General features: G+C 37.4%; 4 protein-coding genes across 4 annotated transcripts; 2 read left to right on the top strand and 2 right to left on the bottom strand.

Annotated features, from left to right (window-relative positions):
- The first annotated feature begins 28,954 nt into the window (after nucleotides 1-28,954).
- LOC104114214 (small ribosomal subunit protein eS6) lies at nucleotides 28,955-31,679 on the top strand. Its single transcript, XM_009624603.4, has 6 exons — nucleotides 28,955-29,091; nucleotides 29,195-29,259; nucleotides 30,526-30,583; nucleotides 30,671-30,779; nucleotides 30,879-31,151; nucleotides 31,262-31,679. Exons 1-6 carry the CDS (start codon nucleotides 29,086-29,088, stop codon nucleotides 31,498-31,500), a joined length of 750 nt encoding a protein of 249 aa, XP_009622898.1. The 5' UTR covers nucleotides 28,955-29,085; the 3' UTR covers nucleotides 31,501-31,679.
- Nucleotides 31,680-34,806: 3,127 nt separating this feature from the next.
- Nucleotides 34,807-36,690, top strand: LOC104114216 (cytochrome P450 71D7-like). The gene is made up of 2 exons (XM_070182441.1): nucleotides 34,807-35,734; nucleotides 35,828-36,690. Exons 1-2 carry the CDS (start codon nucleotides 34,835-34,837, stop codon nucleotides 36,443-36,445), a joined length of 1,518 nt encoding a protein of 505 aa, XP_070038542.1. The 5' UTR covers nucleotides 34,807-34,834; the 3' UTR covers nucleotides 36,446-36,690.
- A 393-nt stretch (nucleotides 36,691-37,083) lies between these two features.
- Nucleotides 37,084-41,525, bottom strand: LOC104114215 (cryptochrome DASH, chloroplastic/mitochondrial). Its single transcript, XM_009624604.4, has 13 exons — nucleotides 41,109-41,525; nucleotides 40,647-40,786; nucleotides 40,305-40,529; nucleotides 40,073-40,198; nucleotides 39,905-39,979; nucleotides 39,183-39,299; nucleotides 39,041-39,087; nucleotides 38,798-38,874; nucleotides 38,537-38,612; nucleotides 38,257-38,326; nucleotides 37,994-38,117; nucleotides 37,846-37,895; nucleotides 37,084-37,730 (listed from the first exon to the last, which is right to left on the bottom strand). The coding sequence occupies exons 1-13, from the start codon at nucleotides 41,503-41,505 to the stop codon at nucleotides 37,500-37,502; spliced, it is 1,755 nt and encodes a 584-aa protein (XP_009622899.1). The 5' UTR covers nucleotides 41,506-41,525; the 3' UTR covers nucleotides 37,084-37,499.
- A 1,423-nt stretch (nucleotides 41,526-42,948) lies between these two features.
- Nucleotides 42,949-71,841, bottom strand: LOC104114217 (uncharacterized). Its single transcript, XM_009624606.4, has 19 exons — nucleotides 71,672-71,841; nucleotides 64,256-64,394; nucleotides 63,870-64,097; nucleotides 61,936-62,022; nucleotides 61,563-61,652; nucleotides 61,346-61,472; nucleotides 61,146-61,246; nucleotides 57,934-58,102; nucleotides 57,568-57,689; nucleotides 56,283-56,411; nucleotides 56,112-56,210; nucleotides 55,960-56,017; nucleotides 55,801-55,876; nucleotides 55,591-55,720; nucleotides 54,604-54,761; nucleotides 53,727-53,799; nucleotides 53,271-53,465; nucleotides 52,818-52,911; nucleotides 42,949-43,925 (listed from the first exon to the last, which is right to left on the bottom strand). The coding sequence occupies exons 2-19, from the start codon at nucleotides 64,328-64,330 to the stop codon at nucleotides 43,075-43,077; spliced, it is 2,862 nt and encodes a 953-aa protein (XP_009622901.1). The 5' UTR covers nucleotides 64,331-64,394; nucleotides 71,672-71,841; the 3' UTR covers nucleotides 42,949-43,074.
- Between the last annotated feature and the right edge of the window lie 248 nt (nucleotides 71,842-72,089).

Raw genomic sequence — 72,089 nt, 5'->3', positions numbered from 1 at the left:
TATATATATATATATATATATATATATATATATATATATATATCTTTTATTATTTTATTTTTTTCGTAAAGGAAAAAAATATATTTTTCGTGGTGCCGAACTTGGCTTACGTGTTTGAGGATTGTATAGGAAAAATTTTGGGTTGAACAATGCACTGGAAAGTGAAGAAAAACTTTGGGCAGAAGAAATGCACTTCTGTGGCCCACTATGCGGTCGCAGAATCACTCTGCGGACGGCATAATGGTCGCAGAGTGAGACAGTCTTTTGGGCCATTTTTTATGTCATTTTCGCGGCCCATTATGCGACCGCAAAACTATTTCGCGAGCCGCACTCTGATCGCATATCCAGCTTTGAGATTTTTTGGAGGGAGGTTCTGCAGCGCATTATGCGACCGCAGACCAGTACTTTGTTGCATTATGCGACCGCAGAACAGGTCTGTAGGCCGCATAATGACGGCAGACCGAGTCAGATTTGCCCAGTTCTGGAGGGTATGCGGTCTATTCTGTGGACCGCATAAGCATTATGCGGTCGCATATGCGACCGCATACCCTGTTCCAAAGCTTCATTTTTGAGTTTTTATAACCCCACCCTACTTCGATTAAATAGACGCAATAGACCATTTTTGAGCTAAAACCTGATATTTTGAGAGTGAAAGAGTGCCCTAGAGTGGGAGAGTGATCTTCAACAAATAGTCCTTCAATTCTTGCTCAAATATTTGGAGATTAACAAGGAAAACTCACTAGGTCTTCACCCTAGAGGTAAGATTCTACACCCTAGTCCTTAATTTCGAAATTTATCTAAGAATGGGTAATTAGCAAAACAATTCTTGGGTATGGGAGTTGTTTATTTTGCATGCATGTGTTATCAAAAGGTGTAGGAAGAGTTTGAGCTAAAAATGGTAAAGAATGGGTTGTGGGATGATGGAATTCTCCATAAAAGGACCTTGAAACCTTAATGCATACCTAGTGTTTGATAAAATGCTCAAATGAACTAGAACCATGATCATCTCCCTAATTTTGGTTCAACTTGTTATATTTCTAAAATAGATTGAAATTGCTAAGAATTTCGGAATATTTTAGAGTTTAAGTAAGCTCAATTGAGGTATTTTGGCTAAACTCTTCTTTAAGAATTGGAACCCCAATATCCTTATAAGTTTCAAGATATTTATTAAAAGTTGAGTATTCCGAATAAGTTTTGTGACAAAGATATATGTTTAATTTGTGCTTCAAATGCTCTCATGATATTGTATTATAAATTGAGCATGTGTTCCAAATTATGGATTGTATATCTACGTGATATGATTCCAAGTCGTGATTTATGTGGAAAAACTATTATGCCAAATTGTGTAGAGATTGTGATTAGGGTTACACATCCACCCGCATATATTGGGGTGAGGCGGCAGGGCCGCTTTGTGTATGATTTTAGTATTGTTGTTGCACCATCACCCACCTACATATATTGGGGTGAGGCGGCAAGTCCGCTTTGTGTATATTTTGGTATTGTTGTTGCAGCACCACCCACCTATATATATTGGGGTGAGGCGGCATGGCCGCTTTGTGTAGGAATTGGTATCGTTGATGCATTTTCACCCACATATATATTGGGGTGAGGCGGCGGGGCCGCTTTGTGTGAAAATAAGTATTGTGTTTACACCTCCACCCGCCTACATTGGGGTGAGGCGGCAGGGCTGCTTGAGTAGAGATTTGGTATTGTGCTTACACCTCCACCTGCATACATTGGGGTGAGGCGGCGGAGCCGCTTTGTGTGAAAATGGTTACTGAGAATCTCACCTTAAATTCTATAAATGTCAATGACATCTCTTGATAAGCTTGCTTTGGTTTAAATGGCTATCTATGCTATTCTATTGTCGCCTTGATTCATCATATTCATACTGTATTTCCGAGTTCTTAAATTAGTGTTTGGTTTTCATACTAATACTATTCGACATGTACTAACGTCCCTTTTGCCGGGGGCGCTGCATCTTTAATAGATGCAGGTGGTTCCACAGCGGAGGATATTGACCAGTGATAGCGGTGTTCATTCTTCCCAACTAACTTGGTGAGACCCATCTCATTCTGGGCTTGTGCATCTTTGTTTCGTATGTGTTATCGTGTTTTGAGGTATAGCCGGGGCTTTGTTGTCGGCACTATCATTGTACTCTTTGGTATTTTTAGAGGCTCCATAGACTAAGTATGGATTGTGTATGGGTGTTGAAAATGTTAAACAAGTTGTGTTGTGATTAAATCATTTGTTCCACTTTGAATCATGAAGGTGTGAGTGTGTGTGTTTTGAGACTTATTAATGGAGTAACTAATGGTAATAAATTGGTATTATATGATAAGATTATTGTCTAATTAACAAAAATATGTATTATTCTCATTCATGGATGAATTTGGGTAGAAGGAAATCTAATAGGCTTGCTCGGCCGGGTTCACTCGGTTGAGCGCCGGTCGCGCTCCCCGAGTTTGGGGCGTGACATATATATATTTTTGAATTTTGATTTGATTTTCTTTTTTGAATGAAAGACTTCTAAAAAGAAAAAAAATATTTTTGGTTTTAAATTTTTTTTTATTTGGGGATCTTCTAAGGAAAGACTTCTAAAGAAGGAATCAAAGGAAAATATTTTTAGATTTTTGAAAATTAGGGGCCAGAACCGATGAGGTTTGCCTACGTATCTCACATCTGGTGAGAATCATACCCGTGTAGTTCGGTCAGTTTTTCAGGATCGGGGGAAAATATCATTTTTAAAAATTTGGGCTCATTTGTGACAACCTTCTAAAAATTTGGGATAGTTTCACGATAATTTTTTTTTTCAAATGCCGTGATTTTCAGAAACCGGGTCAATTTCTCTCTCCTATTTTTTCTTGATTTTCTTTCCCTATTCTAGAAGCTAGTCAACATACAAACCAGAACAAACAAATGCAACAAGTAGCACGTGAAATGCATCAGGATGGTCTTTTAATTTGGGTACAACTGTTCTAGAAGGATCGAACCCCAGTGTTGAGTCCCCAAAAATAAATACATATGATGCAAACAAACGTTCCTACTAGGGATCCGGCATGAGGCTATGTTATTCTAGGTTTAAATTCTGGGGTGTGTTGCTCTAGACCTGGCTTACCCGAGCGGACAACTCGAGCCGGGGGGGAGGGGGGCTGTAACGACCCGATCGGTTGTTTTGAGATCTAGCATGTCGTTGGGCAGTTTGAGGCCTTGGATAGCTTTACTTCAGGTATTATGACTTGTACGTAAGGTCGGAATTGAAATTTGGGAAGTTCGGAGTTGATTTGGAAAGAAAATTCTCATTTCGGAAGCTTTAAGTTGGAAAAATTGACTAAGGTTTGACTTTTGAGTAAACGACCTTGGAATCAGGATTTGAAAGTTCTAATAGGTTCGTATGATGATTTCAGACTTGGGCGTATATCCGGATCGGATTTTTGGTGACTCGGGAGCATTTCGGTGCTTATTATGGAAAGTTAGCATTTTTGGAAGAATTTCATAAATTTGGGTTGAAATGTATTTTGATGTTATCGATGTCTGTTTGAACTACCGAGCATGGTAATAGCTCCGTATTGTGATTCTAGTCTTAGGGGTGCGTCCGGATGTGGATTTGGAGGTCTGTAGGTTATTTCGGGATCATTTGGTGAAAATTAGAATTTGGAGGTTTTTGGGAAGTTTGACCAGGAGTGGGCTTTTTGATATCGGGTTCGTATTATGATTTCGAAAGTTGAAGTAGGTCCGTAATGTCAAATGTGACTTGTGTGCAAAATTTGAGGTCAATCGGGCTTGATTTTATAGGTTTCGGCATCATATGTGGAAGTTAGAAGTTCAATAGTTCATTAGTCTTGAATCGATGTGCAATTCGTAGTTTTGATGTTATTTGGTATGATTTGGAGCCTCGAGTAGGTCCGTGTTATGTTTTTGAACTGGTTGGTGTGATTGGAAGGGGTCCCAGGGGCCTCGGGTGTTTTTCAGGATAGTTTCGGGCCAAGTGTGGATGATTTGCTATTGCGGGTTTGCTGGTGTTGGTTTTGTCCTTCGCGAACGCGGAGGGTGAGACACGTTCGCGAAGAAGGAATTTGGACTGGGGCCTTTTTGTTCTTCGCGTTCGCGATATGAGGGTCGTGTTCGTGAAACATTGGGTAGTAGTGCTTTGCATTCGCCTGTCTCGCGTTCGCATAGAATAGATTGGGAGCTGAAGCAGGTTATGCTTCGCGAGCGCGAGGCGCTTGCCGCGTTCGCGAAGAAGAAACTTTGGTCCTGAGTTTGCTAGCTTTGCGAATGCGAGGGCAGTGCCGCATTCGCGAAAAAGGTCGGACTGGGCAGTGTCTTTTAAAGACTGGGATTTGGCCATCTTTATCTCATTTCCTCCATGGGAGATGACCTAGGAGCGATTTTGGAACACCATTTTCACCGTCAATCATGAGATAAGTGATTTATACTAGCTGTGAGTTAAATACAAGGTTTATATATGGATTTAGACATGAGAATTTGTAGAAATTTGAGATTTTGAAGGAAAACCTAGAAATTGGTATTTTTGGATTTTGACCACGAAATTGAACATGGAATTGGGAATAAATCATATATTTGAGTTCGTAGTATTATGGGTAATGATTATCTTCAGAAATTTTCGGAATCCGGGCACGTGGGCCCGAGGGTGACTTTATCAATTTTTTGAGCGGAGTTGGAATTGTTATAAATTAATTTATTATGAGTATTAGAGTATATGTTCATGGAATTTCACATTTACTTACTAGTTTTGGAGCGACAGACGCCGGTTTGAGTTGTTAGAAAAGCTTTGGATCCGGTTATGGAACTTTGGAGCGAGGTAAGTCTCTTTTCTAACCTTGTAAGAGGAATTAACCCCATAGGTGAATTGATTTAATATGTGCTTCTATTTATGGGGGTTGCGTACGCACGAGGTGACGAGAGTCCATACGCAACTACTAATTATGCTTATGTCCGTGTAGTCAAGGACCAAAATCATGTTATACTTGCGATGTTTGCACCCTACTTGTTAATTTAATTCCTTAAATCATATTGGAACTTGATAAAGGAATTGTAAAAGGTTAAACTTCATTTACTTGAGTTTTGGACTCACTTGACTGTTAATGAGAATTGGTGTTTCTTTGAATATTAGCCTCTTAATAATATTGAATCGGTTATTTATAAAGTATTTTCTCTTTTCGTGGAGCGGGCCGAACACCTCGGTAGCAGATAGATCCATCTATGGTTCGTGTCGTTCGACCCTCGCCAGTGCACAGTTTATATATTTATATGTTGGATCGGGCCGTACGACCTCAGCATAATTCGTGCGTAAAAATTCTTGGAGTCCAATTATAATTGATATTGTGTCATTGGCTTGAGAGATTAATTTGTTAAATGATAGAAATTAATTTGGGATTTACTATCAGTGAAAGAATTGTTTATTTATTTCCTGTTATTGAGTTTTCAGTTGTATTTATATAATCCATGCTTAATTATAATTTCGGTATTTTATTGTTAGCCCATAGTAAGTGTCGAAGTCGATCCCTCGTCACTACTTCTTAGAAGTTAAACTAGATACTTATTGGGTATACGTTGTCTTACATACTCATGCTACACCTGCTGCACATTTTGTGCAGGTACATTTATGTCTAGTGGACTTGTGGGCGTAGAGGCGCGGCTATTGCGGGAACTTAGATGAGCTGCATCCCATGTTACGAGTCCGCAGCACACAGAGTCTCCATTAGAGTTATTTACATTCTCCTATCTAATTTGTATTCCAGAAAGATGTTGTATTTTATCATATTTCCTAGTTGATGCTCATGCACTTGTGACACCGGATTTTGGGGGTTCCTACTAGATGTTTAGTATGGTATTTCACGTAATTATTATTGTTTCACCCTGTAAATTCTATTTCATACTATTTAATTAATGGAGATTATGATTTCAAAAGGAATAAAAATGAGTAATAATAGAAATTAAAGCATTTAGACAAAAATGAGTAATCATCGTTGGCTTGCCTGACGGTGGCATTAGGCGCCATCATGACCTATAGTGGATTTTGGGTTGTGACAGCTTGGTATCAGAGCATTAGGTTCACTTGGGTCTCACGAGTCATGAGCAAGTCTAGTAGAGTCTTGCGGATCGCTACGGAGACGTATGTACTTATCTTCGAGAGGCTACAGGGCGGTTAGGAGCACTTCCCTTCTTGATTCCTCATCGTGCAATTTGATTCCTTCGAGGCTTATGCCTTTATTTCCTTCCTACTCATTCTTATACGGTGTTGAGCACTCGTGTCAATTGGGCATCGAGGAGTTGCAGTGGTACTACAGACGTGGAGCAGGATGTTTCTCCCTACGCCTTCGAGCAAGTTATTATCATCTTCTTGCGGAAGGATGTTCTGTCATTTCAGCACAGTAGTTGTATTTTCGATGGGGGCGAGGCTACATGCAGATTGCTATGATGTTCAGACGTTGTTATCGCACAGTATTGGTGTAATGGTAGAGTGTTTGTTTATGTGTCGAGACAGTGAATGACTGGAAAGGAGGATTTCTCAGCACATGATTTAAAGGTTCAGCATTTATTTCCAGCAAAGGAAAGGCAATCGGATTATGAATGTTCAGGTTTGGGTTGATGGAGTAACGAGACTTGGTATTTTCCAACGTGGTGGAATTTTCATCTGTGATATGGTGTCGTTATTCCTGTTTGAATGTATTAAGTTTGCCGGTGTTATGTTCTTCTTCAATTCGCCTTTGGGCAGGGTATTGTGAAAGGACGCTGGTGAAGCGGTCGTCAGAGATAGCGGTGGGCAACAGTTCAGAATCGAATCGGTGATTCTAATGTTGATGGCTCGAGAAAGATGATCTTCTAGGAGGTTTAGAGTTGGTAGCAATTCACTGGTTCTGGTGCTACAGGTATGGATTTGATTTGAGGCAACATTTGGGCAGCGAAGAATGAGGAAGGACATGGAGGGAGGTGTCTCGCGGTGGTTGAATTACTAGCAGGTCAAGTATGAAAAGCAGAGGTCGAGCAGTTACTTAAAGAAGATGGTTTAGTCGAAGTGGGAGTGAAAGAGTAGCGTATGGATTCTGTGGTACGATAGCCACATGACTTGAGAAAAGTTTAGAGTGATTTGGGAGTCATATTGGACAGTGACTAGGTCTACGGACTTAATTTGGAATGTTGGCTACTATATTGAGGAAGATTGGATACGACAGAAAGGAGTTTGCTTGATATGAAGAGGAATGCAACATGGCTTCGGATTGGAATGAATTGTCACACTTTTAGTTGATGTCAATGGGGTTCAGGAGGGTTTACTGATTTCGTAGTAATTGTACCTAGTACAACGTCGTTGGAAGATGTCGGCATGAAATTTCCACAGGTGGGTTATCTCCTGTAAGCAGGTTAGCGGTTGCGTGGTGTTGATAAAGCTTCCACGAAGAATTCTACTGGCTATGTGGTAAGAGGTCGAATATGTGAATGTGGCTAGTTATTCAGAATGTTCATGAAATGTTTAACAGAAAGATTTCAAGAAATTTGGTGGGTTGATTGTGCGAGATCATGGTAATTGGAAAGGAGGAATCTTGGTGGGTTCCACAGTTATAAAATTGTGGCTTCAAGATAAGTGGGGGAGCCCCACCGTCTATGGTTGGATCACATAGTTATCTGCTTGTGCGGTCTCTGGTCATCGGTGTATTGGAGGGTTATTATGACTAAGGAAAGAAAAACATCAGTGGTAATTCGAGCAAAGGATTTGAGGAATGTGTGCTATACTTGGCCTTATCAATTCATGTTCAGGTTTTGGGAAGACTCAGAGTTTATGCTTCTGGTGGGTGTAATGTACAAGGGAAAAGAATTCAGTCGGGTATTTCTTTGATAGGGTATTCCCGCGCTAACAATGCACTAGCGTTTGGCTTATATTCAGGACCAAGTCAGAGTGGGTGACTCTCAACAGTGGTCCTAGTGGGTTCAAGAATTTAAGTGCAGTGCCTAAGGTCTTGGAGAGTTCTATGTTATCATTGGGTATGCAGTGCAGTATTGGAGAAAAAGAGGAAATAGCTTCGAATGCGTGGAAGGTCTTGCAGAATGTGTGCAACAGTTGGAGATGCTATTTGTGCGCATAAAGAGGTATGGGATAATTCATGGGTATTGAGACGATGTAGTCTCGTGATGCGTGTCACTCGGGACGAGTGCAGATTTAGTTCATTACGTTTGAATGGAGCTATTATTATTTTTAATACATGTCGAGAATAAATTGGAAGAAGTTGAGTCGGTTAGTAATGGTTGAATCAGTATGATCATGGCAGTGATCAGTTTCTTCAGCGTGAAGTTATACATATAGTTTGTGGTTGAACACTTAGGCTTGAGCGCCACCATAACTTGGTTGATTTGGGAGGTATTTGATTCGAATGGCTTTATTATGTAAATGGATTCTGGAAGAGTTATGGCAGTTTAGATCATGACTCGAGGTTTGTATTTTCTAGGGTTTGAGAATTCAGCTGCATGTTGCATTGGTTCTTCTTAAATGAGTTGAGTGAAATTTTCTAGCCAAGGAAGTGTTTATATTACTAGTAGTTCAAGAGTTATGATGAGTTCTGGTAATCTCGTATAGCGGCATGATAGGTGCAATGAGTAGCATGGGGATTAGAAGTTGAGAATCAAGGTTACGGTTCAGTGATTACAAGAATGTCACTAGCTCGGATAAGTAGGGGTGAAATTCAAATGTTCAGAGTAAGCTGGCATTTTCTTTAGTGTCACCTGAGAATGGTGTTCTGTGGAAGAGGCTTTGTGTATTGACTTGCGGATTTTTGATTCATTTTACAGAATTTGAACGGTTGGTGGTATGGATGTGCGGACCTTGCTACCTTAGCGGAAGGTCGTGGGAGTGTACCCCACGGGGGATTTGTATAAGTGTGACATGTTAGTCACTTGATTGTTATAAATTGAAACCAAGTATGGAGGTTATGGTAATATCGCAAATGCGAGAGTTGATGCCTGCGAGGCATTCTATTCCTTGGGTTGTGGACCATGTGAGTTGTTCCGAATTTGATGGTTGTTCTTATGTGTCATGAATAGGTCATTGTGGGTCCTTGAAAGGTTATTTTCCCAGCATGGTATGATCAGAATCGGCTTGAGGTCTGTTGATGGGTCTAAATATGGATGTGTGCTCTATACCAGGCCGGTTGGGTTTATTCAGCATAGCGTTTCTTATGGAGGAGTCTTCGGACATTGGATATTATTTTCATGGTCAGTTATTTCATATAATACTCTATTGTGCCATGTGGGTTGTGAGACATCTTGATTATTCGCACATGTGTTGAGGTTCCGCGCAGCTGTAGTGTTATGTGAGCAGGATGGCTCTCGAGATGCAAGTCACATATCGCACCTTAGTTGTGCTTGAGTTTCGTAGCGTATGGCGCTATCCGTCTCCCCAGGATTTGTATTATGCACTTGGCGTGCTTGTGGTTGATATTCGGACATTTCGTGAGTATAAGCGTTATGACTTGATGTGTGTTTTCCTTAGATTGTCATGTGTGGGTCGGGTGGCATGCCGCCACAGGTATATTGTTTAGATCGGGTGGCATGCTGCCACGGGTATGTTGTATAGATCGGGTTGCACGCCGCAACATCGTCATGTTTGGATCGAGTTGCACGCTACAACAGTGAGATGTTAAGCACGATTCTTTATATTCATTTTGGGTGTCTTGTTTTTTACCTCTGAGAAAGGCTCATAGTATTTGATGGTCGTTTTATTCGTTACGCGGGATGGATAGTTCTTTTCCAGAGTTCGTTCTTCCTTATGTGTCATATTCCAGTTGTAGCTTGTGGGCGCATTGATGGCGTCATATGAAATCTTAGATAGTGTTTGCAGTGGCTTATTGTCGGAGCAGCTTATACTAGGTGAGACGAGATTATTAGACCTGGGATCAGTGCGATCTGATTTATATAAGGCATGTTAAAAGGCACATATCGTTATTTAGTTCAGAATGAGGTAATGGTTCTTGTCAGGATGAGAGACTCAATGATTTGTTGATTCGGCAGGTGGTTATGAATTTTCACACCTCTCTTCCATCGTGGCAGTATTGCAAGAGTTGGAACAGGACTTATATGCATCATGAAGTGTGTTGTGGGCATCAGATTCGTGGAATTGCAGTTATTGTTGTCAGAGGATGTTATTCTGGTCATGTGATTTATGCGGTATAGGGTGTGAATTCAGCAAAAGATATACAATCATGTTTCGATACAGTGTGTAGTGATCGATACAGTGTTCATATGTGAGAATCAGGTATTGTAAGGAAATCCAAAGGTTAGAATTTGGTTCTAAGGCTTATTGACTAAATAAAAAGAAACAATCTCCAGTCAGGCTCAAACTAATACACTCAACTAGGTTGTGGCAGCACAAGTGGGTGCACGAGGTGTTAAACAGTGCTTTTGGACAACTACGGAGCAGTTCTTAGCACGTTCGAGAACAAAAGTATGTTTAAGTGGGGGAGAATATAATGACCCGAGCGGTCATTTTGAGCTATAGCGCGCCGTTCGGCGGTTTGAGGCCTTGGGTAGATTCACTTCAGGTATTATGACTTGTACGTGAGGTCGGAATTGAATTTCGGAAAGTTCAGAGTTGATTTGGAAAGAAAATTCTCATTTTGGAAGCTTTAAGTTGGAAGAGTTGACTAAGATTTGACTTTTCAGTAAACGGCCTCGAAATCGGGATTTAAAAGTTCCAATAGGTTCGTATGATAATTTCGGACTTGGGCGCATATCCATATCGAGTTTTGGGTGACCCGGGAGCATTTCGGTGCTTATTATGGAAAGTTAGCATTTTTGGAAGAATTTCATAAATTTGGGTTGAAGTGTATTTTGATGTTATCAATGACCGTTTGGAATTAAGAGCCTCAGAAACGCTCTGTATGGTGATTCTGGTCTTAGGGGCGCATCCGGATGTGGATTTAGAGGTCTATAGATCATTTTGGGGTCAATTTGGCGAAAATTGGAATTTGGAGGTTTTTGGGAAGTTTGATCCGGAATGGACTTTTTGATATCGGGTTCGAATTCCGATTCCGGAAGTTGGAGTAGGTCTGTAATGTCAAATGTGACTTGTGTGCAAATTTTGAGGTCAATCGGACGTGATTTGATATGTTCTGGCATCGGATGTGGAAGTTAGAAGTTCAATAGTTCATTAGTCTTGAATCGATGCGCAATTCGTAGTTTTGATATTATTTGATATGATTTGAAGCCTCGAGTAGGTCTGTGTTATGTTTTGGAACTAGTTGATGTGATTGGACGGTGTCCCAGGGGCCTCGGGTGTATTTCGGGATGGTTTCAAGCCAAGTGTGGATGATTTGCTGTTGCTGGCTTGCTGGTACTGGTTTTGTCCTTCGCGAACGCAGAGGGTGAGACGCGTTCGCGAAGAAGGAATTTGGACTGGGGCCTTTTTGTTCTTCGTGTTCGCGATATGAGGGTCGCGTTCGCAAAATGTTGTCAATAGTGCTTCGCATTCGCCTGTCTCGCGTTCGTGTAGAGTAGATGGGGAGCTGAAGCAAGTTGTGCTTCGCGAACGCGAGGGTCTTGCAGCGTTCGCGAAGAAGAAACTTTGGTCCTGAGTTTGCTAGCATCGCGAACGCGATGGCAGTGCCGCGTTCGCGAAGAAGGTCGGACTGGGCAGTGTCTTTTAAAGACTGGGATTTGGCCATCTTTATCTCATTTCCTCCATGGAAGCCGACCTAGGAGCGATTTTGGAGCACCATTTTCGTCGTCAATCATGAGGTAAGTGATTTATACTAGCTGTTAGTTAAATACAAGGTTTATATATGGATTTAGACATGAGAATTTGTAGAAATTTGAGATTTTGAAGGAAAACCTAGAAATTGGTATTTTTGGATTTTGACCACGAAATTAGACATGGAATTGGGAATAAATCATATATTTGAGTTCGTAGTGTTATGGGTAATGATTATCTTCAGAAATTTTCAGAATCCGGGCACGTGGGCCCGAGGGTGACTTTATCAATTTTTTGAGCGGAGTTGGAAATTGTTATAAATTGATTTATTATGAGTATTAGAGTATATGTTCATGGAATTTCACATTTACTTACTAGTTTTGGAGCGACGGACGCCGGTTTGAGTTGTTAGAAAAGCTTTGGAGCCGGTTATAGAACTTTGGAGCGAGGTAAGTCTCTTTTCTAATCTTGTAAGAGGAATTAACCCCATAGGTGAATTGATTTAATATGTGCTTCTATTTATGGGGGTTGCGTACGCACGAGGTGACGAGAGTCCATACGTAACTACTAATTATGCTTATGTCCGTGTAGTCTAGGACCCAAATTATGTTATACTTGCGATATTTGCACCCTACTTGTTAATTTAATTGCTTAAATCATATTGGAACTTGATAAAGGAATTGTAAAAGGTTAAACTTCATTTACTTGAGTTTTGGACGGGTCACTTGACCGTTAATGAGAATTGGTATTTCTTTGAATATTAGCCTCTTAATAATCTTGAATCGGTTGTTTATAAAGTATTTTCTCTTCTCGTGGAGCGGGCCGAATGCCTTGGTAGCAGATAGATGCATCTATGGTTCGTGTCGTTCAACCCTCGGCAGTGCACAGTTTATATATTTGTATGTTGGATCGGGCCGTACGACCTCGGCATAATTCATGCGTAATAATTCTTGGAGTCCAATTATAATTGATATTGTTTCATTGGCTTGAGAGATTAATTTGTTAAATGTTAGAAATTAATTTGGGATTTACTATCGGTGAAAGAATTATTTATTTATTTCTTGTTATTGAGTTTTCAGATGTATTTATATAATACATGCTTAATTATAATTTCGGTATTTTATTGTTAGCCCATAGTAAGTGTGGTAGTCGACCCCTCGTCACTACTTTTTCGAGGTTAGACCAGATATTTATTGGGTACACGTTGTCTTACATACTCATGCTACACCTGCTGCACATTTTGTGCAGGTATATTTATGTCTAGTGGTCTTGTGGGCGTAGAGGCGCGGCTATTGCGGGGACTTAGGTGAGCTGCATCCCATGTTACGAGTCCGCAGCACATAGAGTCCCCATTAGAGTTATTTACATCCTCCTATCTAATTTGTATTCCAGATAGATATTGTATTTTATCATATTTCCTAGTTGATGCTCATGCACTTGTGACACCGGATTTTGGGGGCTCCTACTAGATGTTTAGTATGGTATTTCACGTAATTATCATTGTTTCACCCTGTAAATTCTATTTCATACTATTTAATTAATGGAGATTATGATTTCAAAAGGAATAAAAATGAGTAATTAAGTGGATCAATCATCATTGGCTTGCCCGACGGCGGTGTTAGGTGCTATCATGACCTATAGTGGATTTTGGATCGTAACAGGGGCAGCGTACCTGGAATACAAAAGCTTCACTCGCTTTGCAACTTATCTGATTCTCATTTTAAAATTAGGGGTATGACTCTAACAGAAAAGAAGCCACGTGAAGCGCACGCTTCCCAGAAGATTTAGAAAACTCAGAGAGAAGAAGGGTGTCGTAACTATTTTATATACAGTTCACGGCAATATCAAAGTGGTAAATGAGCGGGAATTGGCACATTAGGCCCAAACATGTAATATCAGACAATCACAAGAAAGCCAAGCATAACAGTTATACTAAGCTCGAATTCTGAACCCTGAACCAGAGATTCTGAGTTCTTATTCCCCAGCGGAGTCGTTAGAGCTGTCACACCTCCTTTTTTCGAAGAATAGGGGAGTTTTTCCAATTAAAGTGATATTATTCGAAATGGATTATTTGTTTTACGGAAAAGGATCAAAACTGCCCCTAGACTATTGGAGTTAGTACAATAATACCCTCCGTCCACCTATTCTACAAAAATTACCCTCACCGTTATCTTTTCGGCTCAAGACTGGCCTTACGACTAAAACCCCTGTTAGGTTAAAAAAAAACTTAACTAATTTTCACGTTTCATCATCCCATTGGCCTAACTTAAAACTCACCTAAATTAAAATAAACCCACCCACATTCTAATACCCATAAACAAAAATATTTTTCCTAGTCTATCCTTCTTCCTCTTCCTCTCCCTCTTCCGTTTCTTTCTCCTCTTTCTTTTCAAAAATATTCCAATATCTAAAACTCTCATACACCCATTTTTTTCCTAAGCAAACAAAACTTTCTCTTATAGTGAATCACCTTCCTCTTCCTATTTCTTTCTCTATTAAATGTACACATCAATACTCCTATTTTTTTCTATCACAGAAATACCATTCATCATCAATTTTTCTTACTACACTTCACTGTTTCATACAATAAGCTCAATCAAGTGTTTATTACAATTACATTCTCCAATAAGTCGTATTCTCTCATATTCTCAGGCATAGGATCTCAAATATTCCTCTTGATTTTACCGTCTCTTTTTTAAAATTGGCGGTGTTGATATAACCTGAAGAGCACCCTCGTACAATAGCTTAATTTATGGACATGATCGGATGTTCAGACTATGGTGAGCCAATGTAGAAGATAAATGTCGAGGTCCGAGCAGAGACCAAATAAAACTCTGGTATAATCGAAATTGGATGCGGAGTTGTCAGGAAATATACAACGAAAAATATTGCAAATGCTCAATGACCATTACCATTGACACTCTGTTAGTGTTCATATATTCGGGTGAAAGTTGTATGACGTAAAGTATTGGTGACTAAAAATTTTGGTTGTCTGAAAATAAAACTTTAATGGTGTTTGTAGTGATTATTCAAATAGAGTGCAAGGTCAAAAAAAGGATGAGAAGAAGAAGAATATGAACGCACACACGCTAAAGGGGGGTGGAGGAGAGAGAGAAATTTGTTTTGAGACGGAGGGTATAATTGTACCAACTCCAATAGTCTAGGGAAAGTTTTGACCCTTTTCCGTTATTTTAATTTAGGTGAGTTCTAAGTTAGGCCAATGGGACAAAGACACGTAAAAATTAATTAAGTTTTTTTTACCTAACCGGATTGTTAGTCGTAAGGGCAGTCTTGAGCTGAAAACAGGGGCGGCTCAATGATATTTGTGGCCTAAAGCAAAACTTCAATGAAGGGCCCTAAGATTTTTATTGTAGAAGAAAACTCATAATTTTATTTGCTTTCTGAGATGTGAAATTCTTAATAATTTATTTATTAAAACTCGAATTCATATTTTCTAGTTGACATATTAAAACTCTAATAAATAACTAAAAAGACAATCTATACTTACAAAGAAAATATATCAAAAAAAAATAAAAAAATAGATACAAATAATAAGATATAGAACAATCAAACCTGATTCAACAAATACATGACTTGATAAACTTTTGCTACTTCAATATTCTTGATGTAACGCCACAAAAACTTGAGAACAAATAAAAAATATGGTACTTGTGTTTCTGCTCTTTTATTTTGTGATAGTGACTCAATGAGATTGGAATGTATAGAAGGCCAAAAGAATAATAGAAGAGTAAAAGTTAATAAACTTTTGGCAGAGAAAGATAAAAAGAAATAAAAAAATATGGGCCCATTTATAATAATGATGGTGCATAAATGAGGTAACATTGTGGGATGTTCACATACAAATAAGGAGTGGATCCCAAAAATATGTTCGTTTTCTAATTGTTCTCCAACGGCCCCTTTCCTTAAAACTTGTATTTTTTTCCAAATAATTAATATTCTTTAAAAATAAAATGAAAAATATAATAACGGTTAGAAAAAATTTAGGGCCCCACAAATAGGGGCCCTAAGCCATTGCTTTACTTGCTTGGCCATTAAGCCGGCCCTGGCCGAAAAGATAATGGTGAGGGTAATTTTTGCAAAATAGATGAACGGAGGGTATTATTGTACCAACTCCAATAGTCTAGGGACAGTTTCAGCCCTTTTTCGTTTATTTAATTCAGAGTCGCCACTTGAAAAAATTATTATGGTGTCCCAAGTCACCAGTTTATTTTAAAATCCCAAATCGAGAAAATTGACTCTATTTATGGTCCGCGAACACAAAAGACCGGGTAAGGAATTCTGTTAACCCGGAAGAAAGTGTGAGACACTCCCGAGTTTCGTGATTTTAGTACGGTCGCTTAACAATTAATACTTGGCCTAATTATTTGATTTATTATCTGTTTTAAACCTATTATGTATTTTACCTTTGACCGCTTTTAATTATGTATTTAAACCGCTTTTTAGTATTTATGAAATTATTTTTTGAACAACTTACGATGGCGTACACTTGTCGTTTGGATACACATTGCAAACCGCGCCACGTGAAATGCATCCGCGATTCACAACATGTTTATTATTATTATTATTTGAAGTTGTGGTCAAGTCGCGTGAAATGCGCACTTGAGTTGAAATTTACGTATCGTGACCATGCCACGGGAACCGTACCCATAATCACGATGATTTATTATAACCGCGCCTAAAGTAAACTACGAGTGTTCATAAGTTATTTTCCTACATTAATTTGAGACTCTTGTGAGGACACATGAGTTATGGATAAATAATTATTGGGGAGTAAATAGGCTAGCTAACACGGTCTATTACTTGGCCCAAATTACTTATGTTTCAAGATCCACCTCCGGGCCCATTCTTCAATTTTGACTAAACAATCAATGACCCAATGGAATCAAAGCCCAAAACCTATTGTCATTATGGCCGACCAAACTCACATGGCCCTCTCAATTTCAAATGGCCCAATACCTCACTTCTCAATTAATGGGTCATTATCAAAAAGCATCTCAAAACTTAATTCACATAACATATCAAAATTTAATACCATCACCAAATAATAAATTATTTATCTCAAATATAAGCACATAAACTTAAAGCATTTAGACAAATTTGTTTCATGCCTTTTAATTACGTAATCAAACTGGAGACACCGAAATGGGACAGAAATTACCAAGACGGGAATCAAGCTATCAAAATAGAGAAAGATAAAATGTAAAAGACAAAGCAAGAAATGGACATTTATTGCTGAAATTTTCCGACGGGTATAGTAAAAGAGAAAAATCCAAACAATAATCCTTGAGCGGAATATAGAACAGACACTCAAACTAGAATTAGAAACCTCGAACGGAACCTCGTTGGCGACCTCTAAGCTCGCCGATTTTAGGGGGTTGTTTCGCGGCGAAATTGGCAACGGTTTGAGCTGATGTTTCAAGGATGTTTTATTTGATTTTTGTGGCTGGTTTGGGGTCATTTTAGGTGGTGTTAGTGACTGTTTTTGGGTGGATTTGGTAGTGAATCTCCAGCTCATTTTTGGGCTGTTTTTGTTGGTGATTGAGGTGGATTTCGAGGGATGTCTTGTTGCGTTTTGAGCAGAAAACAAGGGCTTTTTGAGGTGGTTTGAGGGCAGTGTTTTTCAGCTGGGTTTCAGGGTTTTACAAGGCTGATTTTTGGGTGAAGTTTGGAGTGTTTAATGGCTGGTTTTTGGTTGTTGATGGGTGACGTTTTTGGATGGTTTACATGGGGTTTTATTGTCCAGGTTTCATGGCTGTTCAGTGGGGTTCATGGGGGGAGGGGGGCTGTTTTGCTTGTTGTTTTTAGTGCTAAAATGAGGGAAACGAAAATTATTTTCCGGGTAAGGAAGAAAGGAGATCCGACTTCTTTTTCTTCAGCCCTTTTTGTTTCTTTTCCGATCTCCCCTCTAATGTCTCTCTGCTCCGTTTTTTGTGAGGTGAGTGTGTGTATTATTTTATAGAGTATTTTTTGGGGTGTGAATTGGAGAGCAAGCAAAAAAAAGAGTGTGTTGTGCATTGTGTAGTGTGAGCATGTGAAATTTGTTATAAAAGATATGAAAAAATCTTGCTAGGTGACAAATTGTGATTGGTTCTTACTTTTCTGTTTTGGATGATTTTCTTTTTGATAATAATTAAAATAAAGTCTACTCCTATTAAATAAGTAAATAAAAAGCAAGGTAAAATTACTACACTCAATATTTAATTCTTAAAACCTCCCACTTAAACTAAACTAAATAAAATTATATCTTTTTGCAAACTTTTCTTTCTTTGTAAAATAAAGATAAAACTTATACTAAAATGTGACTCTTTTTTGTGATTTTAATTTTCTTAAACAAAACCTATAAAAGGAGAAATAAGAGCTAAAATATGTAGATTAAACTTAAATATATTTACATACTAAAAAGTGATAAAACATTCAAATATAGTCAAAAATTAGGTGCTCACAAGGTCTGTATTTTTTTAATACAGTTGAATATACATGTATTCATACATACTATACATACAGTATGCATGAATATAAGATATAAACATTGAAATATATTGAATACAAATATTAAAATAGAACAGAATATAAATAGTGAATATATTTAATTTTAAAATACAGTAAAATACACTGAATACAAATAGAAATACAGTGAATACAACCAATAAAATATACTGAATACAACAGTAATAACATGTATTAGGAATAACTAAAATATTATTAATATAAATACATTTGAATACACTGAATATAAAATAGTGAATACAGTAAATACAAACATTGAATCTAATGAATGCGACAGTAAAACAAAATATTGAAAAACACTAAATACAAAAGTTATATACAACTAAAAAATCATTCTAATTAATTGGGTTGATAATGAGGCATGTTAGAATTGATTTTGTTGAGGTATATTAGGAGTGTACACGCTAATTGATATTATTTCGGTATTAGACAGTTGGACATACCTATTTTTAAGGTGATTGATGTTATTGTATTCATGAATACATGGCGCAAATACATGTGAATACATGCGCATATAACTGGACTGCCCTGATTTTAGACATTTTATGATGTTGTATTCATGAATACAACAACGCGAATACATGTGAATACATGTGCGTACAGCTGAACTGCCTTGATTTTAGGCGTTTTTTGCTATTGTATTCATGAATACATGGCGCGAAAACATATGAATACATGCGTGTACAGCTGAACTACCCTGATTTTTAGACATTTTTTGCTGCTGTATTCATGAATACAACAACGTGAATACAACGAATACACTACCGTAATAACTGAATAGTAGCTATAGGAAGTAATTATGTATATTATAGAAAGTAAATAGCCACTAAACAATAGTGGTTTCTGAAAATTTCTCAATTTAAATTGAGGATGGGTGTGTTTAGTCCTGAGCTGCCGCCCTCCGTCAAAATTAATGGCAAATTTGAACCAAAGTATGTCGGTATGGGTATTGTACACTAGCAGTAAAAATGATGGTATATTTAAATAATTTTCGATAGCAAAGGGAGATATTTGATCCTTTTTCGTTTTAACAATAGAAATAACATTGTGTATATTTTTGAATCGAAAGGTAGTCAAAGGGTAATATTAAACCATTTGTCAAACAGTAAAGATATTTTTGGCCCTTTTTCGTTTTTGTATGTTGAGAATATATATAAAGAAAACGAATCCTAGTGATATCTAAATATAACTAGTTACTTTAGTCCGTGCTGAGCCCGGGCCCAATTCAAAAAGTTAAAGCTTGCCAGAGTATTTGAAATCAGAAAAAATAATTATTTTCTTACTTTGGACTTCTATTGTATTTTTAAAATATATATTCCTATAAGTTCTTGAAGTCCAATTGAGCCTTAGCATGTTAATCTTGTTTGACATGTCAATTTTTTTTTGTTTTCTAATTTTTATTTGAAAGAATTTAGCAAGTGAAACGTTAGAGGTTCAACTTTTAATTTGGTAATTGATTCTACTAATGAAAAAAATCTTATGATATTTATAGTGTGTTGTCGTAAAGATAAGTTCGATTAGACATTTTGATATAAAAAAGGATGGGCATGATAGGCCAATATAGTGCATGTAAGTTTTTCTAATGGTACTTAAAAGTTTTTCATTTCGATTTAATTTTTCACTCTAGTTTGATTTCTAAAATTGTCTTGAAATAACCTCTACCTCTCAAAAATAGAGCTACATCCTATCTTTTTCAAACTTCACTTTGTGGGATTACACTAATATGATATTGATATTGTACTCTTAATTGTACACTCCTTCTCAATTGCCCTCCGAAAGAAATATATTTCGGTGCAAGAAAACTTAAATTTTTTCTTATTTTCACTAAGAGGCCATTTTGATTTATCTATAAGTAACTCTAGATAAATGAAAGCTTGCACAAAAATAATCTAACATATTTATAATAGGCTGGTAAATGTATCTAATATTCTAATTTCTTTTCTTAAATTTTATTTACCAAGCATTTGCTACTATTACCATATAAAGACTCTTAAGAATTGAAATTACTCAACATCATTGTAAAAGATTTGCAAAATAATTTGTTAGTTTATTTATAAATTATTGATTTGATCACTTTAAAAAGACACCATGCAGCGGGTATATAGTATTAAAGCTGTAATGGGGCCCATGAGTTTATAGGAGAATTCAAACAAATTTGAAAGAAAACCAGACTACCAGAGATGTCTCAAATGTGAAAGGTAAATGGGACGCACAGGTAGAAAAATTCGGCGGAACAGAAGCATAAGTTCAAATGTAGTACTGGTTTTTCTTGTCCTGTTGTAGATACGTACATTCACAAAGCAAAATGGTACAGCATTCTTAGGGCACTAAAACCATCAGATAACCCCAATTTCCGAAAATACCCCCATGGATACAGTCCAATATTAAGCGTGAAACTCAAAGGGTATTTTTGTCAATTGTCACGACCCAAAATCTTACATGTCGTGATGGCGCCTATCTCGATACTAGGCAAGCCAATAACCTCAATAAATCCCAAATTCTTTTAAGTTTGAAAACACAATAATTAGATTTTTACAGAAAATCCCACAATATCTGGTACAATTACACTCCCAAAAACCGATGTCACTGAGTACATGAGTATCTAAATGATAATAAAGTTTGACTGATAAAAACACTATCTGAAATATAGAACAGTACAATAACTGAAAGGAAGAGAGTAAAGATCAGCGGACACCAGGCAGCACCTTGATAGTCTCCGATTGATAACACTCTGAGATCTAACAGTCGCCGTATCCGGAAGTACCTGGATCTGCACACGAGGTGTATGGTGTAGTATGAGTACAACCAACTCAATAAGTAACAGGACTAACTTTTGGGCTAAAAGTAGTGAAGAGCTCAGCAGGTACAGTCCAGTATAGAAATAACACTACAGAAATGTAGACATGCTTTCAAGTTCAACATTTAACTTTGTACAAGTCAAATAGATCAATACTGAATGATATGAGGAATATGACATCTCAGGGAAAAACCTCGTGTACTCACGATCAAAAATTACTTGGTCACTCAGTACTGTATATGGCTAATCCAATCGAGGGAAGTTCCATCCCGTATATATATACCTCAACTGACAGTTAGTGACTCAGTACTGTATAAGGCCAAATCCAGTCCAGGGATAAATTTATCCCTAAATTATAATGATTCGGACAAGATCCATGTCCAGGAAAATTCATCACAAATATAAATAAGTAAGGCAAGTCCATGTCCTGAGAAGTTCATCCCGAATATATAATCATCTACGCTCAAAATACAAATAAGTATGGCAATTCCATGCCCTAGGGAATCCATCCCAAATATATAATCATTTACGCTCACTGTGTGGGGTGTAGACTCTAGAGGAGCTCTTTCAGCCCAAGCATGATATAAAGTCGATGTGCCCTGCTGCAGGCGGGCAACCCCGATCCATAAGCAAATAAGGCCTATTGCGGTGTGCAGCTCGATCGATTAATAATAAAGCCTATAAGGCATGCTACGGTGTGTATCCCTGATCCAGAACAATATAGCCTATAAGGTCTGCTGCGATGTGCAGCCTATATATATATATATATATATATATATATATATATATATATATATATATATATATATATATATATATATATATAGGGGCATGTTGCAGGCGGGCAGCCCCGATCCCATAAATATCCCCACAATGGATGAGCATGACTAAGTATGAAATGTACATTTTAAAATAATTAATTCAACAGCAACATGACCCTATGGGTCCCAAAATATTGGCACGTAACCTAAATATGATCTTTAATATGAGCCTCAGATCAATTTCTCTAACACGTGGAGGATACACGGATAATAACATGATTCTTTAATTTTACAACTCCACAACATTTATTTAAGTCATAATTTCTATGGTGCACGCCCACACGCTCGTCACCTAGCATGTGCGTCACCTCCAACAATTGATATAACACAAAATTCGGGGATTCATACCCTCGGAACCAAGTTTAGAAATATTACTTACCTCAAACCACGTAATTCTTTTACTCCGCTATGCCTTTGCCTCGCGAATCGGCTTTTGAACGTCTCGAATCTAGCCATAATTAATTCGATTCAGATAATACAATTTATAAGAATCAATTCCATATGAAAATATAAATTTTTTCACAAAATCTGAAATTTAACTCAAAAATTGTCCGTGGGACTCACGTCTTGGAACCCGACAAAAGTTATGGAATATGAAAGCCCATTCAACCACGAGTCCAACCACACCAATTTTACTAAATTCTGACATCAACTCGACCTCCAAATCCTCAAATCTTATTTTCAAATCCCTAGGCCCAAATCCATAATTTACACCTCAAAATCATGTAATCTAGTCGAATTATTCGATGATAATTCAATATTATGGAGTAGAAATGATCACAAGTGACTTACTTCAAGATTTCCCGTGATTTCTCGCTCAAAAATCGCCCCAAGCCGTGTTCTTTTGTCCAAAAATATTGAAATGAGCTAAAAATAAAATTGCTCAATAAAAACACTATTCTGGTCGCTCAAAGCTCAATGCCCATCGGCAAAAGTGCCAAATCTGGTCGCTAAAGGTGCGCACCAGAACCTGTTGCACCAACAATATTTATTTTCACTAAAAAGGCTCTAGCTCCATCATATAAACTCGAAATTCAACGATTCTTGTTCCTATAAGTCACAAATAATAATAATAATAATAATAATAATAATAATAATAATAATAATAATAATAATAATAATAATAATAATAATAATAATAATACAAACCTAGTCCTTCAACCGAAACTCAATTCGGAGCTCATTTGCTCAATGTGATATCGATTTCGCTCGTTAAACAATTAACTCATATTTCGCGCTAAAACCCCAATCGCAACTTGATGAAATTAGACCAAACTTTCCAGATCATTTCTATAATTCATTATCAAACTCCCGGAAGTTTCAAAATCGAATTTCGATCTCTAGAACTAAAAATAAAATTTTGGATTATTACATGCTTATGCTGAAAACATCAAACTCTTCCAAAACTTATCCGAAACTCATCCGAGCCCTATGGGACTCCAACCAAGTATACTAATAAGTCTCATAATATGACACGAACTTAGTCGATGCCTCAAATTATATTGAACAACACAAAACAAGAATCACACCCCAATTCAAGCCTATTCAAAACTAACAAATTTTAAATTCTATATTCGATGCCGAAACCTATCAAATCAACTCTAATTGACCTCAAATTTTGTACACAAATCATAAATGACATAACAGAGTTGTTCTAATTTCCAGAATCTGATTTTGAACCCGATATCAAAAAGTCAATTCCCTGTCAAACTTCCAAACTTAAATTTCCTATTTTCGCCATTTCAAGCCTAATTTAGCTACGGACCTCAAAATAAATATCCGAACATACTCTTAAGTCTGAAATTACCATACAGAGCTATTGGAGCCATCAGAATTCCATTCCTGGGTCGTTTATACACAATTCACCATCCAGTCAATTATTTCAATTTAAATTTTCAAAACAAGAATTATTTTTTCAATTAAATCTCGAATCATCCAAAAACCAAACCTGACCACCCTCGCAAGTCATAATACACATTTCAAAGTTGTTCGAAACTTTAAGCCACCGAATGGAACGCTAATTCTCAAAATAACAAGTCGGGTCGTTACATCAATTCACCTGGACGACCCTACGCTCCTCTCTTAGTCGCTTCTATAATAGTAGTAAAACATAATCTGAGCCTATTAGAACCTAATCCTAGTATGATGAGTATTTACAATTGAAAGGATTAATTGGGGATATAACTCCAAAATTACCAGTTGTGATATTAATCTATATTAATATAAAAGTATGAATAAAATATTGGATTACAAAAATAACCTTTTAATATTAAGCATAATAACTTACAATAAAGGGACTTAATCAGAATTCTAGACATTAGCCTTGTAATCCTATTAGTTTTAAAACATAATACTACACGTTAGGAATCCTACATGATTACCTTTAGGAATCCTACTAGTATAATTATTTTTGGCCATATATATTAGCCTTGTAATCCTATTACTTTTAGGATATACTTCTTACAAAAATTCTATTACTAATTAAATTTGAAAACGTATTATATTGTCCAAATCCATTTAGAAACATGAGAGTGCCAAATTTCATAACACCAACACTATGTGATAGCAACGCACGAATCATCATAACAATCAGTGCCAAATCTTAAACCATAGGCAATACTATTACTGAGCTGAAATGGCAGAACGACCTTCCGCAAAGCGACGACAATAGTCCACACGACCGCTAACCTGCTCACAGGAGATAAACCACTTGTGAAAATTACATGCTGACATCTTCCAATAGCGCTGCACCGAGTACAATTACTACGAAATCAATAAACCACCCTGAGCCCGCGCTCATTCACCAGCTGTACAAGTCCGTTCACTCCCCATTGACATCAACTCAAAGTGCGACGATACATTCCAATCCAAAGTCATGTTGCATCCCTCTTTATATTAAGAAACTCCCTCCTGTCACACCCAATATTCCTCAATATAGTAGCCAATATTCTAAATTAAGCACGTAGACCTAGTCTTTGTCCACCATGAATCCCAAATCACTCTAACTTCCCCCAAGGCATGTGGCTATCCCACCACAGAATTCGTATGCTACTCTACCACTCTCCCACTTTGGTCAAACCCTCTTTTTTAAGCAACTCCTCGACTTCTGTTTCTCACACTTGGCCTTCTAGAATTTTAACCACCGCAAGACACTTTTCACATGTCATTCATCATCCTTCGCTACCCAGTTATTGCCTTAAATCAAAATCTATCTCTGTAGCACTTGAACCAATTGATCGCTACCAACTTTAAACCTTTTCGAAGATCATCTTTCTCGAGCCATCAATATTAGAAACACCAATTCGATTCCGAAATTGCTACATCCCGTTATTTCTTATAACCTCTTCTCCGACACCATTTCACAATACCCTGCCCCGAAGGTGAATTGAAGAAGACCACAGCACCAGTGAACTTAACGCGTCCAATCCAGGATGATGACGCCACATCACAAATAAAACTTCCATCGCGTTCGAAATACCCAGTCTCGTTACTCCATCAACCCAAACCTGAACGTTCGTAGTCCGATTGCCTCTCCTTCGCCAGAACTAAATACTGAACCTCTAAGCCGTGAAATAAGAAATCCTTTTATCAAGTCATTTACTGCCGCTATCCATAGATAAGCACCCTACCATTACACTAACACTATGCGATAGCAATGCACGAGTCATCATAACAATCAATGCCAAATCTCAAACCACAAACAATATTGATATTGAGCTGAAATGGTAGAACGGCCTTCCGCAAGGCGACGACAATAGTCCAATAAAATATGCAGGGAGAAACATCCCGCACCACATCTGCAGTACCATTAAAATTTCTCGATTTCCAAATTTATAACAAGTGCTTCATGTCGCACAAGATTGAATATGAAGGAAATGAAGGCATAAGCCTCAAGGAATCAAATCGCACGATGAGGAATCAAGAAGGGAAGTGCTCCTAACAGCCCTGTAGCCTCTCGAAGATAAGTACACACGTCTTCGTACCGATCCACAAGACTCTATTAGACTTGCTGATGACTCGTGAGACCTAAGTGAGCCTAGTGCTCTGATACCATGTTGTCACGACCTAAAATCCATTAAAGGTCGTGATGGCGCCGAACACCGTTGTCATGCAAGCCAAGAATAATTAATTAACTTAATTACTAATTTTAGTATTTGAAATCACGATTTTCTTTAATTTTATAATAAAAGATGGACTTTACAAAGTAAATAAAAAATATTTTCACAATTTCAATACCAAACAACCCATAATCACCCCAAAATCTGGTATCACAAGTGCATGAGCATCAACTAGGAATTTAAAATAAAATACAACATATGTCCGGAATACAAATTGGACAAGAAAAATATAAATACTCTGAAGGAGACTCTGCTGGTTGCGGATCGTAGTATAGAGTGCAACTCACCTAAGTCCCCGCAATAACCGCGCCTCTGCGCCCATAAGGCCACTAGACATATATGTACATGCATAAAAGTGTGCATCAAGTGTAGTATGAGTACGTAAATCAACATGTATCCACTAAGTATCCCGCCTAACTTCGAAGAAGTAGTGACGAGGGGTCGACTTAGACACTTACTATGGGCTATAGATAAAATACCAATGATATAATTAAGCATGGATTACATAAGACGGGTGTAAGCTCAATATCATGAAATAAGTAAACAATTCTTTTGTTAATAAGAAATTTCCAAATTTATTTTTCATCGTTTATCAATTTGTATCTCAGGCCAATAAAATAATATCGATTATCAAAAATTCCAAAGCAACCAATTCAGTCATGCGCAAATCATGCAGAGATCGTACGACACGATCCAACATAAATATTTAAATTGTGCACTGCAGAGGGTCGAACGACACGAACCATGAATGCATTTATCTGCTACCGAGGCATTCGACCCGCTCCATAAAAGAGAAAACACATTAAACCACCAATTCAAGATTTATTAAGGGGTAAATATTCCAAGAATTACAAATTCACATTTAACGGTCAAGTTAATGAAGTCTAACCTTTTTACAATTCCTTTATCGAGTTTCTAAATGTTTTAAACAATTAAATTAACAAGTAGGGCGCAAACATCGCAAGTACAACATGATATGGGTCCTAGACTGCTCGGACAGAAGCATAATAGTAGTTACGCACGGACTCTCGTCACCGTGTGCGTACGTAGCCCCCACAAATAGGAGCTCATAATAATTTGATTCACCTATGGGGTTAATTCCCTCATACAAGGTTAGAAAGGAGACTTACCTCGTTCCAAAGTTCCATAGTCGGCTCCCAAGCCTTTCAAACGACTCAATTTGATGCCCAACGCTCCAAAACTAGTCAATAAAGGTGCAAATCCATAAATATATACTCTAATACTCATTATAATTCAATTTATGACAATTTCCAACTCCGCTCAAAAAGTCGATAAAAATTACCCTCGGGCCCACGTGCCCGGATTCCGAATTTTTTTGAAGATAAGCATTACCCATAACCCCGCGAACTCAAATATATAATTCATTCCAAATTTCATGTCCAATTTCGTGGTCAAAAATTAAAAAATATAAATTTCTAGGTTTCTTTCAAAATCCCACAATTTCTATCAATTTTCATGCTTGAATCCATGTAAATCTTCTATTTAACTCACAATACGCGGGAATCACTTACCTCATAAAGGATGATAAAATGACACTCCAAAAGTACTCCAAAATTGGCTCCCATGGACGAAATGAAGTGAAATTGAGCCAAACCCTCGTCTTAAAGAAACACACTGCCCAACCCGACCTTCGTACCTGCGGTCCAATAGCCGCTCCTGCGGCTCCGCATGTGTGGTCTAAATTCTGCTCTTGCGATCCTCATTGCCCAGCCAAGAACTCACACATGCAGAAGTCTCTTCGCTTCTGCGGGCATCGCAGGTGCAACCTGCTCTCGCGCATCTGCGCAATTTTATGCACCAACGGCAGTTGCCTCGCTCTTGCGCACTCGCAGGTGCGCTTCTTCGGTCCGCTTATGCGGCTCCCCCAGCTCCAGTCCATTCTCGCTTCTGCGAGTAATTCGCCACACCCGCGATCTTGCACATGCGACCAAAGTCACGCAGGTGCGATTACACCAGAAGCATTAAGCTTAAGAAATTCTTAAGTCCAAAAATCGATCTGTTAACCTTCCGGAATCTACCCGAGGCCCCCATGACCTTAATCAATTATACCAACGCATCCCAAAACACATTACGAACTTAGTCGAGCCTTCGAATCATATCAAACAACGCTAAAAACCATGAATCACACCCCAATTCAAGCTTAATGAACTTTAGAACTTCAAACTTCTACCTTCGATGACGAAACTTATCAAATCACGTCCGATTGACCTCAAATTTTGCACAAAAGTCATAATTGACATTACGGACCTACTCCAAATTCTGGAATCGGAATTCGACCCCGATATCAAAAAGTTCACTCTCGGTCAAACTTTCCAAAAACCCTCAACCCAAAGTTTAAGACCATCTCATATTTTGTCCTATGTCAGTCATTTTCGGGTGAAATTCAAAAATAGCCAGATTTACAAGTGGTAATTGAAAAATAACCACAGTTTCAAAAGTAATCGAAATTTAGCCTCTTTTCATGTAAAGATAAATCTGAACAAAAACACTGTTCAAAATCCGAAAAATATTCCTATGTCAGACATTTTCGGGTGAAATTCAAAAATAGCTAGATTTACAAGTGGCAATTGAAAAATAACCACAGTTTCAAAAGTAATCAAAATTTAGCCACTTTTCATGTAAAGATAAATCTGAACAAAAACACTGTTCAAAATTCGAAAAATATTCCAGCATGAGTTCGAATTTTTTACATATGAACTTACAGCATAACATGCTGAAATTTCATAATGTGCTAGAGTTCCAACATAATATGCTAGAAGTTCATACACACGTGTTCCAATCTCCAGTATATTATGCTGGAGCTTTCCATGTTGCAATAAAATAATGACTATTTTTTAATGACTTTGCAAACGCTGGCTATTTTTCAATTACCAATCCGAAAACTGGCTAGACCGTGCTATTTTAAGGTCATTTTCTGCACAAGTCCTACAAGTAGCCCAATAGCTAAGCCCATTCCCAAAGGGATAAAGCCCAAAATGCAGCCGTTTATCTCAGAGTATATGAGACGAAGTATGTTCGCTGTCTAAACCCTAATAGAAAGAGGAGCAGCTAGTCGTAGCACTTGTTCTTCAGCATTTTCATCTTCGCCGCCATTCGAAGATGAAGGTACCACCACAACAACCCTACAAACCCTTCTCTCTTTCTACATAGATATGTACGTTTACGAGGTTCAACATATGCAGTTAATTTATGTGTGATTGTTTTGCAGTTCAACATTGCAAATCCGACCACTGGGTGCCAGAAGAAGCTCGAAATTGACGATGACCAGAAACTGTAACAACTAACCCCATTTTTCTTTCTCCATTTATTTTGTACCAATCATTAATAATGTTACTGCTACTGTAGTGTTAAGTTCTTGTGATCATAAGTAATTTACTATTTACCAGATTCGTGACAAATGTTAGAGTTTTCCAATTCCAGCTAAGTTTCAGGAATTTGCACCACGTGAAAAAAGAAATTACATAGTTGGCCTTGCCTGCTTAATTCTTTGAGTGCCTAAAATAGGCTCAGCTTTTTTGCCTTGACAAAGGTTGAGGAACTTGTATTTTTAGTGGAGAAGGATAGAGGGGCAGGCCGCCGCCCCATCATCCCCGAGTATCTAAGGTGGTTGGCCCAAAGGGTCTGCGATTTCCCCATCATAAAAAAAAAGGAAATAAAAATAGGCCCAGTTTTTTGGTTTATATAGATCTGTAGATAGTCTGCTTGTTATATAGCTAATTGTAGGTTCTCTTTAGCTGAAAACATTAAAGAGAAATATTGTAGTACATAGTAGGATGCTTTTTTTGAGTAGTAATAAGCTATTGTTCCGTTGGGTGGTAATAATCCCTAGGAAAGCATGGTCTCTCTGAAGAATGCTGCACTTTGAGAAAACATATATTCCCGTTGACCTAGATACTAACAATTTACCATTTATTTGTCATGCCTTGTCATGCTCATGGGCTCTATCTTGAAGGTTATCTTTAATTATTAAAGAAAAATCATCAATGCATATATTACTGATTAGAAACCGGAGCCTCTAAGGCTTTGGTCTAGTGGTAAGAGCTCAACATGTGATATGTGGGTTATAGGTGCCCATCACGGGTCAAACCCTGTTGCAGACAAATACTTGGTATTTCAGTGGAAAGGGTAGAGGAACATGCTAAGTATTCACTGAGTTTTGAACCATATGCCATTGTTCCTCGGGGACTTATCGGTTATAAAATACCAATTAGGAACGGGAAATTAGTAATTTAATTATTAAAAAATTAGCCATTAAACTTGATATAAAAAATTGTGATTTGTCAATTCCCTTTTTCATATAATTTAATATTATTTTTTTGATAAGTTATATTTCCTTGTATTGCATACATAAATTTTTCCTTTTTGCCCTCGATAACACCAATATGAATTTTAAATGCTGCTTTGCATGATATGTAGCTGTTAGTGATGAATTTTTGTTGAGCCCTGATATGGCAATTACTAGTATGACTGTTGTTTGGAATTAGTGTATTAGTTAGGTAGTTTGCTTGGTGTGACCTAACCTGATGTCTGGAAATGCAGCCGAGCCTTTTTTGACAAGAGGATCTCCCAAGAGGTCAGCGGAGATGCCCTGGGTGATGTAAGTAACTGTTCCATTTTTTTGTTTGGCTCTCCGGTGGCACTTGTTATGAATCTATTTCAAACATGTTATGTCTTACAATGGCAGGAATTCAAAGGTTATGTGTTCAAGATTATGGGAGGATGTGACAAGCAGGGGTTTCCAATGAAGCAGGGAGTTTTAACTCCAGGCCGTGTTCGCCTTTTGCTGTACCGCGGTATGTGTAATGTGTGCTTGATGTGTTTTCTTAAGCTTGTACCTATTTTCTATGAATATATTTTTCTTGGAATTATCTAAAGATTTATGTTATAATCAGGTACTCCTTGTTTCCGGGGGTATGGTAGGAGAAATGGTGAGCGCAGAAGAAAGTCTGTCCGTGGATGCATTGTCAGCCCTGATCTTTCTGTTCTGAATCTGGTTATCGTGAAAAAAGGTGAGAATGATCTGCCTGGACTGACAGACACTGAAAAGCCAAGGATGAGAGGACCCAAGAGAGCCTCAAAGATCAGAAAGCTCTTTAACCTTTCCAAGGAAGATGATGTCAGGAAGTATGTCAACACCTACCGCCGAAATTTCACTACCAAAAATGGTGAGCTGTTGTCCCCTTTTTAGCTGCTCTTCAGCTTCTGGTCTGTTTTGTATTGAAAATATAGCAGTTCGGACAAATTTTGAATGCTATTATGATGCTTTGTGCGACAGGGAAAAAGGCGAGCAAAGCTCCTAAGATTCAGAGGCTTGTGACACCCTTGACTCTTCAACGAAAGAGGGCAAGAATTGCTGACAAGAAGAAGAGAATTGCCAAGGCTAAGTCGGAGGCAGCTGAATATCAGAAGCTTCTTGCTTCAAGGTTGAAAGAGCAAAGAGAGAAGCGTAGTGAGAGTTTGGCTAAGAAGAGGTCTAGACTCTCTGCAGCTTCTAAGCCATCTATTGCTGCTTAGGATCAGTAGGATGTATTTCCTGCTATCTGGTGTGTCTGGTTTATGTTATTGCTGGATGTGTTACTTGGTTTTGGTAATTTTGAGTGTTCCTGAGATTTTGAGTTGATCTGATACTAACTTTCAAGATTGAAGATTTTGGTTACTTGGCATTATTTTATATTCAACCATCTTTTATTTTATTATATTTTCTTGGGGTGGATCTGGTAAGTCTGAAAATATTGCCATGTTTTCTCTACCAGTAGATAAAGAAGTATTGCAGGGCAATGCTTTGAATCCTCAGAATCTGTTGACACTGAATGTAGTAATTGACACTGCATCTGTTGTGGCTGCTGTCTCAGAATCACTTTGCCTTGCCCTCATGGTAGGTCTCGTATTCTAAATTTCCAAGGGCTGGAGAACTTAACGTAAATTTATTTTGAGAAGTAAATAGTATTTTCCGAATTTTCCTTAAGTAAAATTCAGCATAGTTACAGTTGAATGGATCAATTGACTTGACGTGTTTACTTTACTAGATATGATAATGCTAGTGATCATCAAATAACCACTGTAATGGCCAAAAAAGCTGTTACACTGGAAATCAGAATAGATAGATCAGTGTGGAGACATGCTTCATTAAGTTGACCAATTCTTTTCTTGATAAACCAGGAAGCACGAATTTGTCTCGTAAACAACTAAATATAAGAAGTTCCCAAACCTTCTTTATAGTCCATCTTAGTTACAAAGTTCATTGCAAGTCCGATCCTGCATAGCAAATGCAAGTGAAGAGCTAGGAATACGTTGTCCTTTTGACACAGAAGCCATTATATGATAGAATAATTGTCTCGTGAAATACTTCGATAAAATCCGATAATAAACACAAGTTACACATGTGGAATAATTTGTGAAAAGATGCCGAAATTAAATTATTTAATGCAAAGGCCAAGGAGTTGTTGGGAAGCTTGGTTGAAAAAATTAACTTATTATGGGAATTTGTATGCAACTGGAGAGATGGATATTGGTAATTGGAGAAAATGAGAAATTATGGATTGGTTTAGTGCACGAGGGATCTTTCTAACGAGGATTGTAAGAAGCATCTTGACGGTATTGGAGTATTATTTATTACTACTGTTGTTGTGATGGGAAAGAAGGTGGAAGAGTTTTTATTGGAAGCTCTACCTTTAGATATATATGAAAAAAAAATCTACTCTTTTATTAGTATTGCTAGAAGTTATAATGTTCATATTGAGGGCTGGAACTGAAACCCAATATTATGATATTTTGTAAGGAAAAGCTTAAATATATTAATACAACAATATATATGATTCTTTTAGAGTTAATACCCTAAAACCCTCTTAAACAATCACGTTTTTTTCAGTTTCATGCTTAAACTATCCGGTGTCCCCAAAACCCCCTAAACTATATTCTCCTTCATATTAAAACACCCTCGTTATATTTCTGATAGTGTGTGTGCTAGAAGATTCAGAATTTTAATTATAGTAAGAGTTTAGTAATTTGGTTGTAGGAGGAGTCTATTACTTTATTTATTTGGCTATTTAAAGCCCTGTGATTAATAAAATCTTAGAGACAGTTTTTCAATCCTATTTTCAACCTTCTTGCTGCTTGCATATTTTTCTAAAATCCATAACAGTGGTATCAGAGCCTCCATTGATCTTGACGGATCTCTGAATTCGCTGAAAAACAACCAATTTCAATCACTTTTAAACCATATGCATTTTTACCCATACCGATTTTTAACCAAATTTTTAACAATGGCAAGCAACAGTCTCTCTTTGAATACCCCACAAACTTTCACTGGTGAAAACTATCAGATTTGGTCAGTGAAGATGAAATCTTATCTTGAAGCTTATGATCTATAAGAAGTTGTAATGGAAGACAAACTTATATAACCACTTCCTGCAAATCCTACCCTTGCCCAAATCAAAGCTCATTCAGATGAGAAAACCAAAAAATACAAAGCCAAAACTATAATTCAAAATTCAGTTGCAAATTCAATCTTCTCTAAAATAATTGCATGTGAGACAGCAAAAGAGGCTTGGGAAATACTCAAATAGGAGTATCAAGAAAGTGAACGAGGCAGACAAAATCAGATTTTAAATTTGAAAAGAGATTTTGAATCTCTTAGAATGCAAGATGATGAGACCATCGCTAAGTATTCTGACCGAATTTCTTTAATTGTCATAAAATCAAATTACTTGGCGAGGATTTCAAAGATGACAGGATAGTTGAAAAAATTCTTGTGACAATTCCCGAGAGATTTGATTCCAAAATTTTCTCTCTGGAAGAGTCTAAAGATTTCTCTACCATCTTTGTTTTAGAATTAATAAGTGTTCTTCAAGTACAAGAGTTTGCAAAAAGAGGCTACAGTACTAGCTGGTGTTTTCAATGATTGAGACTTAAAGTTTGAAATTTGAGACCTCAATTTTCTTCAATAAGTGAAATGACAACTCAATCTCAATTTCGATTCTGTACCTAGCATTTTCAATCAAATACCAATGTTTCAAAATTATGAGGTATTCCGCTGTCAAAACTTTCACATAATCAACGGTCAATGGATGTACATATAAGGCTTTTGCAATGCACGTATCTGAGAATTTCAACATTGTAAAGCTAAAATCGCTTTCAAACCAAGTGTCTTTCTTTCTATTCCTATAAAAAAAAATGCTGTTTTATTTTGCTAAATATAACCAATCGTTAAGGGTAGATTTGGACGCTTGGCCAAAAATAAAAATATACTTACCCACGGAACAATGTGAAAATAAGCACACACCAACTACTGTATTAGCGTACAATATAATATCTTTTAATACTGAACCAATTTGAGAATTTATCGTGAAACTAGCCAGTTTTCGGACCATTAATTGAAAAATAGTCAGCGTTTGCAAAGTCATTGAAAAATAATCACTATTTTGCTGAAACACGAAAAGTTACAACATAATATGTTGAATTATGGAGCTCCTTTGTATAAATTTCCAACATATATGCTGGAATCTCATATTTCCGGATTTTAAGAGTGTTTTTGTTCAGATTTTATCCTTACATGAAAAAGTGACTAAATTTTGATTTATTTTGAAACTATGACTATTTTTTAATTACTAATTCTAAATATGATTATTTCTGATTTGTTTTTCCCGAATTTCTTATAAGACTGAAGTACAAGAAGGTTTCAAAGTAAAATATGTAAAGCCCAAATCACAGGGTATACCACTGGCGTTCTAAAGTCCTAATCAATCACATGCTTATTCTTCAACTTCTTTGTATATATATAGAGAGAAAAGTTATTACCAATAAAGCATCATATCTATCAAAACCAACCTTCCTTTTCTTACTTAGTAAAATGGATATTCAGTCTTCTCCTTTCAACTTAATTGCTTTGCTACTCTTCATTTCATTTCTTTTTATCCTATTGAAAAAGTGGAATACCAAAATCCCAAAGTTACCTCCAGGTCCATGGAGACTTCCCCTTATTGGCAGCCTCCATCACTTGAAAGGTAAACTCCCACACCATCATCTTAGAGATTTAGCCCGAAAATATGGACCTCTCATGTATTTACAACTTGGAGAAGTTCCTGTAGTTGTAATATCTTCGCCACGTATAGCAAAAGCTGTACTAAAAACTCATGATCTTGCTTTTGCAACGAGGCCTCGGTTCATGTCCTCGGACATTGTGTTTTACAAAAGCAGGGACATATCATTCGCCCCATATGGCGATTACTGGAGACAAATGCGTAAAATATTAACACAAGAACTCTTGAGTAACAAGATGCTCAAGTCATTTAGCACAATCCGAAAGGATGAGCTCTCGAAGCTCCTCTCGTCGATTCGTTTAGCAACAGCTTCTTCTGCAGTGAACATAAACGAAAAGCTTCTCTGGTTTACAAGTTGCATGACTTGTAGATTAGCCTTTGGAAAAATATGCAACGATCGTGATGAATTGATTATGTTAATAAGGGAGATATTAGCATTATCAGGAGGATTTGATGTGTGTGATTTGTTCCCTTCATGGAAATTACTTCACAATATGAGCAACATGAAAGCTAGATTGACGAATGTTCACCATAAGTATAATCTAATTATGGAGAATATCATCAATGAGCACAAAGAGAATCATGCAGCAGGGATAAAGGGAAATAACGAGTTTGGTGGCGAAGATATGATTGATGCTTTACTGAGGGTTAAGGAGAATAATGAGCTTCAATTTCCTATCGAAAATGACAACATGAAAGCAGTAATTCTGGTAATTAAGTTTTGATCCTATATATGTCATTATCATATATATATATATATTTTTCTTTTTCTTATAGATTTAAGTTATATACGTTTGTTGCAGGACTTGTTTATTGCTGGAACTGAAACTTCATATACTGCAATTATATGGGCACTATCAGAATTGATGAAGCACCCAAGTGTTATGGCCAAGGCACAAGCTGAAGTGAGAAAAGTCTTCAAAGAAAATGAAAACTTGGACGAAAATGATCTTGACAAGTTGCCATACTTAAAATCAGTGATCAAAGAAACACTAAGGATGCATCCTCCAGTTCCTTTATTAGGACCTAGAGAATGCAGAGAACAAACTGAGATTGATGGATATACTGTACCTCTTAAAGCTAGAGTAATGGTTAATGCATGGGCAATTGGAAGAGATCCTGAAAGTTGGGAAGATCCTGAAAGTTTCAAACCCGAGCGATTTGAAAATATTTCTGTTGATCTTACGGGAAATCACTATCAGTTCATTCCTTTCGGTTCAGGAAGAAGAATGTGTCCAGGAATGTCGTTTGGTTTAGTTAACACTGGGCATCCTTTAGCTCAGTTGCTCTATTTCTTTGACTGGAAATTCCCTCATAAGGTTAATGCAGCTGATTTTCACACTACTGAAACAAGTAGAGTTTTTGCAGCAAGCAAAGATGACCTCTACTTGATTCCAACAAATCACATGGAGCAAGAGTAGCTCTAAATTGAATTCTTGTCTTGGAACAATAAAAGAAGAAACTCCAGCTTGGTCTACATTATTTCTTTTTGCTTTATATTAGTATGGGTGTGTTCAGTTTCTTGTTTTTAAGGGTACCCTGAAAGATAAAGGGCTATATAAGCCAGTGAGACTTTTTATTGGTTGCAAGGTTTTAGATCAAGCCATAAGACAGCATATTTTATTCCACCATTTTCTATCATGTTTAATAAAGTTCCTTTCGTTTATTGTTAGACAAAATAATTAGTTTAATTTTGACCAGTTAAATTCATTTCAAGAGTAAGGATCTAGGAACAGATCTTTCAAAAACAAGCTTACGACTAAGAGGAAGTGAAGACAACTCAAGTAGGGATTGGTTTGGTTTTTGTAGTTATGGGTTTGATTAATCAGTTTTCAGTTTTTAAATGTGCTAAACTGAACTGGAAGCATTGGATTCCTTAAGCCCTAAAAAGAGTAAACATTACTACTTTATATAGCCAAGGGTAAAAATGTAAATTAAGTGTATCATATCGGGTTATTGGTTAAATTGATTAAATTGATGATGAAATTGGACAAACCGATCGATAACCCATTAGTCATATGATTCCAAACCATTCCGAACAGCTAATCCAATAACATGGTACCGGCAAACAAGTAACACTTTTTTCGGTTCAGATTATCAGTATGTTTCAGTTTAGAACAGCTTATCACAATTCACATCCATGATATTGTTTTGTTCGGATTATCATGGAAGTGATATCTTTACCAAACTGAGATGTGTAGGATAATACAAAAATAGAGGTATCCAAGCCAAGAAAAAATCATTCAAGAACTGTGTAAGATGGTCCAAGGATGTGAATTGTGATAAGCTTGGACCAAGCGGTAATAGCCAATTTCACAATCTTTGTTACAAGTGCCTCCAAGTAACCAGTGGGATCAGGTAAGTTCTACTCGCAGATATATTTCACAATCAGTATGCTGCAGCTAGTGTTTCTGATCTCAGTTGTAACTTTGTGAGAAATGTCCTGAAAATCAGTAGCCTATATTGGCAGCAGTGCTAATACGTTCTCCTATCTCCCTGTCCCTTTCGTCGATTGTCTTCTGGTTTGGCTCTTCTTGATGCAAATGCCATTTTCGAATCACCAGTCTTCTTGGTGTATCCATGTTTGAGAGCAACAATTGGCTTTAAGTACATCATTCCGGGAGAATGTCTTTTCTCCCTCGGAAGTGCTCTTAGCTCTGGCAACCAGTATGCAACAAACTCCCCTTCGGGATCATAGTTTTGAGCCTGAAACATGTAAAAACATTCTTAGAATAACATCTATCTCATAGTGAGTAAATAGCATAGGATTCCCAGAACATGATTCTATCAAAAGTAATATTTATATCCTTATTGCACTTACTTGTTTCGGGATGCTGAAGTAACGGTCTTCTCTAGGGTCATTGCCAACACCTGACACAAAAGGAATAGCAGAAGTTTCAACTCACAATTCCAACTTCCAGTTTAGAGAAAGTGGATATATCAAAGGTAGATAATAAAAGGAGAATCACCTGCACCATATGTCCAGTTTCCATAGTTGGAGCAAGGATCATAATCCAAGAGGCATGTCTCAAACCATTCAGCTCCCATCCGCCAGTCAATGCCCATATCTCGAACAAGAAAAGAACACACAATCTGGGAAAAAGATACTAAAATAATTAGATTGCAGTAAATTGCCTTCTTTCTTGATGAATTTATCTTCCAGAACTGTTTACTAGGTAACAAACTAGCATATAATTTTTCGAAAATATTAAATAATAAAGTGCACATGTACCTGTCGCCCTCGATTCGACATGAATCCAGTAGAAGCTAGTTCTTTCATGTTGGCATCAATTAAAGGATACCTATAGATTTGCATTGGGAAAATTAACAATTTCTCATCCCATGGAAATGTAGAACATATTTATTTTCACATGTTTCCTCAGACTTGAACTTCATACTAAGATATCCCATTTGGGTTTGAGGAGGAGAAAGGAGCAGTCAACATGCAAGGTACGAAGATAATGTATTTATTAAACAACAGGTGCTTGGCCAGCCCCTAGATAGGAATTTACCCGGTTTGACCTCGTCTCCAGGCATCAAACATGGTTTGGTCTTGGCTCCAGTTAATATCTACTTTTCGGGGACCACCTAAACGGAGAAAAAAAACAAGTATCGATATATTTCCAGATGTCGATAGTAGCCAGGCGGAAAAAGAAGAATGAACCTACAGAATATTTACACTACATAAAAAGCAAGCAGCAACATTCCTCTTGAGGAGTTGATTAGAAAATGGGGTGTGTTAATATGAATTCAGATAAGAATGTCTTTTTTACCTGCATGAAAAAGCAAATTTCCTTGCTTGATTGAGAGAAATCTGAAGTAATCCCTCCATATCAATTCAAACAAAACCCTGAAAACAGAAATCAGGCATCAAATATACACCTGTCCGGTGTATGAATATTGTGAGGAATACAGGGCATCAGATTGTTTGGTACTAAAAAACTATATTTATTATACTAAATCTCAGGCATAAAAACCATTAGCATACAGAGAAGGAAGAAGGGAGGAAACTATACCAGTATGTCGAATCATTTGATTGTCTTTCCTTCTCGTATCTCTTCACCTTAACAAGTCAAACGAAGCTTTCTTAATCTTTATAGCTTACTAGAATAAGAAGGTTGTTAATGTAACATTACAGTATGAGAAAAAGTTCTGTACCTCTTCATATATAAAACGGGGAGATAGGCATCCTGAAGCAAGCCAAGGAGAGAACTTTGTAGAATAATCAGGCCCTAACATTCCATTTCGAGTCACTTTATACACTTTCAATAAATCCTGCAATCAATCACAGATCAGAAGAATTGAAATATGTAGAGTCATCATTCGCCTAGGTCGCGTCTCTCTACTAGAAAGCAGTAAAAATATTAGGTCAGCAAATTCCCCAAGTCCTGGCCATCTAGTAGATGACTATAGTAGAGTAGAAACAGAAGAAGGTTTAATTTCAGAAACACCAGGTAATTTGTCACTTTTTAAAATGTGTAGGGACCAATGCAGCACCCAAAAGCATGACGATCATAGGCATCACTGTGAACAGAAAAAAGAAGGGATAGCCCTGTGCATGAAGTATTTCTGGCTAGTGCGGGCATAGGGGAAGGGTGGAGGTCTACCCTATGCAGCTTTACCCTTGCATTTCTGCAAGAGGCTAGTTTGACACGCTTTAGACCCATGGTCAACAGGTACATCAAATGAATAACTCTATCGCTGCACCAAACAAACAAAAAAGAGAGGAAAAAATTAACCAAAAAAACTCGGGTCACCCTGACCCCCTGCAACAAAAGAAATGAAAAGAACAAGAAAATCACAGAAACCCGAGATAAAATTTGAACAATTCATGTTGCAATCACAGTGCAGTAATTTCAGATAAAAGACAGGTCCTTCACCTTCTTCCAAAAGTAATCATGTACCCTACCCAGTGCAGCACTTTCACCTCCCATAAACTTCATTCCTTTAGAAACCTGTAAAAAGATGGAAACATGAGAATAATAATTGGAGTTAAATGCACAAATTTATCCATGGTTCTTTTTATACAACTCTAATGTTTGACCTGCCTTTTCCGACTGAAGCCCGAGCTCAGTAACTTGTGGGACACATCCCCACTCTCCAACCTCTGGTGGTGGACCAAGTGATGCTGGGAGTCTAATGCAATTACGGATTCTTGATTTGGATTCCACTGACTGTTAAGTTTAACCATCAACAAGACAGCTAACAGATGAGATAAGAGAAAGTATCCTGAATTGCAAGTTTCCTAAAACAGAAACATATTGTGAAGAATAATAATACCTTACGGAACTGAGTGTACACATCTGGTAAACTCTCACAGTCAAATGGAAGGTCATCTATATGATACATAGTACCACCCCAGATCAATTCCAGTTTAGTAGCATTTGTAGATCTTGGCTCATTGCCTAGTTCACCAGATATTGGTGGTACAAATTCTAGCAAATTTCTGGTGACCATTTTTTCTACTTTTACTTCCTCACTGCATGTTTCCTTGTGGGCATACACCTGTAACATAAACACACCTCCTTACCTTACTATGTAGTTAACGGCAATAAAATTGACTAGTTGTCAAATAAGTAACATCAATGTGAAGAAAGAAAATGAAAGAAGAAGCTCCTTAACTGTGTGTGCTTTAAAAGCTTTTGCAAGGGAAGGGATAATCTCTTCTGGTTTACCATGTTGAATCATTAGGTCAAGTCCCCGCTTCACTAGATTTCTTTTCAAATCGGTTAAGGATTCTATGATGAATTGCGCCCTTAAAGCTGTCAAAGAGAAAAGACAAACGTTGAGCTTATCAAATAGGTCACAATAGAAGATTCAACTTAAATCAAACTTAACCTTAGAATATGGAAAAGAAGGATCAGGTAAATAGAAAATCAACAAAACAACTATGCTTAATTCTAAACTAGTTGGGGTGGGTTATATGAATCCTCTCTATTTATGCTCAATTCTAAACTAGTTGGAAGACTCCTGTGTGTCCGAAGAAGAAGGATTAAAGTACGAGTTATGTGCACAAATGACACAGAATTAGAAGACGCTATATCTTGCTCCGATCCAAAAGAAAAAAAAGAGTGAAGCGAATACCTCCAGTTTTGGGCATTCCAAAGAAATGGGTAGTCCCAAAAAGTGTAGGATCAACACAATAAACAGGCAATATTGCTTCAGATGAAACCCAAGCTCTAAAAAGAGCCTCATTATCCAACACTCTCAAGTCATTCCTGAACCAAACAATTGCAACCCCTTTGCCTTTCCTCTTAGCCAAACCACTAACACTAGTGTATCTCTGAAAAGTCTGTTCACAAACTCTTTCCATTTCTTCAGGGGTTAGCTCTGGAACATTTTGAACAGTGGGTGTGGCTCTGGCTCTGGCACTGAAAGAAGAATGCATATTGGTTTTGGAGAATTTGCAGTGGAATGTTAAAGAAGATGCAGTGAGTTTGGTTAAAGAAAGAGGAGGTTTGATCATCACGTTCAGATTCATCAAGTGGAAAATTTTGGTTTGTATGGATTTTGTAAGTGACGAATCGTATCAAGTGTTTTGAGCTGTTGAGAAGCTGACACGTGGGCTAAGGTGCTTTGTCTTGACGTGGCGCCGTCTTAGCCATTTGTTATCCAATTTTTCACTTTCCCATCTTAGCTAATGTAGCTATGTTACGTTAGTAACGTTACATTCTTTTCTGTTTAGCCACACACTCTATAATATAGAGATTGGGAACTACTACCTAATTATATTTTGTGACGACTATTTGATATATTACATTAAAAATAAGACGTATCGTGTATAATTAAAACTATATGTTTGACTTTAAGTTGCATAGTAACAGATTTCATATTAAATTATTTTTGTAATATATAAAATTAACTAAAATTTTGACTATTTAATCTTCCCATATTTGAACTACATAGAAATTCATAATATTTAGAAATTTAAAATCGAGTAAAATTTTACTTGTTTAAATTTTTTTCCTTATTTGATTTGTGTAAACATAGACTTGCAATGACAAAAAATTGAGTGAAAAATTGTTCGTTAATCAGTGGTTTACCTATTTCAAAAAGAAAATTTCAAAACACACGAACGGGTTGGATTTGAGTGTAATTTGAGAATACAATTATTTTAGTAAAAGAAAAAACCCAAATTGTTCGTAACTGTATTCGTGGGTATTTTAGCTATCATTTCATGAAGAGTTGCTTTTCAATGGACGCATCCTTTCATCAAAAGTTACAACATTTAGAGCTCGTTTGACCAAGTTACCAAAACTTCCTATTTTGAAAAAAGCTTTTCGAAATAGTTCTTTTGTAAAATTCCAGTTCGTGTTTGGTTCGTTTGAATAGTACTTTTTGCAAACTCATTGTGTTTAGTCAATCTTTTAAAAAAGTACTTTTAAATATCAAATTACGAAAAAAGGACAATAAAGGTTCAATTTGCGATTAGTATTATTTAAAAAAAAAATTAAACATTTATTATAAAAGAATTCAATTAAAATATACCGTAAAGTAAAAATATAAATTAAAAATTTCAATCAATATAAAATATAGTTATTCCAAAACAATAACATTAAATGTTTGTATTACTTGTGGTTCACATGATAATTTAAATATGTCAAAATACATCATTCAATATAAATTTAAATTTAAAATCTACTCTTAGGAATAGGAGAAAGAGAATAAAAATATGATTAAAATAAAAAAGAGAAGAAATTTATAGTAGAAATAAAAAGGAAAAGAAAAATATTAGTGCAGGCTTTTCATGTAAGTTTCAAGGTAGCTGGCCGCTTAAACCTTCACTCTAGAGTTAGAACTGGAAAAACTATACGCACAATTATATCAAACTTAAAACAAGAGATTTTAGTTGCTTTAGCATGATTATGGCCATGTGCTCGATCCTGGAATCATATACACATACAAAGTTTGTAAAGCTTAAGTATCACGGCAAAGAATTAATATACTTCCATAATTTAAACTTTGTATTGTCAAGTACAATGGTATTCTTTTGTCTTGATGATATAGTTACACTTGCAAATTGCAATGGCAAAATTTGAGTGAAATTTTGTCAATTAATCATCGGTTTACCTATATCCAACTGATCACTAGATCCAGTCTCAACAAGTCTGGAAATTTCCTGTGGCACTGGAATGTTAAGCTCAGAACATATCAAGTGTATTATTTTCGCAGTCACAGATCCAAATGACAACTTATTCAGAGTTACTGCAATCGCAAACTTATGCTTGAGGTTACAAAAACCAGTAGATCCGCCCATACCTGAATGCCCGAAGCCAATAAGTTCCCCATTTGTTGAGTAACTCCTTTTAAACCCGAGCCCAAACTGCCCATTAGGATAGGTAAGGTTTTCATATTCTCCAACTCCCATGAAAGCATCATGAACTCTTTGGTTGTGGAAGAGTTTAATATTCCGGTTATCACTTGACGTATCACCGCCACTGTAGCTATTGTCGTCGGGAATCCGGACATAAACATTACCTTTGCCATCATTATCAACAGATGAACTGCTATTTTGAGTCGGTCCAGAACCATCAGCATCTGAAGCAGCAGTTTTCTTTCTAGATTTTTGCTTCTTAACAGTCTGTTGAGAAGGAAACTTTGGAACGTGTGGGTGGCTTCCTAAGGTTGGCATGGAAGAATAATGCGGTGGAGGAACTCTCCCACCCTCAGCGAGTGCAGCATAATAGCGGGCTAGGGCACGAGCTGAGCAGTGTCCATTGGCAGCAGGTATAATAGCACGGCGAGCATAGAGTGAATTGAATATGGCAGGTAAAGTAGTTGCAAGTTGAGCGATTTGCTGCGGCTGGAAAGTGGATGGCAAGTCTGAACGGTTGCTGACATTCGACAACTTGGTGAGATCACTCATATCTACTGTAAGCGTTGCAAGTCGAGATTCCACACCTGCAATTGGGAATTTTAGGTGTCAACTATCAAATGGATATATATATATATATAGAGAGAGAGAGAGGGGGACCTATGATTATAGCTAGGAAGAGACTGATTAAATGACCATGCTATACAATAAGACCCTTCAGGATCTACCATCCCCTTCCCTCCTGGAAGGGGATTGCGCATGCTTGGCTGGGGATTTAAAATATGGGACTCAGTGGAATAGAATTTTTTTTTTAAAACTATATCTTTTATATGTGAGAAAAGCAGGTCTGATGGTTTGATAATTAAATGTGTAAAGCAAGGCTGTCACTCGCCTCCAGAATATAAATTGTTTGTGATATGAAACTTTCCTTTGTGGTTTACACGAAACCTACATAAACGGGACATAGGCGAATTCAAAACTTGATAGATCTACTCCAGAAGAAGAACATCACATTGTTGCATCAAGATATTTGGAAGAGAAAAGGAAGGGGTGTGATGACCCAATATGTCATCTTTAATTTTAAATATTCATTTCTGTGTTCTGAGACCTCGAAAAGCACTATTCAGCATTCCTCGACTTGCGTGCGTAGTCCGTAAATTTTTCCGGAAAGTTTTATATGAAACATTGATTAAAATGTGAAATAGAGCTTTAAAACTCAATTGAGTTGACTTCGGTCAACGTTTTGAGCCAACGGACCCGGATCAGTGTTTTGACAGTTCCGATAGGTCCGTATCGTGATTTGGGACTTGGGCGTATGCCCGGAATCGAATTCGAAGGTCCCTAGCTCAAATTATCGGCATTTAACGGAAACTAAAAATTTAAAGGTTTGAATTCCTAAATTTGGTCATAATTGGGTTTTTGTTGATACCGGATCCCGATTTAGATTCCGAGAGTTCGATCAGCTTCGTAACAATATTTATGACTTATGTACAAAATTTGAAGTTATTCCGGGGTACATAGGCATGTTTTCCGTTAGTTTTTGAAAAAAAATAAAAGGTTTGATTTTATAAAGCTTGAATTTTTAAAGTTTGACCGGAAATTTGACTTTTGAGCAAACGACCCGGAATGGAATTTTGATGATTCCAATAGCTTCGTATGGTTATTTCGGATTTAGGCGCATGTTCGTATTTGGATTTGGAAGTCCGTAGGACAACTCAGCGCATTTTGGCGAAAGTTGAAAAATAGAAGATTTATGGAAAGTTTGACCGGGAGTTAGACTTTATTGATATCGGGGTCGGAATTCAATTCTGGAAATTGGAACAGCTACATTATTTCATTTATGATTTGCACGCAAAATTTGAGTTCATTCCGAATTGATTTGGCATGTTTCGGTGCGAGTTATAGAATTGAAAATTTCATAAACTCACAAGTCCGAATCGACGCGTGATTTGTAGTTTTGCCGTTGTTATGTGTGATTTGAGACCTCGAGTAGGTCCATAATATGTTTTGAGACTTATTGGTGCGTTCGGACGGGGTCGCGAGGGGCTCGGGTGAGTTTCGGAGTGGTTTCGGACCATTTTTAACTGCTAGTTTTTGACAGCAGTATGCGAAATTTCTGATGCGCAGAGCTGACTTTGGAAGCTTATATCTCGCAATCTATAAGGAATCTGTAAATTATTAAAACATGAAAGTTGTAGCACTTTGATTCCAGTTTCCAGAAAGATAAACCATTCATCATTTGGACATTAGTACAGAAAGTTATGATCGATTGAGTGAAGGGTGGTAATGCAGTTTTTGTTTGCCTCGCAGTGTGAATCGCCAGAAATTTCTGATGCACAGGGCTGACTTTGGAAGCTTATATCTCGCAATCTATAAGGAATCTGGATATTATCAAGACATGAAAGTTGTAACCATTTGATTCTAGTTTCCAGAAAGATAAACCATTCATTATTTGGACATTTGTACAGAAAGTTATGATCGATTGACTGAAGGCTGATACCGCAATTTTTGGCTTGAAAATTTTGAGACAAGTCGCATTGAGATGCGACTTGCCTGGACAAAATATATATGTCCGGAGTCCGACATTTTTGTTCATTTTTAGAGTTCTAAACCTCGGTTTTGGGCGATTTCAAAGGTATTTTTCACGAGTTTGAGTTGGGTAAGTATTCTTTATCCGAAATTAGTTATATTTCATGATTCCATACTCATTTACATCATGAATCCGTGAAGAAAAATCCGATTTTTATAAAATCTTCCAAAAACGAAAATTTAAGATTTGAAAGTCAATCCGATGTCGGAATTCGATAATTTTTGTATGGTTGAACTCGTATCGGAACGGGTGTTCGGATTTCGTGAGTTTTTCCGGGATTCGAGACGTGGGTCCCACTGTCGGTTTTTGAAATAAATTTCGGATTTTAATCCGAAAATTAGTAATCTACGATTCGTGTTGAGAATATTGAATTGTTTGTGACTAGATTTGAAGCTTTCGGACATCAATTCGCGAGGCAAAGGTTTATTGGAATCTTGAATTTGGTTGCGAAGCGAGGTAAGTATCGTGGTTAACCTTGACTTGAGGGAATAGAACCCTGGAATTATTGTTACGTGAATTTCATGTGTAACGACGTATAGGCGAGGTGACGAGTGCCTATACGTCGTCAAATTGATTGTGTGCACATTTATCTGAAAATCATAAATTATTTTAAATCATGAATTAATTATTATATTAATTATTTCTCTCATATTTCTTGCTTAATATTATGGCCTTGAATCCATGCTATATTTGCTACATGATTATTTGATTTATGTGACTTAATTGTTACTTGACATTTAGCATACTAAATATTAAATTGCTTATTTCCTCCTTAATTTCCACAATTAATTGCTACTTGTCATCACTTGTTTCTAAATAAATCATAATTATTATATGATTGTTGTCTTACAATTTCATATTAATTGTTGCATTTATTGGAATAATTTCTTTTATAAGAATTGGTAAATTATATTATTAAGGAGCGGGTTGAACGCTGCAACAGAAATGAAAGTGAATATATTGGAGGAGCGGGTTGCACGTTGCAACAGAATTGATTGAAAGTGAATATATTGGAGGAGCGGGTTGCACGCCGCAACAGAATTGATTGAAAAGATATATTGAGGATCGGGTTGCACGCCGCAACAGAATTAAATAAAAATAAATATATTGTGGGATCGGGTTGCATGCAGCAACAGAATTAATTATGAATATATTGTGGGATCGGGTTGCACACCACAACGGAAAGTGATTTAAGTAATAATTGGTTATGACTGCCGAGTTGGCTTGATTGCTGATATGATTTACTGGTTTAATTTCTATTCTTGTTCCCCTATATTGTTGCAGGTTAATGTAAGTGACCTGCCTTAGCCTCGTCACTGCTTCGTCGAGGTTAGGCTCGGCACTTACTGGATACTTGGGGTCGGTTGTACTCATATTACACTCTATACTTCTTGTGCAGATACCGGAGTTGGTCCCAGCGGCGTACAGTAGATTTGTTCGGATTCAGCTATCCACAGGAGACTTGAGGTATAGTTGCACGGCGTTCGCAGCTCTGAAGTCCCCATCTACTTTATTTTAGCTGTGTATTTCTGTCAGACAGCTTTATTTTCATTCAAACCCTTATTTGTATTATTCTAGTAGCTCGTGCACTTGTGACACCAGTTCTGGGATGGTATTTAGACATCGCTATTATTATAATTTACTCACTTTATTTCAGATTTTATTCCAGTTATTAGTTTCTTTATTATTAATTAAATTAAATTGTTAAAAAAAATGGTTAAAATTATTCTAACGGTGGCTTGCCTAGCAAGTGAAATGTTAGGCGCCATCACGGTCCCGAAAGTGGGAATTTCGGGTCGTGACAAGGGGAAACAAGGTTTTTTCAACAAGGGGAAACCTGAGAGTTGCTAAATTCTGTGGCAAGTATCTACATCAACAAGTGCTCAAGCATGAAGCATATTTACATGGTGATACAGAAACTTCAGTCCGGAAAGCCCTTTACAGGTTAATTTCTTGAGGCTTTGGGGTTCTAGAATTGACTATACAAAATCCTGAGAACTCTATGGCTGTCCTCTTCCTGAAGGTCATAGGTCAATGCACACAGCAGCTGGTTTCTCACTGTTCTGTACCATGTGAGAAATAAGATAAACAAGGTGAAGAAAAGGAATGCCAAAGACTAATGTCATACGTCCAAATTCTTCTACAGTTCCACTTTATAATGTATCATTATCATTACGGCGCGATGAAGGATTGTCTGCAACAAAAATATCAGAAATCTGCTATCTTTAAGTCCAAAAACTAGTCCGTTAAGCACCCGAAACTCACCCGAGGCCCCCGGGACCTCGACCAAACATACCAATCAATCCTAAAACACCATACGAACTTAGTCGAGCTCTCAAATCACATCAAACAACGAGGCCTCGCCGTTCCGTTGCCAAAAGCCATCAGCCGCCACGAGCGATGTCGCCTCCCGATGTTGCCCACAACAACCGATGGCAATCGGAACGTACTGAGTTTAGCCCCATGTGCACGGCACCTTGCGGCGCTACTTGCACGAGGCCTCGCCGTTCCGTTGCCAAAAGCCATCTCCATCTCTGGCCAGAAAATGGCTGGGTTTTGTCGCCGACGTTTGGGTCCAATCCATTTTCGGCAACAATTACACTTTCTCCAACTACTCCGACTCCCTTAAATCCCTCATGTCCTTAACACAACTCCAACTCAGCAACCTCTCCGTCGCTAAAGGCGTCGGAAAAGCCATCCCGCGCGTTGCGACCTCCGAACCGCTCGAAACTAACCAAAAACAACTGAAATGCATCAAACAATGCTAAAGGAACCAATCCCGATTGAAAAAGATCAAATCTTGAATCATTCCCTCTGCCTAGCTCGACTCCGCAACCGCGCCTTTCCTTCCGCATCTGCGCCTTCCCAGGTGCGGACATACCCTCGCACCTGCGCTCCCAGATTCTTCTCTCACTCTCCGAATTCGATATAATTTTTGTATGGTTGGACTCGTCTCGGAATGGGTGTTCGGATTTCATAAGTTTTTCCGAGATTGGAGACGTGCTCCCCACTGTCGATTTTTAAAATGAATTTCGGATTTTAATCCGGCAAATTAGTAAATTCATATGGAATTAATTCCTATGATTCGTATTGAGTATATCGAATTGTTTGTGAATAGTTTGACGCTCCTTTTTTGGGTAGCAAGTAATCCTTTTTATGTTATAAAAACGTGGCTTCATGTAATACTTACTGGGCTGCAAGTTTGGACACATTTTTAGGTTCCAAATAGGTCCAATAGTTGCCTGATTTGGACCTTCTTCAGAGGATGTCTTTTGGGATCTAATTCACCTTTTCTTGGACATGAATTTGGACCATAAAATAACACTTGCAGGCAACAACCAAAGGAGAATGTGGCTGTTAGGTTTGAAAGCACGTGTTGCACTCTTTTTCCCTTGAACCGGTTTTGTCCCAAATGGATTTTCTGGCAAGGTTTTTAATGAGGCAACAGTAAATCGTGCTAACTTAGAATCAAAGACCGGTTTTAAATCGGAGTCGAAACAAGTTCTATAAACACTGTTGCTGCCTTATGTACCAAGTGTGACTTTTAGGGATGAATGTACTGGCCTGATAGGATGGCCTCTACAAAAGGAATCCCTGCCTCCAGATGAGGTGAGCTACGGACCTCCAAAACACAATCTGGACACGCTCCTAAGTCCAAAATCACCAAACAGAGCTAACGGAACCGATGACACTTCATTCCGGAGTCGTCTTCACACAGTTTTGACTATGGTCAAAAACTTAAGACTTAAGCTTCCATTTTAGGGACTAAGTGCCCCAAAACACTCTGAAACCAAAAACAAAACCTCCCGGAAAGTCACATAAGCAGAAAAGGGTACGGGGGAAGGATAACGACCTCCTATGGACATCCGAGTGCGTCAAGCCCTGAAGGAGTTAAAAGCCTACCTATCATCGCCACCGTTGCTTGCCAAAGTAGAACCAGGGGAATGTCTGCTCGTCTACCTCGCCGTATCTGAAGTAGCGGTGAGTGCAGTCCCCGAGTGAGAATGGTTGCTCGAACTCGAGTTAGGGTAGCCCTTAGGCTTTATAGTCGAGTGAGGATTTGCTCGAACTCGAAGTAATGTAGCCCTTAGGCTTATGTAGTCGAGTGAGTGTTGCTCGAATTCGAAGTAATGTAGCCCTTAGTAGTATGGTGGAGGTGGTAATGGAGAAGGTGGTGGGGGAGACTTGTAATAATAAGGTGGAGGTGGTAGGGCGGTGACTATGGTTCCTTAGGTCGTATTTGATGTCCCGGAAAAATATTAGGCGAACTGGGTCCGCCCCATTTCCACAGGTGCGATTGCACCACCAATTGTCCAAAACAGCGTAAAATCCTACTCCGGGATGCCCTCGTCTCTGGACTCGGTCTCCAAAAGCTCCAAATCTAACCATAATCAGATTAATACCATCAACATAGGCTCTCGGATTTGGATTTTGATGGTTTTGTTAGCTCCGTTAGGTGATTTTGGACTTAGGAGTGCGTCCGGAATGTGATTTGGAGGTCCGTAGTGAAATTAGGCTTTAATTGGCGGAAGTTGGAAATTCGGCGATTTCGGTCGGCAGTGGAAAATTTGATATCGGGGTCGGAATGGATTTCCGGAAGTTGGAGTAGGTTCGTGGTATCATTTTTGACGTGTGTGTACTATTTGAGAAGAGAAAGGAAAAGTAACATTTAGAAGACTTTGAAAATTAAGGTAGTAGGATGTTTTCCAAATTTATGTGTGTATTTGAAATTTTTAAGAAAAATTGAGGGTCGGCAGTGAAAAATTTGATATCGGGGTCGGAATGGAATTACGGAAGTTGGAGTAGGTTCGTAGTGTCATTTGTGACGTGTGCACACAATTTGAGGTCATTCGAACATGGTTTGGTTCTATTGGCTGTAGCTTTCTTACTTATAAACCTTTGAAGTGCTAGAGGTAGGTTGCTTTTACCTCGACCTCGACCTCGACCTCGGGAGGGTTCTGCCCTCCCTTGCGATGCATCTCCTCTACCACGTGAGCGCACCATTGTCTGTAATGCATAAGGATAAGAGTCAGTTAGATTTGCAAACCACAAGTGCATGCATAACAATTGCTGTTGTTGCTGAAGTCTGGTTTCCTTCTTCGCGAACGCACAGGGAGTCCCGCGTTCGCGAAGAGGAGTTTGAGGGGCTGATATGCTGTGAACGCGAACGCAAAGAAGGAGCAGGGCAAGCCTTCGCGAACGCGGCCCAGGCAACGAGAACGCGAAGAAGAAAAGGAAGATAGGGGCCTGGGGTCATTTGGCCTTTGCGAACGCGAAGCTTGGAACGCGAACGCGAAGGAGTTGGTCAGCCGGTCATCGCGAACGCGACGAGGTTCGGATTACTTTCAAACGTTGCACACAATTTCAATTCAACTATATAGACCTATCCAAAGTCTCAGAACACCAATTGGAATCCAATAACATTAACAAATATACCCTTCTACTTTCAAAAATGGTCTAAGAATACCCCTCGTTATACTATTGGGTTATCTATACCCCTGAAGTCATACTTTGGGTTCAAATATACCCCTCATTTAAACGGAGGGACACGTGTCATCGTCATGTTGGTCAATTCTAAATATCTTCTAATTAATTAAAAAAACTCATTATTCATACCCGAAAAATAATATTTTTTTTGTAAAAACTGGAAAAAACTAAAAATAAATTTTACCAAAAACTGAAAAAAAAACAAATTTTTTTTTCCAGTTTTTACAAAAATACTGCTTTGAAAAAACTGAAAAATATTTTCTAAAACAATATTTTTGTAAAAACTGGAAAAAAAAACTGAAAAGCAATTTTCTAAAGCAATTAAAAACCGAAATATTTTTAACTAAAAACTGAAAAAAAAGAAGAAAATATTTGTTTTTTCAGTTTCTACAAAAACACTGCTTAAGAAATTTGCTTTTTAGTTTTTTTTTCAGTTTTTACAAAAATATTGTTTTAGAAAATATTTTTCAGCTTTTTTTAAAGTAGTTTTTTTGTAAAAACTGGGAAAAAAATTATTTTCGGTTTTTTCAGTTTTTAGTAAATTTTTTTCAGTTTTTTCAAAAACATTGTTTTAGAAAATATTTTTCAGTTTTTTCTAAAGCAGTTTTTTTGTAAAAACTGAAAAAAAAAATATTCTCGTTTTTTTCAGTTTTTAGTAAAAATAATTTCAGTTTTTACAAAAGAAAAATTGCTTTAAAAAATTGCTTTTCGGGTATGAATAATGAGTCTTTTTAATTAATTAGAAGAAATTTATAATTAACCAACAAGACGATGACACGTGTCCATCCGTTTAAATGAGGGGTATATTTGAACCCAAAGTATGACTGTAGGGGTATAGATAACCCAATAGTATAACGAGGGGTATTCTTAGACCATTTTCGAAAGTAGAGGGGTATATTTGGCCCTTTGCCGTTATCATTATTATTATTGTCATTGTTATTGCAACTGCTTTGTCTGACGCCAGATGGGTTGGAAATTTTGACAACTTAGTGATCAGATTCATATAAGCTACCCCTCAAAACTTGAGGTGGTTACTGGCCAACTGCCCACCTACAAGTACCCATAAGTCCAGCATGTTAATACCAACAATACTTCATCTGCATCATATAAACATGGGAAACTTATTTTGGACCTTAATTTTTAACGAGGTAGCTGCGATAATATTGAACATGGATAAAAGCAGTCTAAACTTTCATTTTTCGGAAGTATTACCTATGAATATGGTATATCCCGCGTGGTTAGATTAGTTATCAACTGACAAGGGACCTAGAAACTATGACAATTGTTTGCTAACATGTCAGTCAGCATAGTTAACGAGATTGAACAAGCAAAGATGAGCCAATTGATAGCAAAGAGGAGTAGGAGGAATTAGGAAATAATAAAAAGTAGACACTAATCATGCCTGGAGGAATTCCAACATAGAGCTCGCCGTCAATCTTTAAAGGGCGAACAAACACTTCTTCTAGGAGTTCTTGAAATCTTCTTCCTGATGCTCGCTGTATTGAGATGACAATAGATAAATACCTCAAAGCATGTCAAGATTTTATAATATACTGATAGCAATATGTTTTTGTACAGACGCTCCACTACAAGATTATTTCATTTCAAATTCAAAAGAGGAGCCACTAATAGGTACTGTCAAATCTTTCTGTAACAAACCAATCCCCATCGTCCCATCGTGACCATAAACATGGTTCACATTTGGAAACTTACCTTCAAAATTTAAGTTAAACTTAGTTCAATAACATTTGGAGCTTTGCATACTTTAGTTGATGCTTTAGGGGTCATGACACAAATAATTAACAAGCAATTACAGTCATAAAATTTGATCAGAAAATATGAAATGCAACATTACCTCAATAATGCCACCACATAACCAGCCAAATGACAAATAATGGTACAGCTGCTCATGACCCGGTGCAGTTTCTGCAGCAGTCATGGCAATCCGCTTTAAACATTCATCCCAATCAGTCATCAAAAAAGGATCTTCTTGGCTAATACCACCCATGGCATTATGTAAACCAGAGGTATGGTTAAGAACATGATGAACCTGCCATAATTAAATTAAAAAAAGAAAAGATAAAGAAGCATGCACTCAAACTGACATAGTTGGAAATTAAAACAATAAATATCCAGGACTAAGAAATAGGTATTCTACAATTCTTGGTGTTGCTTTCTGCCACTACTTTGAAATATTTTCTGGGAAAAAAAAGAATGAAATTAACTTTTCTTCTTCTTTAATCATTTACTCACTCAAGAAGTGTCAGAAACAATTTCTATTGTGGTGTAGCTCATAACTTCTTATACATACCTTTATTTGGTCTTTTCCATGTGATCCAAATTCAGGCCAAATATTTGCAATATTGTCCTCAAGCTTCAGCTTTCTGTTAGATATAATGTTTTCATTGGTTAATTGCAAAGGCTAAAATTATGTACCCCAAACAAAGCTAGAGCACAAAATGTCTTGCAAACATAGGGTACCTCTTAAAACTTTAAAATGAGCAAGACACATTAAAAGGAAAGTCGAATTACAAAATGAGTATAGGAAAGATCAAGATCATTAGTAGATAAATCAAAAATATTTCTACTTTGAAGCTCTTAAAGTTTGAATCAGTATTTTTAAAATGGACGTATAAGCAAAGGTGTTTCCATCCCACGCAAGGCGAGGCGCATACCTTCTGAATTTTGATTTTTTTTTTTTTTAAGAATGGTAACATATACCTTACCTTCTAAATTTTGATTTATCAGGAGCCTTCAAATGTAATGGCATATCGATAAATAAACTATAGCAATGAGCAAGTATGAAGAAATAATGACACGCCTCGATTGAAGGCAGGCCTTAAAAAAAGTCCCAAACCGGGATAAAGGAGGGTGGTTGTGGTAGGCTAGCAGCCAGCGTAAACTTAGGCCAGCGGCGCACAGTTCGATGAATAGTGCCCCCCCCCCCCCCCCCAAAAAAAACACAAACCCTTCTCCACTTAAAATACTAGGCTTTTGTTTGCGGCAGAGTTCGAACCCGTGATGTGCACCGAACCCACACATCACAAGTTGCGCTCTTACCACAAGATCAAAGCCCCCGGGGCAGCATTCTTTTTCTAAACGATTTAGAAACTTCTGTATTTTAGACAAGAGGATAGAAAATTAGGACATCCAGAGTAGACATTGAAATTATTTCTAGGATCACATACCCATTATCAACCAGCCAGTGTACCAGTCCAGCACTGATTCCCTTTGTTACTGAAAAAACAGAAAATAAGCTATCGGGTTGGACCGGACGAGGATCATATTTTCCAAGTACCCCAGCAGCAGTATCAATGATCACTTCTCCATCTTTGTAGGCACATACCTTGAAATACACAACAAATAATGAGCATGCCTGAATTAGTGAAACCCAGGAATGAATCAACATATCTATAAACCAACCTAATTGGAGAGACATTTTCTACATTAGAACATTTGGCAGCAGTATGACTAACCCCTGCAGCTAGGATCTAAGATCACTTCATTAAAAGAGACATGGAAGCCTCTTCTGAGTTGTTAAGTCTAAATCTAATATCAGAAACCCAGAAAGGAACATCGAATAACTCTCTACATAGAGAAAAATTGAGTATATATCGGATTTGTAGCACTATAGAGTTTGACTAAAAATTACCCATTCCTATTGACTTAAAGAACTCTCAACTCAAATCAACAACTTCGAAGACTAAATTATGTCCTTCACAATCTGAAACATCCACATGGCTAACGCAGAATTTTCCAGTGCTCTTCTCACTCATCCACAGAATAATGAATTGTCTAGTTGATATTCTCAGTAACTGACTGCTCCATCTTCTGTATTTATTTATTTGTTGAGCTTTCTCTTCGTTTCAAGGTACAGCCTACCTCTACGCCAACCCCGAATTGAAAAGGTAGTCCGCACTCTATAATTAATTTATTCTTTCTGATTGAGTGTTCAATATGAGATATGGGTTCACTAAAACATTCCTTTTCCACGGACTTATCTTGACTAAAGACCTTGCGTTACTTTTCTCTGCAGCAAGAAATTGTACTCCCACAGCATTAGTAGTGTTAGCTACCCCTGAATTTGTAAGAAGAGTTGTGTACAAAGCCTTTGGGAAGGGAAGCAGGTTGGTAGGATATCAGACCGCAAAAACATGGAAGTTACGAGTATGTACCTGGATTCCGAGTATCTTCTCAGCATTCCCAAGCTCAACCAAAAGCTGCCTTAGCTTGGCCTCAACATCAGAATGAACTGGGGTGTCATAAATCCATCGTGGATTCAAGGATGGCCCTCTATTTAAGTTGCTGGTACAAGTTGATGAACAATACTCAGTGAGCAATGCATCCGCTGATATATGGTAAAATAAGCACAAAACAGAGCTAACCATTGGAGAGCATATTCAGCAAAAGGTCTCATGATATCGATATAAACTATGCGGACATTCATTGTTGCAGAAAGCCCTGAGAATCAGACAACACACTGAGTCAGTTCTTCATGCTTAGATGAAACAAAGAGGAGATAATAGTGCGCATTCATCACAAACCTCTAAGAAGATTAAGAACCCTCCCAAATATAACAATATCACTAGGAAAAGCATCAACCTGGAGAAAATATAATCAGCTGGTTCAGAATCAACAAAGTCAGTGGTTGATAATTCACAGAGTCAACAGTGGTCAAAAGGAGCTATTAGCTTACAGGATTAAAGCGTTTCACTTCCTTCTCATTCAGTTTCATTTTTTCTTGTATAACCTTGAGGTTCTTTGACCTTTGCTCAGATAACATTTTCATACTTTCCTTCATCAAATTGAGAGATAAGTCAGACGAGGGAAATCGAATAGATATAACCAACTAACAAGAGCATCTTACAAGAGCTTCATTGGCAGGCGTGGAAGAACGGAAGAACACAGAAGTAACCTCCATAGCTTGTTCCGGAACGTCAAGGCGAAACTTGAGTCCCATTTCTGCAAATGCAGACAAAAGTGCAACATGGTCCCCCTGCAAGAAGTGGCATCTCAATTTTTACAATGGCAAATTGGTAGGGAAACAGCATAACCACATTTTGTTGATTATCTGGAAACAGAAGCGCAAATTGATTGTTGTCATTGGAATAAGAGGCGCCAACAGGGCTTCACAAAATATTTACAGCCAAGTGTACAAGAATAACAAGATGAGAAAACATCTTGCACCTTAATTAAATTTTTGATTGAATTTGGTTATAATATGTGCTTTATTCTTATAACTTTATCCTAAAAGAGGGAAATTAATTAAACAAAGATACAATAAAATAATGGGGTTCATTGACCTATTAGCTGGGTTTAAGCACTCTGTACAATTAAATGAAACTATGACACAGATATAAAGGATTTAAATAATTATCCTTTTCTGATACCAGAATATCCGCAAGGGTAGATGAAATAGGAGGTCTGGCTGGAGAATAGAATGTTAATTATTACTAAAACATTGATTATTGACACTTCGTAAAAAGTTAACAGTTGAGACACAGGGCTGATACACGAGTACATCGCTTGTGATGCTAAGACATGGTCAGACTAAGGAGTTCATGTTACTAGGTGGAGTACTAGTCATGGCATATCGGAATAATACTACTGAACCAGTTAAGTACTGTAAGGGCTCATTTGCTTCCCCTATATGAAAAATAACCATGGCATAAGAATCTGCATAAGGAATAACAAGCTTGGTTCAGGACATAAAACTCTGCATATTAACAGAACATTAGCTTACCACTCTTTTTTCCATATAAACAAAACTTGCATAACTTATACAGGAATATTGTGTATTATTCAATGCAAGATAGGAATTGGAATACTAACAATACATAGATAAGAGCACCTAAAATGATTTTAAAAAATACACTCAAGTAATGCCCCTTGTTTTAGTACCCACAAAAATAAAACCTTATATAGTACGAATTCTTAATAAGTTGTAACTTTAATGTTTTTTAAAACAAAAACTTGCACTTGCATACTAACTAGTATAGCTAATTCTTGACATTTGTACTGCAATCCCTGCATAATAATTTTACAATATTAGTTATCGCATAATTGTTCTCAAATTATTACTCACCACATAACCATCATATATTACAGTATATTACACAGACCTCATTGGGTGTTAAAGGAAGTGGACAAACCTCAGCAGCTGCCAGAAACATTTTTGCGAGAGCTTGTTTCAAGGAGCTTGACAGTAACTTTGTGAGTCCAAAATCAAGCAAAATTGGGCGATGAGGGGGTTCCTTGCTCACCAGAAAATTTCCTATTCTTGACAACCCAAAAGAATATTAAACACAGTGAAACACTATTAAGAGTTGGAAACATATATTCAGCATAATTAGCAGGACAAAATGTTGTAGCTTTTGTAGAATCTTTGAGAGGTAAAAAGCATAAGCAAGTTAGTCTTGAGTCTTGACAAGCATCATATCAACAAAATCACGTCAGACGTAAATCAATGTAAACACAGTGACTCATCCCTAGTGAAAGAGAAAGGAATGAAAATCTACCTGGATGAGGGTCTCCATTAAAAAATCCATCAACATAAATTTGGTGTGCATATGCACGTGTAATTTCTTCGACAAGTTTTTGCTTGTCTACTCCTAAAGCTCGAAGTGATTCAGTGTCATTCAAACGAACACCATCCATATACTCCAGTATGAGCACCATTTCAGTGGACTGCCATTTCAAGTAATCCAATATAAGAACGTTATTGAGAAAGAAATGAAGACATCTCACAATACAGGGACAGAAATTATTTTTTGGGAAATCTGGAAAAGATGGACCTCTTGCAAGTTTGGAGATAAAAAGAGATTTATGCTAATCAATATGGAGCAGAAGGTTAGCTGGACAATTCAAGCAGCAGTGACAGTTGTCCTTCCTAACTGCAATCTTAATTGGCCTTGGGTGAGAGCCTGTGAAGAGGTGGAGAGGATGCAACCAGTAATGAAGTACTGGACTATGACATGGACTAAACCAATAGGAGATATGGTGAAAGTAAATACAGATGGTAGTTTTATGGACACTGGGAGAGCAGGTATAGGAGGGGTGGTAAGAGACTCTAATGGAGATCTCCTCATGGCTTTCTCAATACCTGTTCAATGTAAAAGCAACAACGAGGCAGAAGCTGTAGCAGCTAAAATTGGTGGTGGATGGTGTATACAACTAGGCTACACCAGATTTCATCTAGAGCTTGATTCTCTGATTGTGGCCAACATGATTACAGAAGGATGTACCAAGAATGTAAAGATGAAGCAGATCATCAGAGATGCCAAAAGAAGTATCAACCAAGCAGAAGTTGTGGTCTCTCACTGCTATAGAGAAGCCAATCAGGTGGCTGACGCGTTAGCCAAAAGAGCTGCAATCTCTGGCAGCAGTTCCTATTTCTACAATTTTCAGAATCTCCCTAAAGAAGCTAGAGGTCCTTTCCCACTAGATAAATGGCAATTGCCTAGTATAAGAAGTAGATATGACAAAGCTAACTTTTTTGTAAGCTAATTCATTTAGTTTTTCTCATGGAAGAGTAGTTGTATATTTCTCTATCTTCCATGGGTTTTTTGAAGACTGTCTTTGCTACAGTCTTGTGTATATGGAAGGTCAGGTCTATGCCCCCCTTCTTTTGTCATCTTTACCTTCTATATACATGGTAGGGGTCAAGCCAAACCCCCCAACACCACAGGAACCTTTCCCTGCTTGATGGCTTAAAGGGAAAAAAAAAAAGAGAATGGAAGTGATTGAAGCCTGCACCTTTCTAAAATAATCGGTAAACTAATATAAAATACCATAAACAATTTCAGCATCTTTAGGACACGTAAAACACAACTATATAGGTGAGCGCATCACACATCCCCTCATTGTCAAACATAAAGATTTTTTTTTTATCAGGTAAATAAAATTTCATTAATGAATGGGCCAAAACGAGAGTGCCCACATACAAGAAGTATACCAAAAAAGAAAGACTACAAAAAGATATGGTTTTCTACGAAAGACACCCAATCTTCTATACAAACAGAGACTTCATGGGTGCACCAAAAAAGAATAAGGGAAAGGGGGCTACTCCTCAACTGAACAAAACTCATCTCTACCCCAGCTCTTCTATTTCTCTCTCCAAATAACCCACATGATTGCTAGAGGAGCAACAGTCCATGCCCTACGCCTTCTCCTCCTTCTCCCACCCTTCCAGCTGCACATTAACTCTTTTACTGTTCTTGGCATTACCCATGCTATGCAGAACAAAGAAATTATTTCCCTCCATAGCCTCGAGGCTAGGCTACAATGTAGAAGGAGATGATCCACATCTTCACCCGCCTCCTTACACATGAAGCACCAACTAACCAAATGAACAAACACCCGCTTCCTAAGGTTCTCGGCCGTCAAGATCACCCATCTAGCTGCTAACCAAATGAACAAACACACTTTCCTTGGAACTTCGGTATCCAAATTGAGCTATATGGAAACACATCCTCCTCCTCAACCAAAAGCTTTACATAGAAGACTTTACAGAAAAAATTGTTGTTCCCCAACCTCCACTTCCATGCATCATGGCTATCAAGTGACTAACATTGCTTGTGAAGCAAATCTAATAATCATTGGATATTCAATCACTTCCCAATCATTGAAATCCCTCCTGAATCTCAAATCCCAGAAAACCTCTCCGCCTTGAATTTCTCGAATTTGTTGGACTGTCAACTCCTTTAGGCATGACACTCTGAAAATGCTCGGGAATTGATCTTTCAACATATTATCCCCACACCACTTATGTCCCCAAAAGCTAACTCTCACCCCCGTCTCCTTCAAACATAAAGATATCTCTGTCGTATGTAACCAAAGGGAAAGGAGTGGACCCTTGTGAAAACAAAACGACAAAGGAAACACCCTACTCAGTTCATTTCCTCCCTGCTAGACCTAATACTTGTTACTCCCTCCGTTTCTATTTAGATGATGCAGTTTAACTTGGCACAAAGTTTAAGGAAAAAAAAAAGACTTTTGAAACATGTGGTCCTAAAAGCTTAAAGGGGAAAAAGCTTTGTAAGGCCATGACATTTGTGTGGCTATAAAAACTTCTCATTAAGGGTAAAGTGGATAAAATGAAAAGTTTAAAGTTAAATTGTTTCCGACTATAGAAATGTGTCATTCTTTCTAAGAACGGACTAATAAGGAAAGTGTGTCATTTAATTGAAACGGAGGGAGTACAACACAAGCAGACTGTCAAATGACACATAAGATCGAGCTGGTTAGAGACCTTTATTGCTAAACCACCTTAAACTCCACTCAAAATCAAGCATAAGAAACAGGAGTTCAGGTATACTTATCTGCGTGTGTCATCTGTCTTTATCTTCATGCAAAAAATAACATGAAAAGAGAAGCAATAATGACTAGATTTCACCAAGTACCTTTGGCGGATCCTTACAACAAAAACTACTACTACTCAGTCCCAAACAAGTTGTAAAGTCCCTCTTAAATCATCCATATGAACCTTGGTGAAGTCCCTCTGACCATTACAGGGAACATGTTTCCTTCTAGGAGATAGATCTGATGTAACAACTCTCTACATGTAGATGTATATTAACTACTTACGACAGTGGAGCTCCTCTCCCTATTAGTTCTATCAATAACATTAAATTTATAGAGCATTCAAGTAGGAACTTCTACAAGAGACTAGAGCTCCTCAAAAGTCACAAATAGTAGCTTAGACAACTTCCAAAATACTAGACGAACGTACTTGAATGACTTCAGGAATTAGTACATCCACGTGATTAGTAGGCTTGCTATCATCACATCTTTTGTTACAACAGAGATTTCTCGAGACCTTTCGAGTGTTTTCTGACAAACCAAAAGAAGAAGAAAAAGCTTAACAAACATGATCCAGAAAAAAACCCCGCTGAAGGATTAAGAAAATCAATTTGACTACTTGAAGCATACCAGCCTCATGATTGAAGTCTAGTTCTTTAGGTGCTTCTTTGCACCATTCATCTATCATGGGGTGGAAATTATATTGCGGTTCCGCCCATGCTACCCAATCAACTATTGACTTGGCATTTTTCAGGTCCTGCAAAAGAATGGGAGTAAATGACACTACTCTTTTTCAGTACTCTATATTCACCCAGCAAAAAAAATCATGGCCTCTAGCATAAAGAACCTCCAGTATAACTGCTTTTATGCCATCATGCTGAACTTTGACGACAACTTCCTGTCCATCACTCAAAGTTGCACGATGAACTTGCGCTATCTGCGGAAAAGTAATGTTAAGAGTGGTGAGGATAACTTATAAGCCTCTGGTATTGAACAAAGAAAAACGTAAAAAGACAATGTTAGGACCACCACCAGTCCTACAGCTCGCACCAACTTCCTCTATTATACTCCACATTTCTGTGTACTTGTAATAAAACTGACAGAATTAACTATAGATTTTACAGCCAAGGTAGAAAACCAGTGGCTGTATTACTGCCAACACCGCCTGTGAGAAATCCTTGTTTCCACTCTGCACCTATCTTTTTAGTTCAGCCACTTACTGAGGCAGTTGCCAGAGGTACATTGTCAAAATCCAAGAATAGATCATCCATGGTCTTCCCAAACTCCTTTTCTATGGTGCGGCATACCTGGGAACAAACAATTCATTCAATTAGTAACACTTATCTGATGAATGTTTAGATATTCTTTTTATCATTCTGATGAATGTTTGGATACTCTTTTTAATCAATTTGATGAATGTTTAGATATTCACACTGCATAAACATAAATTGAACTTCTACTGATGTCTTGTATGATTTTATGAGCAAAAATATAAAGATATTACAATGCTCTTAGAGCAAAGAAATGAATTTCTAAGGAGCTATGTAGCTAATTTCCTGCTAAAGTGAATTAGGCATCCCTAGATTATGTCATAGAAAAGACTATCTGAATGATATAGGAGATAAGTAGAAAACAAATTTTTAAAGGATTTAAAAGGCGCCACTGAAATGTATATCTCTAATGCTTACAAAACACTAAGAGTTTCCAAGGGAGCAAGCTAGAGCTATTTCGACTGAGCTACTTTTTGAAATGGTTCTGTCTAGCAAGGACAGTTCAAGAGCAGTAATAGTCCCTAATAAATGGATAATAAACTGGTGCTTTTTGCTCACTATGGCATATAGGTTTTTCCATAATCTGCGCCTTCACACTGCAAAGGAATACCATCTTCTTGTGACTTGTAATTGAGGAATTGCTGTCTCCCGCAATCAATTTTCTTTCCTCTTAAACTTTATTTCCAATCAAAATGCAGTGGGTGGATGACATGGACTTACGCGATTAAAAATTTGAGAAACAAAACAACATGGAGCAGAAGGGTTTTTTCCTTCTTTTTTTTTTTGGGGGGGGGTGTTCTGAAGGAGAGGCTATATAGGTACATAAACTTGAGGTTTTCGGATAGGGAGGAGTTTTGTAAAAAATATGCTAATCAAAAAAAAAAAGAAGAAAAGAGGAGGAGGAGGAGGAATCATGTAAAAACGTTAAAACGAGTAAGTATTTCAAAAAATACTTAGTATCAATTCAAAAGTGCAAGCAACATAGAATAGATAGCACAGTGGGATAAAGAGGCACGTATTTTTCCTGCTTTCTTTTGGTTCTCCTGCTTACTTCAGAGATGCACCATAGTATCACTTGTAAGTAAATGAAGTCATGGAATTTCTTAGCATATCTTCTCAGCTCGATGTAACCTGAGGTGCTTCGATTATTAAAATTTAACTAGGTCTTCATGGTCATGTTAAAAAATCTAATTAAAAGTTCGACTTTAAAAAGTGGTCAAACACAGCCTCCACTCTTTTACAATTTCTCTATCCTCTCAATTTTACCCTCTCAGCCACACAACAAATGGAACACATGGGTCAGATGTGCAAACCGCTCCTTTATTGTGCAAAAGATTCTTGAGTGAACCTTCACGATGTTTCTCAAGTCTCAACCATAAAATCATATTCAGGTTATCATTCATATATTCCTCGTCGGAGAACATCCATGAAACTGCACATCCATAAGACTAATCAGATCTCAACGTACAAATTATAAAACTAGAGTCCCCCACCCCCACCCCCACCCAAACCCCAATAAAAAAGAACCCCTCAAATAGAGTGCAAGGAGAAGATAAACGAATAAAGGAGGACTGCCTGAAAAGAAGGGCAAAAAAGCTAGAACATTAACTCACCAAATCTAAAGCACCAGTTGATATGAAAATTGACAGAGAAAACTATAAAACTAATAGCAGATATCATACACCTCCACATCATAAGCATAAAGATACAAATGCAATTTCATGAGATTCTAAATGGTTCCTGAAAATGTAGTTTCCCTAGATGATAAAAGTTCTAGCAATAGGATAGTTATTGCAAATGACTAAAATATAGATTGACTAGCAATAGGGTTGTTGCAAACAATCCATTTCTGAAACTCCTTTGATAAAGTTGACCAAAGTTACCTCTTTTAAAGAGCGGGGAGGAAGAGAGTCCTGTAATTGCTTCAAAAGGCATGTATAAGCCTCTGGCAGTACATCAGCACGTGTTGAAAGGTACTGTCCAAGTTTCACCCACAAACCTTCAAGCTCTACTATTAAATTAAGCACACGCTTAGCATTGCGTTCATGAGCTTTCTCCCATAGAGAAGCTTTCTTAGACTTGTTTGCCCACTTTTCTCTCTGCTGTAAAGCCTTGACGAAAACATCATATATTAGTGTTCATAAGTTCTTCAGTCTTGTTAGCAAAAAGAAAAAGAAATAAGATGATAAACCCCAGTTTCTTGTTCTTTCATCTTTTAACTTTCAAACATAACACTAGAAAACTAGCAGATATGCCACATAACTCATACCTTGTAATCAAAGTAAATGATAAGCGCTACAGTAAAAACTTTCACACGCCTCTTATAGATGTTTCCCCATCCCATTGTTTGTAGCCTGTTTGAGAAATGTACTTCTATCTAAGAAGGAACAGATCTGAAAGAAAGGAGACTAAAGAAAGAGTTAGTTTGGAAAATATGAGTTCTATCATCCTGCTAAACCAGCATGAGCAATAGCACTTAAAGGATCCAAAAGAAGTTCTGAAAACTTTAGTTCAGAAATAACGGCTCAATGGTAAACTTACAAACTATGAGAACAGTTATGAAGACTGAGGTTCAGAAATACTAGCTCAACGGTAAACTAACAGACAAGAAGTCACTCTATGTCTATCAATGTAATGTCAATATTGGGAGGTATATCAAATTATAGGAAGCCCTCCCCCAACCCAAACGGAAAAAACAAAAGAAAATAAAAAAAAATAAAAAGCAAGAAAGTAGGGATTGTCATGCGAACAAGCAAATGAATGATCTCCTATATATCAAAACTTAGTTAGCACATGGACTAAAACCAGATTACTCATACCTGTGGTGTCATTTGGTAAAGACCAATCCATAGTAAAGGAGTAATTACGAAGTAAAATTAGAGTAAACGAAATATCTGCACAAGAGTAAATGTGTTCTTACAGATCTGAGAAGAGTCATAATTCATCTACGCCCTCCATTTTATTTTATATGACACTTTTTCCTTTTTAGTCTTTTCTAAAAAGACCGCTTTCCTAAATTTATAACTCCTTAATCTTGCAATTTTCATTTTGCCCTTAATGACATACTCTTTTAGAAATTAGCATGGCATGTAGAAGTCGCTAGATATTAAGGTTACTTGCATGTTATATATAATTAGCTCATATGTCAATTATATTCTTTTTTAATTAACATGTCCAGGGAACACCTTAACACGCACACTACCAGATTGTTGCTTCAGTAGCCAGTGTTATTAAGAGCCTGCTTAAGGTGCACTTAAGCCCTGAAGCTCAGTGAAGCACATAATGATTGCTTCAATTCGCCTAAGCGGCGTTTCAGTGCAAGCACCAACGCATTAAGTCGTGAGCCTCATTTCCCACAAGCTCTATGTTAAAAAGAGCAGCACCAGACATTAGTACAGTTAGATGTGTGAATAGGATGCACATTACGAGTACGCATCCTACCACCGGTAAGGAACATGGTATTTAAGTGACAACAGGTGCAGGGTACAGGGATGTGCCCATACTCCCCCTAGTTCACAAGGAATATCTCAGCTATAACAAAAAGATAAATATAGTTGGCAGTGGCGGAGGCGGGATCTCCGCGAAGGGGGTTCAAAAAAAAAAAACTGTAGCTAGTGGGAATTGAACATATGACCTTTCAAAGATTTTGAACCCCCTTGACCATTAAGCTACACTTTTGGGCTGTGTCAAGGGGATTCAAAACTTAATATATAGAGGCAAAAAACAGATTTTGCCTTATATATACAGTGTAATTTTTCGGCGAAACCCCCTTCCGCCCCCATAAATCCGCCCCTGATAGCTGGCAAAAAGGCATATCAATTGTTGAATAAGCATTGTGAATGAATATGTTAATGAGTAGGAACATAATTTAGGCGATTAAACTAGAAATTGTGTCTTTGCATTTAAATCATAGATTTAAATGTATCAAAGTTAATTGACTACTTTTACTTCATTTTTTTCATTTCATTGTAGTTTTTTTCAATTTTTTCGTCCGTACAGTTATTTTTTTGCATTACCTACAATGCTTTTAGTCTTTTCCTTAATTGTGCCTTTATTCACTAAAGCGAGTCCTTTAGTCGGGCTTTCCGCTTAAAACCCCAACAAATACTTTGCGTTTGAACACTTTTTGATAATAATAAATCTTCTCATTAATATATTGGGGAAAATACCCTATATATATGGTGTAAACAAGAAACACATAAGCCTACAAGTGGACGTGGTTTTCTACAAAAACCAGCCAATCATCAATACTTATTGGCATATCATATGCACTCCCACTTATGTTTTTTTTTTTTTTACCAACATATGAAAAAATATATATCATATGTACTCCAAAAATACACAGATTAAAAGTTTTCCACTAACATCTATATAAAAGTTTGAAATTCCTTCAAATGTTCTTCTATTTATCTCAAACGCTTTATTTCTTCTCTTTGATTTTCTTGTTGATAAGGGGCTATATTTCTATGCCTTTTCCTGCCATAGCAGTAGATCCCCTAAAAACTAAATTACTGCTTGATTGATCTGGTTCATTTCCCTCAAATTCTCTAATGTGATTATAGTAATCACTTATGTAAAGATCAGACAAATTCTATAACGAAGTCCTGCTGCAATATGAGAAAACAGAAACTACATGCTCTTAGTCTCATTCAAGAGAAAATGTTGTTGGCAAATGGAGAAATATATGCAAATGATATGTTCAATTATGCTAAATCGCTCGCATTCTTCGGTATTTAAAATCAGCTTCAGCAAAGGATTACTATTCGAGGATCGAGGCCATAAGCATATTGTTGAATACACAGATGTTGATTGGGCAGGATCACCTACTGATAGACGTTTCACATCGAGATATTGTGTTTTAGCAGGAGGTCATTTGGTCTCTTGGAAAGCAAGAAACGGAATGTAGTTGCTCGATTTGGCAGTTACCCTGTGGAATTAGTCAAGGTGCGCGCAAGCTGACCCGGACACCACGGTTATAAAAAAAAAAAAAAAAAAAAAGAACATAGTTGCTCGATCTAGCGCAAAAGCATAATATTGAGCCATGGCTATGGCAACATGAGCTAGTTTGGATCAAACAATTGCTCAAAGAATTAAAATTTGGAGAAATCAACCAAATAGAACTTGTGTGTGATAATCAAACTGCCCTTCATATTGCATCAAATCCAGTGTTCCATGAGAGGACTAAACACATTGAAATTGACTGTCATTTCATTAGAGAGAAAATTCTCTCAGAAGATATTGTTACAAAGTTTATGAAGTCAAATGATCAACTTGCACATATTTTCATCAAGTCCCTCACTGGTACTTGTATTAGTTATAAATATAACAAGCTCGGTATATATAATTTACATGCACCAGCTTGAGGGGAAGTGTTAGAATTAGTTCATGTATAGTGTCCCGCATTGATAGAGAAGGTTTTAGGTATATGTAAATAACTAAATATCGTATATAAATAGGGCTATTGTAAAATACTTAATACATCAATAATATATTTTCTCCCGTGCTTTCTCGCACATGACATTGTCACCAGCCCCCCCCCCCCCCCAAAAAAAAAAAACCCCAAAAACTACAGCCAAAAAGATACTTGTTTATTTCTGGAGCAATATGCAGATGGACATGATACACAGGATGTAGAGGCCATGCTCGATTTTATAGCTCTCTTCACAGTAGGTAAGGACACTTATTTTGGTTGTAACTGTTTCTAATAACCATCAATCACTTGATGCTGGTTTTATCATTTTTTACTACAGAACTCAAAATGAATAATTGCAGCATGCAAGTTCTCATAAGTAAGAAAAGTTTAGGCAGATTGATGTAGAATGTGTACTTATAGTATGAGAAATTTGTACAGAATACTTAAGCTGTCACAAGTGCTAACATTACATGCAGTAGACCACAATAAGGGCATGAAGCAAATCATATGAAATCTTGAATGCTCTAATTAAAACTTTTCTTAACAATTTACTTGATAAAACAACCAAACCTCAAGCACCCAATGGTGTGGCTTCATGGTCAATGAAACAACACCAAACAACAAACCCAGTGCAATTCCACAAGTGGGGTCTGGTGAGGGTAGTGTGTAATGCAGACTTTACCCCTACCTTGTGCAGGTAGAGAGTTTGTTTCCGATAGACCCCCGGCTCAACATAGACGCAGCAACAACACAAAGGAAATAAGGTAACGAAAAGATATGGAAAAAACAATAATAACAACAACAAGATAGTAACAGAAGTGAAGCCGATAGACATGAAAAAAGTAGTAACAACAACAAGATAGTAACAGAAGCGAAGTAGGAGCACATCAGATAGATATAGACATCCAAGAATAGACTAAATAAGAGTAATACTAAAACTACAAAGTAAGGACAAACAGAAAGCTCTACTACTAACTAACCTTCCACCCTAATTTTTGACCTCCATAACTTCCTATCTAGGATCATGTCCTCAGTAAGCTAAAGAAACTTCATATCCTGCCTAATTACCTCCCCCCAATACTTCTTTAGCCTCCCTCTACCTCTCCTTATACCTCCCATATTCAACCTCTCACACCTCCTCACCGAAGCGTCAGTACATCTCCTCTTCACATGCCTAAACCATCTCAGCCTCCTTGCTCCCATCTTATCCTCCATGGATACCACCCCCACCTTATTCTGAATATCTACGTTCCTGACCCTATCCTTCCTAGTACGCCCATACATCCATCCCATCATCCTCATTTCTGTTATTTTCATCTTCTGGACATGAGATTTCTTGATTGACCAACATTCCGCCCCATACAACATAGTTGGTCTAACCACCACTTTGTAGAACTTACCTTTAAGTCTTGGTGGTCAATGAAGTGGTTGAAAATCATGAGGTCTCAGATTCAAATTCCATCAGAGGCAAAAACACTAGGTGATTTCTTCCCATCTGTCCAAGCCTTGGCGGACAGAGTTACCCGTTACCTGGTCATGTGTAACAACCCGACTAGTTATTTTGCACAGTTGTAATTTAAGTTGAGTTTGGAGACTTTCTATAAGTTCGTATATAATTGTGGACCTGTTGGGATGATTTGGGATAGTACCCGAGCCTCTCAGGTGGGTTTTAGCGTCCCACGGGGCAAGAGTGAAAAACCAAAAAAGTGTACCTTGTGCTCTGGTGCGTGCATAAGGCCAAATTTTTTAGCCTTGTGCATTAGGGGTGCGCCTCACTAGAAAAGCACAAGGGCAGGGCGTGCTTTTGAGGCGCGTCGCACAGGAAAAAAAATTCAGACTTCTGTAAATAGACCAGCCCAGTGACGTATTTCAAACCTAGCTTTTGCCATTTGGGTAAAGAGGAGCTTGTGGGTGAAAATTCAAGTGTGCGATTTTGACTAAGCTATTGAGGTAATGATTTTACAGCATCTCGGGATTTTTATACTAGAATTTGACAGAAGTTCATTTTCAACCATAGATTCATGACAACGAATAACGAAAATTAGGAAAATTTGACCTATCTTCCTAAAAGAGAAATTTGATGATTTGACCAAGTAAATGGACTCTAATTGAGATCCTAAGCACATATTTGAACTCATGAGCTTATGGATCACCTGAATTTGAAATTTGTTTCGAAATTTGACCGGGTGGACTAGGAGTTGACTTTTACTTTGACTTTTCGTTAAATTATGGAAATGGTTTCCCTACCTAATTTGATGATTATTCGATATTTTGCATAGATTGAGGTCAAGGAAGTCGTCTTGGAGGACTTGGACTTTTCAAGTGAAGCAAAAGTTTACCATTTCAAGGCAAGTGAGACTATTAGCTTCTCGAATGCTTGCTTTTCCAGTGTCATTATTTAGAACTTACATAAAAGCTTTCAAATACCTAGTATGTTGAGAGGCAAACACGTACTAGGACATTTATACAGTTTTCTTAGCTTATATGCTATATATCTAAGGTATTTCTCTTTCACAATTGAGTTTATAAAGCATGTTCTATATATTTCATGATACTAGTTGCACTGGTTAGGCAGCATATTATAATATGTGCCAATTTTAGACGTGTTGAGATTCATAGCATGACTCCATCCGTATCTATTGATATTGTTAGATTGCATTGTCTTTCTTGGACAAGAGTGGGTTGCTCTAGTGGTGAGCACCCTCCACTTCCAACCAAGAGGTTGTGAGTTCGAGTCACCCCAAGAGCAAGGTGGGGAGTTCTTGGAGGGAGGGAGCCGAGGACCTATCGGAAACAGCCTCTCTACCCCAGGGTAGAGGTAAGGTCTGCATACACACTACCCTCCCCAGACCCCACTAGTGGGATTATACTGGGTTGTTGTTGTTGTTGTTGCACTGTCTGTCTTATGTGCATTTGATTGATGAGATGAAATGATGCTATCATGTTGGTGGTACATAGTTAACTCACAGTCCGGTTGCCACCTTAGAGGTCTTCTACTAAAACGCACTGATGGTTGAGCATAGTATGAGTTATTGTTGGCTATGGATGGTCTACTGAAACGTATAATTCAACACAAGTAGGGGTATGCCCTATGGACGATCTGATGCTACCATATGCGACACCATGAGACACAACTTATGAGATGTTACATGTATTTGTTGCTATTTCATTTATACAGAAATTGCAGTTATGATATATGCTATACTTTGTTCTTAGCATGAATACATTTTCAGACAATTGCTCCTCGGGTCATGGCAGGGGATTCGGGTGTTCTTGTTGAGCTTTAGCTTACCAAAGTTGCTATTTCCTGCCTTGTGCAGGTCAATAGTAGAGCTGCCGGAAATCCTTGATCTTGTTCGAGGCAGCTTTTGTATCCAGTTGAGCTGAGCCAAGCACATAAAAACCTTGGCGGCATCTCTCCTTTATCTTTCGGTTATTCAGTTGTAGTCGGGTTGTTAAACTCCTATACTCAGTTTCATTATAGATGCTCCTTGACAGTGTATTGGCTATTTTGAGCTGATTTCAGACTTGTACTGTTTTTTTATTGACTTCCGTTGTTTATAAGAGTTTATCATTATGAGAATTGAGCTGAGCTGCATTTCAATTTTTCTTTCGATATGAGAATGAATTGAGCTGATAAAGGACATGGTTTGCCTATTGGGTAGTCGCTCTTCAAGTGCCAGTTGTGATGCCTGATTATGGGTCGTGACAACATGTGATGGTGGGAGATAGCAGGTACCCGTGAAATTAATCGAGGTGCGTGCAAACTAACTCGAACACCATAATTATTTAGAAAAACAACCAAACTTCACTCACTACCACAATAAACATCAATAATAACCAAAGAGAACATGAAAAAGATAAACAAAGTCCAAGCTTTCTTGAGAAATTCCAGATTATAAGTGAACTTGCTATGCATTTATATAAAAAAGGCATTATGGGGATTAGCCTGCCAAACATTTCCTTTACTATTTCTCTTACATTCTTGCACAGAATCACTACAAAAGAGATTTTTTAATTTGATCAAGCACCAATTAACCATATCTCAACAAAAGGATAAAAAGAATTGGGAAAAAGCCAAGAGCTTCGATAAACACAAAAATCCACCTGGGAAATGAACAATCCAAATCAAAACAAATCATCAAGATCCCTCTTAATCAAAACAAAAACTCAGTTTTTATATGATAAGAGCATTAAAAGAAGAATCTTGACGTACTAAAATGAAGAAAAAAAATTACTGAATATTAAAGGTAACGTTGTAAAGAAAAAAACCTGGTTACGATCAAAAGATGGTTACAACACCAAATTGGGTAGAACACAGAAAGCAGAAGTGAGGACAGAGGAAGGCGTGTGAATAAGAAAAGACCGACCTCTTTCTTTGGAAAAAACGGGGAACCACGACGTCGTTTTCACAATATAAGTCTAGTGCTTCAATAGGATTCACTTTCGGTTAACGCTATTTCGCTCCGCACCTGCATCTGAGAGTGATTCTGTATTAAAAATTCAATTGTTTCTTTTTTTAAAACATACGTAACTGCTTTTCAAAATTGACCCCACCTAATGTTCCTCTTGCCTTTTTCCCTTCTTTTTTTTAAACACATTTTGCTTTTTTGCTTTTTTCCATCTCAAATTGGTGTTCCTCTTTTTTGTTTTTTTCCAATTGCCGACTTTTACATTTGTTGCTACGATG

Source organism: Nicotiana tomentosiformis, chromosome 8 (genome assembly GCF_000390325.3).
Source record: "Nicotiana tomentosiformis chromosome 8, ASM39032v3, whole genome shotgun sequence".
In the NCBI taxonomy this organism is placed as follows: Eukaryota; Viridiplantae; Streptophyta; class Magnoliopsida; order Solanales; family Solanaceae; genus Nicotiana; species Nicotiana tomentosiformis.
This window is presented reverse-complemented; position numbering and strand designations above follow the sequence as displayed.

Bases quoted from the DNA above. Each gene is read 5' to 3' on its own strand.
- LOC104114214 (XM_009624603.4), top strand. The intron at 29,260-30,525 runs GTAACAACTAAC...CTGGAAATGCAG, and splicing joins ATTGACGATGACCAGAAACT to CCGAGCCTTTTTTGACAAGA. The intron at 31,152-31,261 runs GTGAGCTGTTGT...TTTGTGCGACAG, and splicing joins AAATTTCACTACCAAAAATG to GGAAAAAGGCGAGCAAAGCT.
- LOC104114216 (XM_070182441.1), top strand. From the start codon at position 34,835: ATGGATATTCAGTCTTCTCCTTTCAACTTAATTGCTTTGCTACTCTTC. The intron at 35,735-35,827 runs GTAATTAAGTTT...CGTTTGTTGCAG, and splicing joins ACATGAAAGCAGTAATTCTG to GACTTGTTTATTGCTGGAAC.
- LOC104114215 (XM_009624604.4), bottom strand. From the start codon at position 41,505: ATGAATCTGAACGTGATGATCAAACCTCCTCTTTCTTTAACCAAACTC. The intron at 40,787-41,108 runs GTATTCGCTTCA...TCTCTTTGACAG, and splicing joins TGGAATGCCCAAAACTGGAG to CTTTAAGGGCGCAATTCATC. The intron at 38,118-38,256 runs GTACATGTGCAC...TCTTTTTCCCAG, and splicing joins TGTCGAATCGAGGGCGACAG to ATTGTGTGTTCTTTTCTTGT.
- LOC104114217 (XM_009624606.4), bottom strand. From the start codon at position 64,330: ATGGGATGGGGAAACATCTATAAGAGGCGTGTGAAAGTTTTTACTGTA. The intron at 57,690-57,933 runs GTAGATTTTCAT...TGTCAAGAATAG, and splicing joins TAATGGAGACCCTCATCCAG to GAAATTTTCTGGTGAGCAAG. The intron at 56,211-56,282 runs GTAAGATGCTCT...AATTTGATGAAG, and splicing joins CGCCTGCCAATGAAGCTCTT to GAAAGTATGAAAATGTTATC.